This window comes from Solanum stenotomum, chromosome 2 (genome assembly GCF_019186545.1).
Source record: "Solanum stenotomum isolate F172 chromosome 2, ASM1918654v1, whole genome shotgun sequence".
Taxonomy (NCBI): Eukaryota; Viridiplantae; Streptophyta; class Magnoliopsida; order Solanales; family Solanaceae; genus Solanum; species Solanum stenotomum.
This window is the reverse complement of record NC_064283.1, coordinates 15,414,761-15,486,849: the sequence shown is the minus strand read 5'-3', so window position 1 is coordinate 15,486,849 and position 72,089 is coordinate 15,414,761. Positions and strand designations below refer to the sequence as shown.

The window sequence follows — 72,089 nt, the reverse complement described above, 5'->3', positions numbered from 1 at the left end:
GAGCAAGGAGGTTTCCACGTAAAGTTGATTGTCAATTTTTACTTTCAGTATTTCTTCTTTACTGTTTATTACTGTAACTATGTTGAGGACCTGGTCCCATCTACATAGGTGGACGCATACATTCCAACACCTTGAAATGATGCGATGGTTAATAAGTGTGCACTTCTGAAACCGAAGCAAGAAACGTGTTTTTATTTAAAGCAAGAAAAAGCTCGTTTAAGCGAGAAAATAAATAACTAGGTTTTTAAAAAAATTGTAAGAATACTTACCGTAAGTTTTTCTAAACATTTTCCTCCACTGTAGGATTGTTGCTGCGACTTGTGTGAATGCTGCAACTCAAGGTAAGTTTTGCTTCTTCTTCTTTTTCTGTTTTTCTATTACGATTCTGATGGAATTTTTTTTATTATTATTTAAGTTTCTCTACTATTGGCTATTGCGCTGCATTTTGCTCTGTTTTTCTTATTTGTATATCTTTTTTTATGCACTGATTTTTTTTATTTGCAATATCATCTACTCTGGTAATGCGCTGCAATATTGTATGATACATATGAGGACTATTTCTAGTATTTGTTATTTTTTTTAATTTAAGAATTGAAAGATATGCTTAATATGTTACTCTATTGAGTTCTTGGTCGCATATTTAATACTTTTTCTGTCCTAATTTATGTGGCACTTTTCGTTTTTCGAGAGTCAAATAGTTTAAGTTTGACCGGGAATTTGCGCATGAAATCTTCAAATTTTTGAAATGAAATTTATATATTTGTAAACTAGGTAAAAAGTAGTATAAGTCACAACAATTGATAATTTAAAATGTTTAAAAGATCTATGAAAAATTTACGATCAAATTTAGACTTGGTTGAATCTCGAAATCCAAAAAGTATCACATAAAATAAAACGCAAAGAGTATTTTATTTTTGTAATAAATAGTGTTTTATTTAATAAAAATGTGTTGAAGCGACCTTACGTCATTTTGTCCTGCTTCTTGCTTCTCAAAACACTAGGTATAGCAAGAAATGATTTTTACTTCATGTGCTCAAAGCATCATAATGACACGTTGTCTCATGTATTTCATCATCTATTTGGTCTTTTGGTACGAGGGATAAGCATAAATAGTCTTGAGATAAAATTTAGATGTCTTGTTTGGTTGACATGTTTGGATAACTTATCCCACCATTTATAGCATAGTAATGGGATAAGTTATCACATATATATGGTGGATAAGTTATCCCAGGATAACTAACCCCAGGATAATTAATCCTGGGATAACTAGTTCCCAACCAAACGACTTCGGTTTTGCATCCTCCTACCTCTTCTATAATATTTGTCAATTAAAGTAATAAAAGAGTTTATTGTGATTTAAGTTTTTTCCTGCTTCTATTGATTATTCTGTCTCAGTCAATTCTCTTTCGTCATACACATCTCATGAAGATGATGCAGATTACTTGTGGCACAATAAACTAGGACATGTCTTTTTTTTTTTGGAAATAAGGGGTATTCATGTCATACCGTTCAAGTTTTTATCCAAACAACTCTTTATATGTACAATTTACAGATCATGAAGGCCTTTGCATTCCTGGTAACAAAAATTAGTTGAAAACCACATTTAAGGCAATTAGAATTGACAATGGTCTAGAATTATTAATAAAAGATTACTATTTTTTTATAACCCAAAGACATCATGCATCAAATAATGTGTTCATAGGTACCACAATAAAATGATTTAGTTGAAAGAAAATACAAATATTTGTCTGACAATTATTAGGGGAATGCGTCTTAACTTCATTTTACCTGGTAAATAGTTTTCGCTTCATATTCATCCAAAACAAAACTTCTTTCGAAATATTGTACCAAAAATAGCCTATATATTCACATCTCAAATCTTTTGAATGTCTTTATTTTTTCAGGACTCTAAAAATTCACAAAAATAAGTTTGAGCCCAAAAACACGGATACCCTTTCAATACAAGATGTGACAAGGTACTAGATTTGAACACCAAGCAGGTACACACCTCAAGAGATGTATTATTTTATGAGATTATCTTTTCTTTTGTTCTTTCAATTTCCCTAATTCTAATTTTAGTTCTAAATTGATACATAATAATGCTAATCCTATATTGTTGCACTCCACAATTAATGTTTTACATAATACTTATGATTTGAATGTATTACCATACGTAGTTTACGTGGAAAAGTGGTCATTAATTACAGAAGCTCGTAAACTAAACAGTATACTAATACCCCATAAAGAGATAATTAGAAGATAAGAGAACTTATAATCATAAGAGCTTGAAAAAAATATATAATACACCACTAGTGACTAGTTCTAAGTAAATATAAATAATTAAATCTATGGCGATAATTTATTTTAATTTAACGTGACATCTTCAATACTCTTGCCAGTTGCCACATCTTTTTTTTAATAGTAATTCTAAGTTTTAATATCATGTTTAACTAATTCAATTAATAAACATTTCTCTTTATCCTTCAGATATCATGAAAAGTCCAATTTACAGGCAGATATTGGTCGGTCCAGTTTTGAAGTATATCTCTTTTTGACTTATCAGTTATCTTGCTAAACTTTTATAGAATCATTACTGATTATATCAGTTCGGTTATCAATTAACTATTAAAATTTCTTACCAAAATAATCATTCAAAAATAAGGTGACAAATCTAATAAAATGAGTTAAAAGCATCTTTTGATCAAAAGCAAATACTAACACTATGTAGAATAACAAAAAGTTTGAGGAACACTAAATAATAAAAGTATGAAATTAAACACTAAGTCAAAAGAACTTTATATATCTAATGAAATGAATGTAATTTATTAATTAACCATTGAATTATCAATTAACCTCAAACCCTAAAAAACCGATAAGCAAAATCATTATCGAAATCACCTAAACCAATAACCAATTACCAATAAGCCAATAAAAACAATTTGGTTCAAATTATTGGTTTCGGTTTCGATTTTGAACAGCAGGAGAAAAAATGGGAAGCAAAACTGCAGAATGGAAAAGAAGAAATGTAAATGAACATACAGTAGCAATCAGGAGCCAATTTCTGTTGGCAAAAAATAAATTACACATAAATAATTACAATCTTTTCTAATTAGAGAAAAATGTCAACCAATCAATCAATGGACTGATCATCCCTTTACACAAAAATTGAAGGGGGGGGAGGGGAAAGAAAATGGGGAATATGTAAGGATTGACCAACATTAGAAGGCAACCAATAGGACATAATAAAAAATGTGAAGGAAAAGAAAAAAGAATTGTAATTCCAAGACAACATGTACAAAAATTTCACACAGATATGGAACCCAGATTTTCAACAACTTGTCTGATGTTTGGCCTTTCGTTTATCGAAAGAATACACCTTAACGACACAGCTAGCAGATCATCCATCGCTTTGCAGTGTTTTTCTCCTCCTGCGATGTCCCTATCGATACAGTCCATTCCCCTACCTTCTTGATCACCCAACCAAACCCAATCTGTTAAATCAACTGCAGCAGAGTGTGCTGAGATTAAGTCTCCAGCACTTCTTCTTGTCAGCAATTCCATTAGAATCACACCAAGAGCATATACATCAGCCTTAAATGATGGGATAGGTTTGGTCGCAGTAGCAAGTTCAGGAGCACGGTATCCTAGAGCCCCTAGGTTCAGTATCTGCTCTGCAATCCCCGCTGGAGTCATCAGGCGGTGGAGACCATAATCAGTGAGGCGGACACTGTAATCAGCACCAACCAAGATTATATTTGTAGGTTTCAAGTCTCCATGAGGCAGCCCTCTCTCATGCAGATATGCCAAACCCCGAGCAACTTCAATGGCAACTTTTAACCTTTGGTTGAAGGATAACGGGGAGTACCTCCGAGGGGTTGTCTCTGTAAAAAGTAGACATTCATTAAAAACTTAAAACTGCAAAAAATTACAAAAAGTAAAAAGTTTCCAACAACCCCCAACATGTCTACAAGTAATCAGTCCTCACTGCACCGGGGATACTATGACAAAGCCAACTCTCCATATTTATCAAGTTTTACCATCATGAATGATTCATAAACAATGGAAATGCTATTTAAAGCGGATTGTTGAGCAACTATCACTACATTCTAGGTCATGTTAACGAGATCGTAGAATAGGTCTACTCCCTAATTTTAATGGGCTATTGATGTGTGGCTGTTAGCGTACGGCAATTAGTGAACCAGAGATCTTTTGTACCTTTTTGGAGTTCCTTTGAAGGTTACCAGATGACACATAAAGATCTGCACATACATTCTAACAAACATAATTTTGTAAAAAAGCATTCAGATTCTACAATTGCAGTCCTATTTTTTTCCTTTTCCGCTTGATCAACAACTCTACCACTGGATTCATAAGAGACGACAGATCCAAATAAGATCTCATCACTATCTGCATATTGTAAGACATGTAAAAGAGGGACATTTGCAAGAGAGGCCAACCAAAAATAAATAATTGGGCCAAGTCAACTTTATCCTCCATAATTTTTATCAAACAATCCCACAAAACACAAGAGATCTCAGCAATTAGAAAACCACCACTAGAAATAAGCTATGCTGCTATAGAAACTATTTATGCGAAGGATATCAATATTGGTCCAAACACAAGATAATCACCCACCAGACCAGCAAAAGGGAACTTTCTACTAACAGTAACCAAACAACAATGGAAGACATGGAAAATCATTGTTGAAGTTATTCGTAAGGAAATCTTACCATAGAGATGCAACGCCAAACTATCTCCTGGTATGTAGTCTGCTAAAATAAGCCTTTCTTGTTCCCGAGGTCCCCAGTAATATGCTCGTAAAGGAACAGCATTTGGGTGCCTAATAGATCCAATCTTTTTAACTTCCTTTGCAAACTCTTTCTTGTTTTTTACCAACCCAACCCGCAACCACTTGACAGTAAGAACATGCCCACTATTCAGAGTAGCTTTATACAATGTGCCATGGCTACTTCTACCCAGAACTTCAGCAGGGGCACGAGATAACTCCTCAGCAGTAAATGACAGTGAACCATCCAGGAAGAACAATTCCCCAGCCAATCGATCCGGTGAATACACATCCAATGTCTCTGGTTGTTCAACTGTGTCGACGAAACGAGGGGAGGAAGCTATTGGAGAGCCTGGAGAGGATCTCCGGCCAAATGTTGCAGGATTATTACCCACAGTGCCAAGATGCGTAGATGCTGAAACTGCAGTTACTCCTTCTGGAAAAACTTGCTCAACAATTTCTGTACCAGACTCAATTTGCCCAGACAGAGATCTCGAGTTCGCTGTGAGCAAGTGATCATTAGAGAAACTCAAGGAAATTGGTGGTGGTTCTGAGGAGCCATGGAACTTGAAAATTCCAGGCCGGCTGAACCTCCCGAGTTTAACATCCCTTCCAGCAGCTTGGCTGTTAAATCCACTTGGTAAGTGGAAATCTTGGAACCGTTGTCGATGGTAAGCCAGGAGAACAACACCAATCATTAAAGCAGCTCCAACTGAGGCAAGAATAATAGCCACCCTGATACTGGATTTTGAGTTATGATGGTGCTGACTATTTTGATCAGGATCACCATGATTATCATGTAACCAGTTGCTTGGGATTGCCAAATTTGAGTTTCCAGGACGAAATGAACTTTCATTAAAGTTTCTCAAATTATCAGGGATAGCACCACTTAATTCATTGTTAGACACATTAAACACCCTCAAATTTGATGAAAGATTTTCGGGGATCATACCACTAAAATTGTTGTTAGATATATCTAGGAATTCCAAACTTCTAAGGTCACCCAATTCAGTAGGCAGCATGCCTGATAACTGATTCTTAGCAAGATTTAGCACTTGAAGCCTCCGCAGATTACCAATGGCAGAAGACAAATTACCTGTGAAAGTGTTTTCTGAAAGATCAAGAGACTCCAGTGCAGGGTATGGTGATTGAACAAGTAATTCGCTAGCATGAGAGCCTTCAAGAGGAATTGATCCTGACAATTGATTTCCAGATATATTTAGGTTCATCAATGTCGTCGAAGTAAAAAATGTAGATGGAATCGGTCCACCAAGTTTATTGGTGCTGAGATCAAGTTTAACCAGTCTTGGCAAGGTGCCCAGTGCTGAAGGTAAGGTTCCCTCAAGAGAATTGTTTCCGAAATTAAGTGAAGTCAATAGTTGAAACTGAGAGGTTATATTGGGAATATTTCCAGTTAACCTATTTGAACTCAAATCAATAATTTCCAAATTGGCTTCCCATCTTTCAATAGCTGATATACCATCCACAAGCATATTTCTGCTCAAATCCACAACTGCACAATTTCCTATGGAGGATGGCAGTGAACCTAATAGGTGGTTCGATGAAATATTTAGAACTCTCAACTTTGTTGAATTCACAATCGGAATTGAACCTGCATGCGTAGAAACTAAATATTAAACTTTAAATATCTCTTTAGAATAAGTTTACAAGTCCAACAGAAAAAGAGCTCACATTATTAAAAAAAAAACGTGCAATGTTATTAAACATCCAATTTAACTTTCAGGTCCAAGTGCAACTATTTCTAGCTAAAGAATATGGTAGAAATACTATATAGCCAAAAAAATTAAAAGGCAAAAAAGTATATTAGTGAGACAAGTATACTAAACTATCTAGCTGATCTGAGAGTCATTTCCTCAAAGAATAAATGCAAGATGAGAAAAATGAAATATCGGTCATCAGTCAACGGCACCATTCAACTTCTGAACAGAGGATCTCCACATTTAGGCTCTAAATGGAACCACACTCTGGTCCTATGATGAAAGATATCCAAGTGTAACTAAAGAAATATGAAATTGTGAACCCTCTCTGTAGCTCATGAAACAGAACAAACTTCCCTATCAGAGGGTCACCGAGGAGTTTTAAGCTCAGAGACCCAAATTAACACCCTTGTAAATTTGCTCTGCTTTTCTTCAATAATCAAGTCTCACCGACTCCATTCTTTTCTCTAATCTGAGTACTGATTTGATAATAATGAAGACAGGAATGTTGTCATCAATTCCTTATCAAAAAAGAAAAGTTGTCATCAATTATTTTCTAATTCTAAGGCCCAACGTCATCATGAGCGGCCTATACTGGAGGGAAGGGGGGAGCCCTGGACGGTGTAATGCAATGATAACAAAATAGAAAGATGAGCATATTAAGAGCAAATAGCTCATTAATGAAATAAAACTCATTTTACTGTAGGTACAAATATTGTGCTATAACATTGGCTATTGGAAGCAGAAGAAAAAATTCAACATTTTCAACTTTTCAAGATAAAGGCTAAATCAGTCTTATCGAAAGCAAAAAGAGTAAAAAAGCTCTAAGGTTTGATTGGGCTTTAATGGAAAAGGGCGAAAAGGGAGAAAAAATAAATATATTTATGTTTAGTCCTAAGCATGAATAACAAATATATAAACATAAGGAAAAGTATGCCTTAGAAGCTTGATGACGACACTAAAGCGCACATTAAGCGAAGCGAAGCGCTCAACACGATTTGAGCCTTGCTTCAGGGCTTAAGCGCCTTTGATGACACTGGACTAAATATTGCTCCAGCTAGCTTGCCATGAACTTTGAGCATACAGTTATACCATTGCAAAAAGGATTATTTATGGCTACTAATGATGCAATCATTCATGCAACTATTCCATTAGGGGCTTTTATTAAATTTACTACAATTAGGAAACACTTTGTTGACTACTTATTATGGGCAAGTTCTATTGAACATGCTTTGCAATTCAAACTAGTCTATGCAGTCCACGCTGCTCACGTTCTGTTGAGGCAAACAAAAAAAGCTGGCGGTAAAAGTTTGTTCAAAATCTAGTTTTGTTAAAACATTTTTTAAAAAACCTACTTACACAAAAAAGCAAACTTTTCTGTATTTGGCATAAGCTGAAAGACCTTGAAGATTTCTATTCTCTGTTATATAGATTGTCAACCACTACTCACACAAGAAAACTAATTATAACCTGACAAGAAAACAAAAAGAACGAGATTTTACATTCACAACTGTTATGTTGCTCGGACTCTTCAAAAATGTCAACGGGTGCGTGTCGGATTCTACAAAGTAGTGTATATTTGGAAAATCCGACACGGTGCGGCATCGAAAGTGAAGAGTCTGCGCAACTTTGCATAACTGTAAAAGTTTCAATGCCTAAAACAGAAGAAAATTTCCAATTTTAGTCCACCTCCAAAAATTAAGAGGCTTGAAGTTAAAGGCATCCACAAAAACACTATACAAATAAAAGGTGTATTTGATTATGATCATTCAACAACAACAATATATACTGATCTAAGAAATGCAAATATTCCAAAAAACTGATATCCATTTCCCAACCTGAAAATCCATTGCCACTAAGATCCAGTTCTTCCAATGGACCTGTTCCCTGCAAGAGCTCATCGGGAATCAATCCATAAAGCTGATTATTGCCAAGCCTTAAAACCCTCAAATTATGCATAAACCCGATAGAAGGAAGCTGCCCCATTATAGCATTATTCCCCAAATCTAAAACCATCAAATTCTCAAATGCCTCCAACAATTTTCCAGGAAAAAAACCACCACCCAAGTTGTTGTGACTCAAATTCATGACCTGAATTGTCGAAGAGAGTGATACATTTTCCGGGCTCGTAGGAAGAGACCCGAAAAACGAGTTGTTACTCAAATCAAGATGCTCAATACGCTTCATCTCCAAAAACAACTCCCCGATATCACCCCAAATCCCATTGTTATGCAAATCCAGTACTCTCAACTGCTGAAGATTACTAATTCCACTTGGGTAACCAAATGTAAAATTATTATTGGACAAATTGAGGTAATTCAAACCCCAAAGCTCATTAATTCGTGCTGGAATTGGTCCATAAAACTGATTTCCAGAGAGATCCAATTGCTGAAGAGTTAACATAGAACCCAAAGCAGGAACAACCCTACCCGTAAAAGAGTTACCAGAAAGACTAAGAATTTTGAGCTGCTTCAACCCACTAAGAGTTGAGAACTTCAAGTCACCTACAAGCCCAAGCCCGTCAAGAGAAATGGAGAAAACAGAATCGGAGTTTTCATCACAAACGACACCATGAAACGACTTTGGACATGCTGATGGATTTGAAAGACCCGTTTGACTCCATGAACTAAAGATTTTACCTAATGGGTCGTTTTTAATACCCTTTTTGAACTCCAAAAGTGATCGAACTTCATCTTCTGCAGCAGAAGACCCATTGAGCCGAAACACAAGTACAAGGAGGAATAAAGAGAGAGATTGAGAGAGAGTCATTGGGTTGAGAATGTGAGTTAAGTGCTAAAAATGAGGCATTGAGACAAAGAAGGAAAGTCTGAAAAATGGTAAAAGGAAGAAAAGCTTAAGGATGACTATGGAGAGAGTACCATGGAAATTCAAGAAAGAGTTCAGACAGAGAGAGAGATTAGGGTAGGTGGGGTTGTAAGAGAGGGAGTGGGGTGTGGGGAAAGAGTTGGGAAAGGAGAAAAAAAGAGGGAAATTAGGGTTTTTATATTTGGGGTAGGAGTGGCAAATGAGTTGGTGTCTCTTTTGTATTTTGCTCTTTCTCTCTGTATTTCTCTGTTGGAATGGGGTGGTATTTTCATGAGAGGGGAGGGATGGAGGAGTAATGGGGCGTGGGGGTGGAGAGCATAAAAGTAGTACTTTTATTATACTTCTTTCTTTCGTTCATTTTTATTTATCACATTTTGATTTATGAAAGTCGGTTGACTAATTTTTCAAAGCTAAATTGAATCAGATTGATTCACTATTTAAAGGGTTGATATGTGGTGAGCATCAAAAGTAGAATTTTTATTATACTCTCTCTGTTTACTTTTATTTATCACACTTTGATTCACGAGAGTCAATTTGATTAATTTTCGAATATGAATTGAATGAGATTGATTCATTATTTTAAATGGGGTGGGTTGGAGAGCATCAGAAGTAGGATTTTTTCTGTATTCTCTCCGTTTACTTTTATTTATCACGTTTCAATTCACGAAAGTCAATTTGACTAATTTTTTAAGCTAAATTGAACTGAATTGATTCATTATTTAAAATGGGGATGGGGCGGAGAGCATGAGAAGTAGTATTTTTGTTATATTCTCTCCAATCACTTTTACTTATCACATTTCAATTCAGGTGAGTCAGTTTGACTAATTTTTTAAGCTGAATTAAAGTGGATTGATTCATTATTTAAAATGGGGGTGGGGTGGAGAGCATCAGAATGTAAGATTTTTATGATCATCTCTCCATTCAATTTTATTTATCACGTTTCAATTTAGGAGAGTCAATTTGACTAATTTTAGAAGCTGAATTGAACTGGATTTGATTCATTATTTAAAATGGGGTGGGTGGAGAGTATCAGAAGTAGGATTTTTACTATACTATTGTTTACTTTTATTTATCACGTTTAAATTTACGAGAGTCGATTTGACTAATTTTTTAAGCTGAATTGAACTGGATTGATTCATTTTTTAAAATGGGGATGGGGCGGAGAGCATGAGAAGTAGTATTTTTTATCATTCTCTCTCCAATCACTTTTACTTATCACGTTTCAATTCAGGTGAGTCAGTTTGACTGATTTTTAAAGTTGAATTAAAGTGGATTGATTCATTATTTAAAATGGGGGTGGGGGTGGAGAGCATCAGAAGTAAGATTTTTATCATCATCTCTCAATTCACTTTTATTTATCACGTTTCATTTTACGAGAGTCCGTTTGACTAATTTTTGAAATTGAATTGAACTTAATTGATTCATTATTTAAAATGGGGTGGGGTGGGGTGGGGTGGGAAGCATCAAAAGTAAGATTTTTATTATACTTCTTCTTACATTCATTTTATTTATCACATTTTAATTCACAAGAGTTCGTTTAACTAATATTTGGAGTTAAATTGAATCGGATTTATTCACTACTAAAAGGATTGGGGTGTGGTGAGCATCAAAAGTAGGATTTTTATTATACTCTCAATGTTTATTTTTATTTATCACGTTTTAATTTACGAAAGTGAATTTAACTAATTTTTGAAATTGAATAGAATTGGATTGATTCATTATTTTAAATGGGGTGGGGTGGAGTGGGGGTGGAGAGCATCAAAAGTAGGATTATTATTATACTATTTTTCCTTCAGTTCATTTTTATTTATCACGATTTGATTTACAAAAATATAAATTTGACTAATTTTCGAAACTGAATTAAATTAGGTTGATTCATTATTTAAAGGGGTTGGGGTGTGGTGACTGGTGAGCATCAAAAGTAAGATATTATCACCTTATATTCCTTGTGTTCACTTTTTACTTATTACGTTTTAATTTATGAGAGTCAATTTGATTAATTTTCAGAATTGAATAGAGCTAGATTAATTCACTCTTTTAGATTTAAATTTTTCATATTCGAAAACTATACGAAAAATATTATAATTTATAACTTTTTCATATTAATATGATGAAAAAAATATTTATTAAACTGTTATTCAAAATTCATACAATTCAATTATCATGAAATAAAACATGACAAATAAAAGCAAACAAAGAACACTAAATTGTTTTGTAGTGAAACAATTGATTTTTCTAATAATAATGACAGAAAAGATTTATGGTTTTAGTAAACTCCATGTTTGCGTATGTGTTTCAGACAGAATTTTGGTGTTATTTTATTGCTACTTCCTTACTTCAAAATTCTTGAAAAGGGAATTATATAACTTTAAAGTGTTCAATTTATTTTGTGACAAATCAAATACTTTTATACATAAAATAAAGAGAGTAATACTTACTTTTATTATTATTATTATTATTTCCATTTGGACTTTGTGTAATTTTGACACATTAACTATTCAAATCTTTTTTTCCTTATTTGTACTCTTTATGTTTCTAAAATTGTAGGTTAACACTTAACATAAATAAATTCTTGGTTTTCAAAGTAATATTCGTGCAAAAACATGTGTACAATCTCAAAAAAAAGACATGATGAAACATGTATCTCCTCGTTGCTTTAATGTATGATTTGTCCTTTTTGTATTTGCCATAAAAATTTAAAAAGTACAAAAAAAATTTAAAACGTAAGGTTTTAAATATGACACGTGAAAAGTTGGAATTAACAAATTATCAAAAATAGAAAAATATATCCTTTTTGAGCAAACAAAAAACAAAAGTATATAGGACAAATGAATGAAAACTGTATATAAGTTTTTTTATTAAAAAAAACATAGTAGTGTACAATGAATTATTACCAAGGTGTACATACTAGGACCAGAGGTGGAGTTAGGTGGGGGTTCATGGGTTCGGACGAATCCACTAGCTTTTTCGTAGACCCTATATTTGTANATTTATGGTTTTAGTAAACTCCATGTTTGCGTATGTGTTTCAGACAGAATTTTGGTGTTATTTTATTGCTACTTCCTTACTTCAAAATTCTTGAAAAGGGAATTATATAACTTTAAAGTGTTCAATTTATTTTGTGACAAATCAAATACTTTTATACATAAAATAAAGAGAGTAATACTTACTTTTATTATTATTATTATTATTTCCATTTGGACTTTGTGTAATTTTGACACATTAACTATTCAAATCTTTTTTTCCTTATTTGTACTCTTTATGTTTCTAAAATTGTAGGTTAACACTTAACATAAATAAATTCTTGGTTTTCAAAGTAATATTCGTGCAAAAACATGTGTACAATCTCAAAAAAAAGACATGATGAAACATGTATCTCCTCGTTGCTTTACTGTATGATTTGTCCTTTTTGTATTTGCCATAAAAAATTAAAAAAGTACAGAAATTTTTTAAAACGTAGGGTTTTAAATATGGCACGTGAAAAGTTGGAATTAACAAATTATCAAAAATAGAAAAATATATCCTTTTTAAGCAAACAAAAAACAAAAGTATATAGGACAAACGAATGGAAATTGTATATAAGTTTTTTTATTAAAAAAACATAGTAGTGTACAATGAATTATTACCAAGGTGTACGTACTAGGACCAGAGGTGGAGTTAGGTGGAGGTTCATGGGTTCGGACGAATCCACTAGCTTTTTCGTAGACCCTATATTTGTATTAGAATTTTTTTTAAAAATTATGTATATTAACTTGTGAACCCCCCAAACAAATTGATTTAGAACCCCCAAACTTCTAATCTTGGCTCCGCCTCTGACTAGGACAAAATGATTTGTGTTAATCCTCTTTTAGAAATTTCAAAAGATTAAAATGCCTCAATTTTTCATTTCATAAAATCTTCAGCCTTGTATTTGGAGCTATTCGTTTTTCTCTTTCGTGATTAAACGTGAATCATGAGAGACAGGCAATTAACTAATATCAATTTTTAATATAAATATTTCTTTTTTTTATTTTTATTCATTGCTGAATGATACGTATCGTCCTAAAATGAAAAATAATTTCATATTCAAAGTTTGAATACGAAATTTTTGTACTTTTAATATGGATATGTGACAACTCAACACTTGTCTAAGTGATAAACTACTATATATAATATTTTCATAAAGACAAGAGGGTATGAATGGGATTTTAATACACATGGATATTAGTTGTTAAGTTGTAACGTGTAATATACATTTGTGTATGAGAGAAAGTTGCCTGCTTCCTGTTCAAGTAAGTTGGCTGTTTCATGTTCAAGTATTTCTTCATCTTTTATTATAAGTCTCGGATATGAATCTTCTGAATATAAAATCGTTTTTATTAGAGATAGATTTATCTTTAATATGAAAATTTTCAATGCAAATTTGGATGTAATCAAGCTCCGAAACAAAAAAGAAAAGAGAGAAAGTTGGTTGTTTCCTTCGTTCTAGAGTAAATGTAATATTAATGATTAGTGAACTTTAATCCGCTATAATAGTTAATCAAAGAGTTAATATATTTATTTTTGCTACTTTAAAGTAATTGACATTTACTCATATTATAGTGAGGTATAAAATATTTCTTATGATATTAAAGTAATTAAACTTTATCAATTATCACAAATGTTTACCCATTAGATTAACCAATTTCATGTTGGGTAAAGTTAACAACTTTGATGTCATAATAAGTAAAGTTCAATTCTTTTAATTGTGAGACAAAATAATTATTTAGCTTACTACTATAGAGGATATAGATCAGTAAATTAAATTAAATTAAAAAAATAAAAAATTAACTTCTTGTGCATTTGTTCCCTATTGATTTTTGTATGTAAATGAAAAGGCATAACACATAAATATATTTTTTAATGCAGTTTTGGCTTTTAATGGACATCTATATATGTTTTTTTTATTTGTGTACGAATATATATATTTAAATTTGTATAAAATTAGATAAGTAAATATATACACTTTATGTGATGTTCTATGTGTGGAAATTCATGTGAGATATACTCAAACTAATTAATAGAACATTTGTATCTCTTTGTTCAACTTTATACAAATTTAAGTATATACTTATACATATTCAAAATTAAAAGATATAAATATCAACTAAAATCAAGTTAAAAGATACGTTTACCTATTATGTAAAATGAAAAGGTTGCAAAATGCAATAGTAATAAAACAAATATACATTATTAATTAGATACATTTTTTGTCACTAGTGTTTTCCTTGGATCCTACCAAGTTGTCAAAAATTAATTAATGCCAATGTGGTGTTCTTCCACCTTGGCAGTTGATACTAATTTTTTTATAGTAAGTTTTTTTCTCTTTTCTGCATATTTGTACCTCAACTAGAAGTAAAGATAACTATAAGAACTAAACAACAAATTTATCATATATTTGCACATACAAAAAAATTGAACTTAATTATTTTTGCACTATACTTTCAAGTTTGCATCATCTGTCAAGTTCATTGGAAAATGATACTCATTCAAAATACTGTGGAAATAATATTTTTTTCAATTATGAAAAGTTAGAGGGATTAAGTGAAATTCACTCTAGATAAATCCTAAAAGATATAAAATAGATAGTAATGTGTATCTTCAATATAGGAACATACATTACATCAATGTAAATAAGGAGTCTTAAAATGGGTTGAAATTAGAGATTAACTTGGGGTCAATTGAAGATTCTTTCAGGAAAAACTACATAAATGAGTCATAAAACTCAAAATAATTACATGTGCATACCACAATTCAAAGTAATTCAAAAAAATACCCATTTTTTCAACAAAAAAAATTTACAGCCCATACCCCCCATTCATTAAGGTTGAGAATTTTCGCTTAACTAATACTAAATCGGTATCATATATTGTATTGGTATCATTAACGCTGATAATTTCGCTTAACTGATACTAAATTAGTATATATATATATTGTATTGGTACCACTAAGGGGTATACTCATATTTCTTTATTACTGTAACAAAAAACAACTTTTAGTCACAATAAATATACACATTAATAAAAAAAATATTAAATTTTTTATCAAAATAATATTAGTTAATTGTCATTAGATTCAATTGGATTAATATTTCGATACAAACACACCCTGTCTTTAGCTAGTGAGATGCAGACTGCCAATAATTTACTTATTAGCGTTGAATGCGCAGTCTATCAAGTATTATCAAACAAAAAAGCATTCATACGTAGAAAATCCTTTTCCCCCTAAATTTAATACTCTCACTTTTTCACTCACGTCAATTTGTTTGTTTTACTTTTTTTAGTGCGCTTTAATAAACTATCCTTTTTTTACATTTAAAAAAAAAATGAATCTTCAAATGACTTGCTTAAAATCACAAGATTAAATAATATTTTGATACATTAATCTACATATCTTTAGATTAAAAGCACAAGATTCAAACGTTTTTTTTTTATTTTCTTACTCCATGTCCATGAGCGGAGCCAATTTATGGGCAGGGGTTCATCTAAACCCTTTTTGGTGGAAAATTATATTGTTTATACATGATTAAATTTTATTTTATATATATTAAATATTGAACGCCTCTTTGTAATTTATGTGCTTACTTCTATAAATTTTAATCCTTTTAATTAAAATTCTAACACTACCTCTATATATGTCAAATCAAAATTAAATCAGACCATCAAATTGAAATGGAGAAAGTAATAGTTTTACGATTTGACTTGATATATGGGAAATATTCAGCCAATGTCATGCTCATAAAATATAAAGTGGCCTATGAAGTAACACTGTATTATGTAGATATTGAGATATAGCTAGTTAAGATTGAGTTGTTATAAGTGAATAAATAATAAGAAAATGAAGTTAAAGAGTAAATCATCTGAGAAAAAAAATGGTTAGCATATGTTAATATACAATATTTAGGAGATTACATGGCCCATGCAAGTCTTAGAAGTTAGACCACCATATAAGTATATACACATATTCTTTGTTTTTAATCAAATATTTTAAATTTGAAATATAAAAATGAAAAATGATTGATAAGAAGTAATTTCTACTCTGTGAGCCCTACGACGTGATACATATTTAGATTAGTCGAATTAATGGATTCCAAATAATACGACGTGATACATATTTAGATTAGTCGAATTAATGGATTCCAAATAAAAAATTACTCCACATGTTCACCTCTCACTTATTCTGCGTAAGACATTTGTTTGTACGGCAGAAAATATTTTTGAGGAAATTATTTTTTCCTAAAATGTTTTGTAACCACATGATATATATATATAGTGAAATATTCGTGCACACTTCAGCTAGAAAGTCTTTGCTAAATTTATCCAGAACAAGCTGTAAGCCAAATGCCCTGGAGATAAATTTCTCTTTCTTATATTACACCACGTTCAAAAATGATTTTTAGTGACAATTAATTAACGAAAATAGCTTAATTATTGCTAAATATATATTTTTAGTGGCAATTAGCATTCTTGGTAAATTTTCCTAAAGCCTATAGCGACATTAGATCTAATGACAATAAAGACTTTAGTAATTTTTATTAATGTGTATATTTATTGCCGCTAAAAATTATTTTAATTTGTTGCAGTGTTAGTGCCTACTGCCTAGTGGTTGGGATAATTTCAGTTTGTACTATGTGAGAGATGGTGAAATTATAATTTTCTGTATTTCTTGTGTATTTTCATTGTGTTTGTACATGTGTGTATGAAATATTCAAGACCAAAAAATGTAAAGAATTAAAAAAAAATGTTTAGGAGAATTTCTCTATCTTTGTATTCACAATAATATTGCCTCATTTTATACCAGTTTCTAGCCGGTACTTGCTAACTATGTCCTATTGGACTGCAACTCATCCCAAACATAATGACAATAATCTATTTCAGTGCGTGCTTGATTCATGAAAAATCAAATTNAAAGTCTTTAAATACCTTTCAACCATTTCAATTCACAAATACTCATACCTATCACAATAGATAAATTGCTTGTTTTTATTAAGAATTTAAATAAGATGACTTGGAACTGAAGAATGATTGAGTAGATAATTTTTGTGTTCAATTCAATCGGAATCATGCTTACGCTTTAAGAAATAAGTATTGATTTTATACTAGATTAAAATCTACAATTATATGTTATCTATATTACATGCAAGTCATCTTGGCTATTTGCTTTGGCTGCATTAATGACATGTTTTTAAGTCGTACAAATCTAAACCCAAGCAAATATTATTACAAGTGGGTTAAACCTTTACGTATTTTAAAGTCGTATGAATATAGACCCAAAGCAAATAATATTACTAGCGGAACCCGATCGTTTGGTTGGAAACAAGTTATCCCAGGTAAGTTATCCTGGGGTTAGCTATTCTGGGATAACTTATCCCACCATGTATATGGATAACTTATCCCATCACTATGATATAAATGGTGGGATAAGTTATCCCAAACATGACAACCAAACAAGATAAAAAAAAATTATCCCGTCACTATTATTTTTAATCCTTCACACCAAACGAGTTTATTATTTCTAAGCTCTTCTCGGTTTCCACCCACCCACCTTGTACAAAAAGTAAGAATATAAAGCAGAAAACAAAATAAAACTAAAATAAGCAGCAATATTATTATTATTATTATTATTATTATAGGTATAAAGATTATTTAATTAAGTGACAAAACATCAGAGAAGCCAACCCATAATCTTGATGATCGAGCTACATGTTGTGGAATCAGGAGACAGGTCAAAAAGAAAGGTTAAAAAACATTTTATTTTAAATAAAAAAAATTTTGAAAAAAAAAAGAGACATAGTTCAAATAGTTGAAGAAAGATTTTTGACTCTCATTAAGATTTCCCTTCTCTTTATAAGTTGATAGAGTAGCAAAAAAACACTAATTTTTTAGCTTATTAATTTCTTGGAGCAAAGATATGCATATTTTTATTATATAGTTCATATATTATTATTATCAATATGAAACCTTTATCTAGCTTCTACTCCTTTGCTATTATCCTAGTAATTTTGATCTTCCATTTGTTGTTTCTAGCTTATGGTAGACAAGTTGTCACTAATAATGATCTCATTGTTGATTCCTCTAAGGATTTAATGAAAAAGGTAACTCTCTCTCTTTCCTTTTTTCGGAGCGAACCTTGAGTGTCAGAATTAGGTCGATTCAATTAAATCCTTGTATTGGTATAAAAATGTTTGTATATGTGAAATTTTATGAAAAGTAGTATAAACGTTAACTTATATTCTTGAACATGTTAAATTTAAATTCTGAATTTGTTTATGTTTTTTTGGTATGTTGAAGGGTGAAAAAGGTGGATGTGGACAAGAGAAAGGTGATTGCAAACAAGGAAATGGTAAAGGTGGAGCAGAAGAGAAATTGTTTGAGAATGAAGATTATATCTATACACAATCTCTTCCATAGGTGAAAACTTCTATGATTTATTTATTTTTGTTTTTGTTTTTTTGGCTTTTACTTTGTAACATAGATTTTTCTCTATTCATCAAATGAATTGAGTAGGATTTTGCAACTTTTGATTTAGCATGTATGATAATTTGTTGGTCAATGAAAAAAATTCAACTTTCATGCTCTAATTAGGTTGTGTTTGATACAAAGGAAAATGTTTTTCTTCAAAAGAATTTCGAAAACAAATGGGTTTTTTTTTTTTTTTTTTTAATGTTTGACAAGTAAGCAAAAAATATATTATTTCAAGAGCATTTATATATTATTTAACATGTTTTGAAGGTAGGATGGAAAGTTGTTTCTATTATTTTGGATCACAAATTAGTTAGAACTTAGAAGGGGTGTAAAGTTGGCGAAATTAGAGTCGAATTATAATATGTCAAAACAAATGGAAGTATGGAAAATAAGTTCCACAAGTGGTATTTCACATTGATTGTGTCTTTTTCATCCTACGACACAATTCACCTTCATCCCTACCCTCATAGCCCTTATTCCCACCACCTCGCACCTCCTGCCTCCATAATATTTATCTAGATTGTATACAAATGCTTTTAAGGTAGTATTTTTTTTACTTACATAGCGAAAACAAGAAAAATAAGTAAAAAATCTACTTATTTTCCTAGAAAATATTTTCCTTCCTACCAAACACACCAATTTTAATTAATCACGTTTGCGCCGGAAGTAAAACATCAAACAAAACATAGTTCAATAATTGTTAATGGAACCAACAGCAATATACAGATTAAAATTTGCACTCTTTCACACGCAAAAAACTGGTGATGAGATCACAAAAGATGGTGAACATGCAAGAAATTTATATATAATATAACCATAGTAGATAAAAGACGCAATATACAGGTATATATGTAAACATGATTTTGAGTTTGATTAAGTTAAACATACGGTTTATCTCCATTGATACAACAACGTTTTCGGCGATTAAACCGGACACCAAATACCCTAAGACTTTTTCTCATGAGCAAAAAACACAAATTACATTCGTTTAGGTCCTAATTATATGTGCTCACATCAATTTAGGAAATTACGCTCCATATCACTTTTTCTTTGCCAGAACATGTATTTGCTTTGATACATGTGCGTCAAATTTGGAATAATTTGTTCCACATACCACTATATTCAAGCGTGATATGCATGTATATGACTCTCTCGTTCACCTCTCTCCCTATGTATCTATATTTCATAATGTAGTTGGTATAAAAAAATGTATATAAAATCAAAGATACATGCATGTAGAATCAAAAAATGCATTAATACATTCATAAATGTATCCATGCATAGAGAAGAACGAAGGGAAAATTTGAAGGAATGGTGTATCTAACTTGAAATTTGATACAAAATGTCTTAGATCAATAGTTATTTAGTCTTGCTTATGCACACACATGTAATAAAAAGGTATTAATCGGACCTTCTACTTTATCCACCAATTAGGCTAAGGCATTATCCTTTTTCAAGCTACAGCTAATTAATATAATGTAAATCCAATTTCCAACACAACAAAACTATACACGCGTACACAAACTAGCCAATACACAAATGTCTTCTCACTTTTTCAGATGTGCAAACTTTAAAATGTAGATGTTTTGTTTTGTATGTTATCTAGCACATGGTACAGCTCAAGCACTTCATCCAAAGTATGCTTTGTCCCACAATGATAAATAATAGTATATAAATGGGTTTAAAGGACAAAAATTTAGAGGATCCACCATGTTGGTGGGTGAAAATGGAAACAAGAAAGAATTGGATTCTAGAGACACATGACACAAGATACTTCACAAGATTAAAATGAAGCAACGCAGCAAAATCCTCAGCTTTATAATAATTCAACATACAAAGTGCATAGGACAGGTCAGTAGACCGACTGCTTTAAACAAGTTGAAATTATATACATAGTCTAAGAAGACTTGATATACTAATACACATACAAAGGACTAATACAAAGTAGGGTTAGCTCAATGACATATTTGATCCCTAGGATACTCGTATGACACTGATTTTACAATAAATATAAGTACACATTGTATAATATACACAAATTCAAGAGAATCGAACTCCACAAATAAGGTTGAAGATAGATAGGGCTAAAATTAGTTACATTTATCTCCTAGATTTTGTATACCTATACACTAAGGCTACAGAAGGTCAAAATGGGTGTCATACTACATGAAAGATTTCTTATTTGGACTACTTCACAGGAGTGCTCTATAGTGGAGATTGGCAAATACAACAATCTGTTTTGGCCAACATAATTAGAAGTTAACCTCCATATTGGAAGTCTTACCACATGATGCATCTTAAAGCTGAATGACAAAACTGGTAACTCTTGGCCATGGGAGTGCTATGAACACTCAATGATCCGTTAAGTCCTATCCACGTTATTTCTGTTTTTCCAGGGTTACAGCTTGGAATAGCAGTTCCCATATATTATCTCGCGATGTAACCTGTACTGGACAATGGCCAACTATAAGATTAAATGATTCCAATTTAATGAAGTTTGAGTAAGCATAAAACATTATTTGCATTTTACATATAGAGCGAAGATGTCTTTTAGTTTGTATTTCCTGTTGCTGCTACGCTTAAAACTGCAGTGATGATCACAGAATGATCTGTTCACAGGATTACCTATTTTTTCTCCCATCCTCAACCCTCTTAGGCCAAGAAATCCAACAAAAAGTTTGTGAAGAGAGATCATATCTACCAAATATTTATATGGAAACTACAAAACCAACTTGACAAATGCACACTGAAAAAAAATTTAATTGGTTCCTACACCCTTGAAAACCTCAGGTGGTCTTCTATTTTTTGCTAATCCTGTTATAAGTACAGACCCTACTTGGTCCTCGTAAATATAGCAATATACAAGCTGAAACATTCAATAACCAAGGATTGAAAAGAAGTTCTTCTATTATATAAAACAAAAGAAAGGAACAAGGCACAGTGCGAAACAGATAATGTTCTACAAAAAAGGAAGAATTTGAAGATTCAAAAGAGAAATCAATCATGTGTTACTATATAAACTTATGGAAGGCATACTGAAGAGGATGAAGCTCCTTCTATCGGGAAAGAGTCTGACAATCATTAGATTCATCCATATTATGATCTAGGAAAAATCTATGAAGTGTTGACCCAAGGATTTAACATCTCTATATTATGGTCTAAAAAACAAACTTATTTGGAATTTTAATATTGGCATGAATCAGTTTAAATGGAGTAGCATAGTCAGTGAAGATTCATATAGACTAAGGCATTGTTGTTATTTTGGTATTTGGAATTTTAATCAAATAATTCATCCTGATCTGCGGCTATTCTTGTTTTGCAGGATTGATTGATCAAAGGATGCTGATTGATAAATTGAGCAATTAAAGGAAGATCCATACTGCTAATGAAAGTGATAGATTTTGGGTACTTAGCATAATAATGAAATTGATGAGGATATAAATAAGGAAAGAAGTACCAGATTAAGGAAAAGATCTTGAAGAAAGGAGGAACCAAATTCAAAGACTGAACTTGTGCGGAAGCTACTCTTAAAAATATCCACAGATACACAAGCACGAGTTATGTAAGAACTGAAGAATGAAAAATTTCGGCAGCTAGGAGAACTGGATATGGAAATAACTTGAGGCAACTGAAGATTGAACAAGTCAACTTTGGCTGAAGTTTATGAAATTTGAAGACTTGATCTCCAACGGCTATTGGTGCTACATAAGGAATACTTTCAACAAAGAATTCCTAAAGTCTGGACATCTAGTAGAAATTGACCAAGAACTTGAGGACAAGAAGACAGACAAGCACTCAAAAAGAAAAGAGCAAAGCAGCACAGCTTCTTGTACTTGGAAATTGGTACTTATAGTTTACAATCTATCATAGGAGAGTCCATCATTGTACTGAAAAGAAGCCCTACACCGAAAAGGATGAAAATCATCTTCATTTCTAATGTCTAGACAAAGACCTAGCTTTCTAAATCACTAACTGAGAAAAAGTTTAGGCAGCCTTTGTTGGTGGTTAGCAAAGTTGAAACCACTACATGTAACTCTTTCGTGATGATACAAAGACAAAACCACACATGTGTGCACGTGCAAGTTACTCATCACTTTGTGTTAGAGAAAAATAAGTTGATCTGGTGGAACCCCTGAACAAGGGAATCGAATGTACGCATAGCTGAACCAGTATAAATTTGAGTTTGCATTATCAATTTGCTTTTGATAAGAAATAGACCTTAGGCCTAACTCAACCCCAAAAGCTAGTTCATAAGGTGAGGGATTGCACAAGACTGTATAAGTAGACCAAACACCCCATCCACAGCTGATGTGGGACTCTTAACACCCATGCGCCCAGGACTGGACATCTGAAGCATATGAACATCTCATCTAAAAACTTAAGTTGTTAGAGAGCACACATTTATTCAGTTAATTATTTCTTAACAGCTTTATTTAAACATTCTTAATTTGTTCACTTGTCTATTAATAGAAAATTAATTTTTGTACACAACTCTATAAAATAGTTCCATTATATCAAAACTAAGAATTCCCATTGAAAGAGAATTTTCAAAAAGAACTTAACCATTAGTCTGATATAACCTTTAGTACTCCACTTAATATCTGCAGAAGTTTTTGGAACACACAGAACACCTAATCACTCCCTCTTGTGTGTTTTATCATAAAGGTGTCCGAGGATCATGTGATTAATTCACATATTTCCCTTCTTTCTTATTTCAATGATATTGAATTTCCAATAGTTCTTTATAATGGTCCTTCAGAAGCCTCATTGTTCTAGGACAATTTATATTGTTTTTTAGGAAGATTTTATATATGTTTTTCTAGCTTCTTCTTAATGAAACAATCACTCTCCGCTTAGGTTTGGAAGCCATTTTCCCATGAGTTAGGCCATCTCCATGATATGGGCCAATATAGATCCAAGAATCCATGGTTTCAACATTACAGTAGTTCAGAAGGCAACCATGATCAACCAGAGTAAAGATTCCAAGTTTTTAGCCAATACTGGTACAACTTTTGTTCTATCTGGTAGATAAAACTTCTTGCGGAAAGCTTGATCCAAAAGGAAGTCTTAACTTGAAGTTTTATCTAGAGACCTTGCAGTATGTCATACCAACAGTGCTTAACAAGCCTAGCTCCTTCCAGTCAAAGGCTGAACACCAGCTTATCCAGTTATCCTTCATAGTGGACTTGAAGATTTTCGAGAATCTTTTTTTTTATATGAAGTAAAGAGTTTTTCGAGAATCTGTCTTACTCAAACTTTCCTCTTATTAAATTCTCTTTCTGGGAATTTTGATATTTGAAACCTACTTTTGTTTGCACACTTGTACATGTGCTTAACCCTAAAGCGATATATAATAGAAGCCTTTTTAGGTTTAATGAAAAACTATACACATGTTTAGATGAAAATCCATTATAAAGAATCTTTTTTCAACTTTGAATTTCCAGTAATTTGTTTCTTCCTTCCGAGTCAACTTTTTTTCCACCTGGAGGAGCAAGTCGTCTATCAAACTTTTAACATGGATGAATGTCTCCCTATACCAAAATGACTCGCCGACTCTACCAGTGTGAAGCCTCTGAAGTTTAACTCTAATTTTCCTTGATATAATTAGTAACCAATATCAACTCTAATACAAAAATGTCAATAACCTGGAACGTACCCATTTTCATTTTTTTGCATGTGATATAGAGGTAGAAATGCCACCAAGAAACTTTTCATGAACAGTAAGCCATTAAAGACTCAACTCTAATGGCTTACTGTACATGAAAAGTTTCAAGATGGCGTTTCTACCTCTAATTCCTTTTTATTATATTTTTTGAGATGACCCAAAGTTTGACTTATAACCTAAAGCAAATCTGAAATTTGGAACCATACCTCTAATATTTGCCTATCAAACTTTGAAAGACTTCATAAAAATTTAGAGTTTTCGCTTCTGTCAGTTCTAAATTAGAGAAGAGTTGCTCACCATTTGTTCAAGCTGTTCCAGTAATCAATCTTTCTCGTTCATCTAATTTTTTAACCTTCAGAAGGCCAAACAGGACTTGGAAGCCAAAGAATGCACAGGCGGTGTATGCTATAATAGAGGGGATCTGTAAAATCAAGATGCGTGCAAGTTAAACATTAGTATGCAAAGATGACAAACTTAAAATATACAAGTGAAGATGTACTTACACGGACGGAGTTGAGATAAAACAGTGTAGCTAGGTTAACCAAGCTTCCAGCGGCTACTCCCTGTTCAGATAAGTTCCCAAACAGATGAGATGAAGACCTTAAGTCATTAAGAAGTGAAACAATGAGCAGGCAAAAAGAGCAGCAAGCTTATGTAAGTATAGATATTATCTACACTAAGAGTGAATCCTCTTTCTTCCCCCCACCCCCAAAGGGCCCAAAAGAGAGGGTCTAACAGGGGCAGCCCATATTAAACGCAGTGATAGCTCCATCTCACAGCATAACTTTTTATTGATATAGAAGAATGACACAACAAACATGTTGTACCTTTCTTGATTAAAAAAGTACACCAAATTTCACATCAAAATGAATATGTATACATTACCAGAATGTATGACAACTTACACTTCCAATTGTCTTCTGAACAGCAGCAACACGTTGGAAAGCCCTTTCAGATTCTAAAGCTCTAACCCGAAGCTTAAGGTCGCCTTGCTCCTGTGAGCAAATCAGAATAGATAGAAATGAATAAGCATAAGACTGAAAAATTATGGATCTGAGATCAAATTTTAATTTAAAGCTATGATATGGCATGTTATCTACCAGTCGCTGGATAATTGCAGCAAGTTTCTCAACTCTATCAGCCTGCCTGAACAAGTTGTAGAATGCCTGAGACTGTCTATCCCATCTCTTCCTGAAGTCCTGCAAGTCAGAAAGATTAATTGTTAAAACTTAAGCACATATGAAAAACAAAACCTGCGTATACTTTCAAACTTTTACTAGGTTTACCTTTACCACAACTTCAACACCAGCTTCACGAAACCTAAGCAACTCTAGGGCATAGCTATAGAGCAGCATAAAAATTAAGTCAAAAAAGATGGCACAGCTATAGAGCAGCATAAAAGTTTATGTCGAAAAAAGGGGAGGAAATTACAAAAAGAAAAGAAATCATATATCGTGGTGCACTCACGGTTTGGCTATCTCAGTGATATCAAATCGTGGATCAAGACCCTTCCCAATGCCATCCAAAACTGATGACAATAATAATAGTTTCCACAATAAGAAGTTGAACGCCAAAGCAAGTAGCACAATTGTAAGCAATTACATAAGTTGGCACTCAAGTACCTGAAAATGCTCTAACCACAAAAGTGAATGTTGCAGGAAATCGGAATGGCTGATCTGCTGCAATGGCTAGTAGATCTTCACCTGTTAGTGAGAAGAAAATCTGAGTTTGAGACTACAAGTAAAGTGAACAATTAACTAGTCCCTTCTTTTTTTGCTTTTTACCTCTTATGAAAAAGGGGGGGAGGGGGGAGGAGTGGGGACCAAGCAATAAAAACATGTTGCTTTTCTCCATTCCCCTGAACAGCCCCCCAGGATTAGCCGAAATAAAGAGGGCAAAGGAATAGAACAAGCTATCACAAAGAAGTGTATTACCTAGACCAGAAAAAGAAGATAAGACAAGTGAATTACCAATTGCGGCCAAACGTTGCTTCTTTTTCTCTTTTTGTTCCTCCTTGGTCAATGGCTTTTTGAACCCAAGTTCTGCTTGTGCCATTTCTCTCTCCTTTCTTTGTGCTGCAAGGCGCTCTTCAAAGCTGCAAACTTTCAACTGTCAAGCTTCAATCAATTTAAACACTTATCGGATGAGTTCTTGTCCATTAACAATGCAAATGACGATGCACAATACAAAGCACCTTGTGAATCAAAGGTCTTTTTAAAATAGCTCAGAGTCAATGCAGCTTAGGTTCTGGTCACAGGTAACCACAAAATGAGAGTCGAATTGACTCTTCTCTTTTTTGCAGTAAAGGACCTGAAATTTGATGCACTTAAACTGATTGAAAGGAAACAGAATAGATAATAGAAGCAATGGGAAAACAAAGGAAACGCATTTACTACATGACAAATTTTGTCCAATGTTGTAAATCGTGTGAATAGCCAATTCCGAAGACGTCAATAAAGATGCGGAAAAGAGAGATTCATATTAGCTGGTGTATCTTGTTTAAAGGAGCAGGAGTGGATGTTAGCCACCTGCTCATCCGCTGCAAAATGATATGAGATAGGTGAATCGCTTCAGACAGGTTGTTCAAAAGTAGGTACGCAATGCCCACAACTGTTAAGGAGCTTCTCAAGATGAAACAAATTGATAGGTCGAAGGGATTTGAGAAGATGAATATAGAATATACCACCACAAGCCACGATGTGGACTATATGGGGCGAAAAAAACCAAACGGCATTTGAAAGATTGGGAAGGCCTTTTCATTCAATCTGGCTTCTTTTTGCACTTTGTTGGAGCATATGAGGGGTTTCTATTTGTATAAATACCGGTTGGACTTTGTAGGAAGAAATGCTTGCTCTATAGCTGCTCGATGTTTACCTCTTGTATACAGGCTTCACCCAACTTTCTGTTGATCAAATCTTATTACTTGTCAATAATAAAAAGACACCCATCATTAGAAACCTACCAGTTGGAAATGTTATACAAGATGGACCAAATTTTTACTTGAACATGGAAAGATCATATGTAGAACACAAATATTTAGGGGCTGACAAGTTGATGTACAACAGGCATAATCTGAGCTAATACCTGGTTGAGAAAAAGAGATAAAGGCAAATAGAGGAAAAAAGGTAAAAAACCCTTGTCGAAACAGACACCTCTCCCAGATTCTAATGCAAACAGTTTGCGAACAAATTTTTTGCTTCATTTATGTATATGAGAGCACAGAAAAATATACCAAACCACAAAATCTACATCAGCCCACAATCTTAGGTGATTAGTAATTTAGTAATGTCGACAATGGGCTTAATTTTGCCAGTCTCAAGTCTATAACATTCAGTTTCACTTTAAACAACATAAAAAATGAAAGATATGATGTGGGCGAGTACCTATTAAGGAAAAACTGTGCAGTTCGTCTGACAGCAGTCATGTCGCCAGTAGGCACCAGAATACCCATTTGAATACTTGCTTGCAGGACCTGCATTCAACGAGAAATTTAGCCCAGCATTTATGTGGTTAAGTAGAACAGTGACAGAACCCATAAAAAAAAGGAAATAAGCAAGCCTGGGAACTTCAAGTTTGATCACCTTATCTGGATCTTTCTCATAAACTCCATAGAATGTTTCCAGCAAGCCTTCTCTGATATTAGGACTTATGCTGCAATGTGATAGAGTCAGTGAGAACTGATTTAGGTTGGAGAACTTCAGAGTCATTTATATTACTTAGATGGAAATGTTTAACTTACCTTCCCATCATTCCAAAATCATAAAAGATCAACCTTCCACCATTAACATCATCCACAGCTATATTTCCAGGATGCTGCAAGAAATTAAATCAACACCAACTTTCTTTGGAAACCATCACTTTCACACTTCACAGATATGAGATAAGGCTAAAGCTAAGTAGTAAGATGGAAACAATGTTTTAACTTTGAAAAGAGTAAAAGATATCAACAGCTTAGAATTGATTAGTATGGAAGGTGAAGCTCTCCAAATGTATCTCTGAAGTAATTACTGGGTCCTATCCAAGTGAATGAGGTACGATTACCAATCTATAACAAAATAATTTTCCTTGAACAATCAACGGAAGATTCTGCTGCAGCTTATATTGCTTGGGAGTTGAATGGTTAGAAGGAAAGCAAACATGGTGATGCAGCCGGGTAAACTATGAGGATGCAAAAAAGGGAAACAAAGGAAGTGGAAAGTTCTTATACTCGTTTATTAAATATGTTAAACCTCAAACTGACAGATCTATTATATGTTGCTATTTGGTTACAAAGTGCACTGTGAATCAAAGTAGAGCAGAATAACTGTGAATGTCGGTGAGAAATCTTACTGGATCAGCATGGAAGAAACCATGAGACAGAATTTGCTCCAGATAGGATTCAACCGCATACCTCCCTAATCTGATAAACAATTAAGAGAAGTCCAAAAGCATATCATTTCCGGTCCTGTTATTATTACTCAGTACCTGAGTTACTATCAGACACGAGAATGAATTGACAGAACACATCCAATTTTAGCAGGCCGTCTGAGCACTTATTAAGGATTCCTGTGAAGCAACATGTCTCTCGGACATGATTACAACACCAGTACATGAATGAAAATGAAGGATCTAGGTAAATTTCATAGTTCAACAAATTGAATGGCATAACTTTCAGCTCACCTTTTCCTATCAACTCCCAATTGATCTAAGGCTTCTATCCTATTTATTTTAATGCCTGGGACATACTCCATTGTCAAAACCTGAAAGGAGTGAAAAATATCATTCAAGTAAAATGAATTGTGGAGAGAATTCAATGTTAATCAGTTAAGCCATCATTATCACTGATTATGTTGAACCTGTGGTGTGGTATATTCCCAGTATATCGATGGGACTTTCACATAATCCAAGTTTTTGAAGTTACTTGCAAACAGTTCCGCATTGGCAGCTTCCTTAGTGTAATCAATCTCCTGCAAAACTCATAAAATAACATCTCTAATTAGACAAACTTACAGCTTGAAAGATGCAAATCAAGGAGGGTAGCAACACACTGATCCTAAAAAGATTCAGCAGCATTCGACTATTGAATTAGATACAAAATAAAATAATAGGACCAGAATGCAGGTCAGGCAAGCACTAGAGTAACTTATAAACTACTTTCAATTCATGATTGCTAGTTAATACAAAGCCATCAAAAACACAGTCCCCAGGTGACCAGTTGTCATTGTTGAAGAGCATGTTTGGATGGGTATATAGCTTTTGGCTCATAAGTCAAAAGCCATAAGTTAAAAATTCAAACTTATGATTTTTGGCTTATTTTTGGGTTTTTTGGCTTATAAACAAGTGTTTAGAAACACCTTTTTTATTTTATCCAAACACTACAAAAGTGCTTGGAAGCTATTTTGGCTTAAAAGCACTTAAAATAAGTCAATCCAAACAGGCTCCAAGTCCTGAACTCTTGAGTAAATAGTAAATGGAAGTATTCTATTATTTTATTTTTTCTAAAACTGGTAATTGTATTTTGAAGTATTATAAATAAGTGCAAAGAGAACCTACTAACAAGATAAGATAGTGTATTTTTATTTCATATCAAACCATAATACGATGAGAACTTTTGAATGAATCTCTTCTCCTTCTCACATGAGATTCCATTACATTTTCTTAACAGTTCAATACCGTTCTTGTTAAAGACCAATATATTTGAATTCCTTGAACACTGATGATGCTGATTCATAACTAATTAAAACTCTGAATCTTTGTCCTTTATTTTTAGTTCTTGCATTAACCGGTCTGGAATTAGGTGTAGCTATATCACAAGCTCATGTTTCTACGATTGTCTGTCAACCAGAAAAATTTCTTCCACGAAAACCTATATGGTTCAGACCTCACCACTAGATATATGTCTTTGGAATGAAACTTGTACAAGCAAACTGGGCAAGTCAATTAGACACCAAGTCCACCTCAAACAGGGAAAAGTACATTAACAATAAACTTAATGCAAAAAGAAAACAAAAATAAGTCAGATTGAGGAAAGAATCCTGAAGTCCTTTTAAATATTTTTTGATGAAATGATGATGCTAAATTGGCAATATTAAAATAAATGATTTACTAACAAAGTACCTGATACAAGACATTTGCACATTCATCATAGATTGCAACCCAATCTCTTTTCGCACCATCAGATTTAGGATCTATTTTCTGCAGATATTCAGCTATCACCTGCAAGAAATATGTCACATGAAAAAGATATATATGATAATGAACAACCTATCTTTTGAAAATTAGAAGTAGAAATGATCATATCAGTGCTATAAATTCGCTTCTCGTACAAATGATTAGTGCACAATATCCTGTAGGAGTGTCATTCATCATGAAAACTAGGTCATAGCACCCAAGCATACGGATAAATTACTTGAAGTGAGAATTATTCTGGCAAACGTCTGGAAGTTAGATCGGAAGATCTAAGAAGAAAAAACAGCAAAGAGGGGCTTTCTCTATGCAGTCAATGAAGATCTGATTTTACTTTATATCATATCCAAACGATAACACAAAAGAACTCAAGAGTTACATGTAAAAGATACTTTATCTAAAACTGACCCTCAGGTTTTTAAGATCGATATCAAAAAGATCCTTAAGACCGGGCCTTTGTACTTTGACAACTACTTCCTGCCCATTCAGTCTTGCACGATGCACCTGACCTGCATTATAATATATCAGTGTTCTTATATTTCATTCTGGTAAAGCTTGTTGAGTACATAGAACAATCACTGGTAGCTGCAGAATTTATTTGCTGAATGAAGGATGGATCTATGTGACAATCAGAATTAAGTGAATATTACCAAGACTTGCAGCAGCTATTGGTTCACGGTCAAATCTTTCAAATATATTATCCAATGAGCCGCCAAGTTCTTCTTCAACTATTGATACAGCAGTTTCGGATGGGAAAGGAGGAACTTGGTCCTAAGCAGAGAAAAATTAGTCTTGTAAATAAACAATGCCCTGTAAAATTAATAATTTCTAAGAAAAAGAAGAAAAAAAAAATCATACTGCATAGCACCAGGAAATGACAGAAAACCCATAACGGAAATCACGAGAAGGTATGAAGGGAAAGTACACCGCAAAAGAATACAAAAGCAGCCAGGCATGCTTCATCCTAGGTGAAAATCAATTTACTGCATAGCATGTGTTGCCAATTATATAGGCTAACTTTAGAAGTTACTTTAGTATGCTTTCAGAATATAAAATGTTTCAAAGTTAGTATATCCCATCTCAGGGACTATGGATCTCAACTGCATAATTCATTTACTTATATGTTGATATCATCTCAAGTATTACATAGTCATCGATTGTGTAAGAATCATCTACTCCAACAACATGCTCAGTCGTCCTCTTCATTGCATTCTGCAAGCTAATGTCATGTATATGTGAGTCAGGTTTCTTGTACACAGATAATCTTTGTTGCTAAAATAATCTTTCAAGCTCCATGCATCGCTCGTGTCTGTTACTCGAGATATCGGAAATCTCAGAGGAAAAACAGATATGAATAGTGCCAGCTTGAGAAATTACACATCGTCTCAAGAAAATACTAAACAACAGAAAGATAAATAATAGTTGGATTGGCAAAATTTAATAGTAAGCTATATATATGACCGGAGTGTTCACTTTGATACCAATTTCAGATGATGAGCCAAGATCCCTAGCTACTTAAACTGAACAAAAGATGTCTTCAAGCTTAAATAACAACGACAACTATGCCTCAATCTTCAAATTTAAAGGATGCTGAGAAGGTACCAAATTTTGATGAATGCGTGTAATAGAAGATCAAACATACAGTAACTTAATCAGGACATCACCAACCTGAAGCTCAGACAACTGATCAACGTACTCCTGAGCAAGAATATCCACTCTTGTTGAGAATTGCTGTCCAATCTTGATAAAAGTTGGACCCAATCTCAAAATAGTTTCTTTTAACCACTTAGCAAGGACCTTTCTCCGCTCAGTTTTTTTTGCTTCTGTCATTCCACCTGCATGAAGCAGCTCCTCATATTAGTTACAGTAAGGAGTATTTTTTTTGTATTATCACTGAGCATAACAGATTGGGGTGGCAAATGATGATTTTCTGAAGGTGCAACAAGAATTAACAATCTTTTGGCTAACCTAGCCTCCTCAATACCCGTTTCATATGATGGGAGTTGCCGGTGTATTGGTCGCTGATTTGTTATCAACATTTATAGATAGGTTATTGTTGTAAAATCTGGGGAAAATAGGTCAAAACAAAGTATAAAGGGGGGAAATGATGGAAAATAGATTCTTTAGGATTCATGGTAATCATTTTGACTATTGCATAGTTCAGTGTCATCAATATAAAGAAGAAATATCACTAAATGAAAAGGAATAGTTCGGACTTGATAGGAAGTTGGTGTCCTGAAATGTCCGTTGGACTAGCAACAACCAACGAGAACGGCATAAATAGCTTATCCTTTTAGAAGAGTAAAATATTTTTTTAAAATCAGTTTGTGGATCCCAATATCTTCAATGCAGGGAAAATTCAGAGAAGAAACTAAAAAAGTGAATAGCTAAAAAGCTATTCATGTAGATCAGTTTAAGTGAATTTTGAATAGGCTTTTATTTTTTTAAAGTAGAATTAGGCCTCATTCCTTAATGTTTCTAATTGAAACAGGTGCCAAAAAGCAGACCTTTTGGGGGGTCAATATAACAAAATCATGGGGATTTATCACCCTGTTTTGAGCCATTGTGACATGTTAAAAAAAGAGAAGACCAGCATTTTGCTAGGAACGACACATTACGGTAATTTTCTTCTCAATTCTTATTTAAAAATTGGGTTATGTCATTGACCAACCTTGATAGGAGAACTTTTGATTACTCAACCAAGCCTTGAATAAGAAAGTGAAGACAGATCCCCATATCTCTAAAGTCCTTTGAATTGTTGAATATGTTTTGAATCTGTTCCAACGGCCTCCAGGTGTTACAGAGACCTGCAAAAACCATTCAGTAACGTCATAATCTGGCTTCCATCCAGAAATGAACCAGAGATCACGAGAACCCTTAAAGCACAGAGGCTAAACTGCAATATTTTATATAAGCATTTGAAATCCTTCTTTATCATTTAGTTTCTTTGCCAACTGCAACAAACGGTTCTGACAGTCATTGCGTAAACCGGAGTCTCCAAACCCCTTCTGGTCCAATTATGAACCCCCCCTCATGCATCGAGTTTTGTTACATTTCCCACTACAGCAATTGAGTAGATGTGAGGTTGATATAGTGACCTGGTTAGTCTTAGTTTTAATATAACTAATCCAATAAATTGTCAACTCACAAACTCATTCGGCCAGGATGGTCTTCGTCTTGCACCTCTAATAAGAGAACTTCAATTTTTTCATCATAAAGGCCAGTAATAAACATCTTAGGTCATGTGTTGATAATTCTCATCTTAAGAAAATTAGACAAAGAGAGAACATAAAGTTCATCAGGCTTGAACTTCATCAAGAAAAGGAACAAACTTGAGATTGATCTGCAGTTGCTGCTGTATTCATCAAATATGACACCAATTTAACTGAACCTCATACTGTAAAAGAAAGGAATGAGGGTCCACTAGAGTTTATGGAATACTAGATTTAGCTAACTTTCATTGACTCCTTTCGAACAAAAAATATTCACTAAACATACTACTCATCCTTGTTAGAGTAAATATCAAGTCTAGTCACCCAAAAATCAATTTGGAATTAATAAAACAATGCACTTAAAATAAACAGTAGATTCTAAAAGTAGAAACTTTATAGAATAATCACATTTAGTGATATATATATATATATACATATGGGCACAAACACCCCTCCACACTTGATCATTCGCAACCAATCAGTATCAATCAACCTCAAAATGTCTTCTTCTTTTTTCCAAATGTAAGATGCCTTAACCTCAAAATGTTGTGGTTCGTACTCGAGTAGCAAATTCATTTGCAGCTATCAACATCATTCACATAAACACAACTAAAACAACACATTTAAATATGTAAAAAACGAAAACGAAAAGCTAAAACAACAACAAATACAAAGTTAACACATACCTTAACTTCCTTATTCTTCTTAAACCAAGCCTCCTCTTGTCCAATCTCATCAATACTCTTCTTATTCCTCTTCTCAACCACTTCTTCCGCCTTCACCTCCACAACCTTCTCAGCACTCTTCCCCGCTACACCATTCCCATTCCCATTCACATACTTCATCAAACTCTCATTTTCACTCTCAATCACACCTACACTTCCATTACTATACTTATCCACCAACAACGCACCATTCAAATCAACACTCCTCTTCACACTCCCATTCCCATTCACACTCCCATTCACTTTCCTCAACAATTCTGCATCTCTCTCCTCCAACACCACTTTCTCTTCTCTCTTCCCCGCCGCCGTCTTAATTCTACTCCGCTGAGGTATACGGAAACGGAAACTTCTGGAAGTCGAAATTGGAGATAGAAATTTGAGTTCCGGTAAAGTTGCAGTTGAAAGTGCAGCTGAAATACTCGCCATTTTCGTCGTAGTAGCAGATATAGAGACTGAGTTATAGAAGATTCTAGAACTGAGTTGCCATAGCTTAGAGAGAATTTATGGAGCTTGTGAAGGAGAAGGGGAAGTTAATGGCGGAGAAAAATAGGAATTATTGTATATATATTTATGTTATTTATATCCTATGAATATAAGAAGTAGAAAGAAATTATATTATATGGTAGAAGAGATGCCACGTCACAAGAGAGATAGGTGTGGAGAGAAATTTGATTGGTTAATTGGGTCTCGTTAAGTATTAGCCTTACGGATGGAATGATCACGAGCAAATGACATAAATGGTCTCTAAACTATCCTAGTAGGTTTAAAATGGTCCCTTAACTATACAGTTGACGGATATGGTCCTTTAACTATTCACCTTTTTGTCAAATTTGGTTTCCATCCACTTTTTATGAATACCGTCAACAAACGTCGTTCAGTACACACTCTCTCTCAATTTGGAGCTGTTTTTGTGCAGTTTGGTGACGTTTTTGGAGCTGTGTTTTGTGCAGTTTGGTGCTGCTGTTTGTGCAGCAGTTTGGTGACGTTTTTGGAGCTGTATGTGCAGCAGTTTGGTGACGTTTTGGGAGCTGTTTTTTTTTTGGGTGTTCTGGTGCTGCAATTCGATCAAAGTTTGATAGCTGCTATTTTTTATTGTAGTTTAAGTTATTTTCTGCACAACAATTGTTGAAAACAGAGCACTATAGTTCAATTTAGTTGCTGATTTTTGAATTTTTCTGCAATTTTATTGATGTAATGACCGATTATTAACATGAAAATAGAACCGTATTTTTGCTCACAATACGCTACTTTGCATTTTGCTTTAACTCGCATGAAATAACGACCAATGACTTAATTGCAATAAGACAATAAAGAAAAGAATTGAGAAAAAAAAATTGAGGAAATAGTGAGATAATGGACAAAAGAAATGACGAAAAAGAAAGTCAATACATATTGACTTAACAAATTAACCATGTTAACTAACAGTTTTTTTAAAAAGTGGATGGAAACCAAACTTGACAAAAGGGTGGATAGTTAAAGGACCATATCTGTCAACTGTATAGTTAAAGGACTATTTTAGACCTACTAGAATAGTTTAGGGACCATTTATGTCATTTGCTCGAATGATCACAGTATCTCTTTTGTCCTTTTTTTTTGGTTTTACAAACTGTGTTTAATATCTATATTGGAGCTCTAACTAAATCTGAATCATGCTCGATGAAGCCCTTTCACCAGTGCACCACAACCAGGGGCAGAGCTACAGTCACCCAAGGATGGTCAGCCGAACACTCTTCACCGGAAAATTGCATCATACACAAAGGCCAGATTCTGAGTTTAAGGGATAAATAATTAATGTTGAACATCCTTGATGTAAAATCTTCCTTTGGTGCAGTGGTTGAGCTTACTCTTTTCTGCCCAGACTTCGCGGGTTCGAACCCACAGTGCACAATTTTATTTTATTTTTATTTGGAGAGCAGAACACAACCTTAAAACACCATTATTCTTGCATCTTACATTTATTAATTTTAATTTACCTGAAATTCTTAAATGTTCCTTAAGTTTCTTAATTATTAATATTACAATTTTAATAATATAGAGTAACATATATGAATAAATTATTTTAATTTTGAAATTTATATATTTAGATATCATGTATTTCTAATTATATCTAGGATATATGCACTTTCAAAGGATGAAAACAAAAAAATCCAACATTTTACATTAAAAATTGTGTTTATATATGTTAACAACTTTAAATTCAAAGTTAAAATCGATACATGCGTTTTATCTTCTTCTTTTTTTAAGAAAAAAAAAATCTCTGCTAGAGTATGATTTATATTTTGTAAAGCTAGGCGCATTTGTTTAATCAATATTTCACTTTATATACAATAATCTTATATTTTTATCATATAAAATCAATGCATCAAAAAGAAAAAAACATGATTGTTTTTTTTTATATCGACAAATGTTGGGATCGTTCATCGTAGAATTTCTAGGTTAAACAAATAATATTCAACTCACTTATTAGAAAGAAAAAAAAACTCCTGAACACCCTTGATAAAATTTCTGGCTCCGCCACTGACCACAACCCATGTTGGTCTCTTTTGTCGTTTATTTTAGGAAAAATGATCAGCTTTTTTTTGTTTTCCATTCGGTGTTCGGTGTTCGGTGTTCGGTGTTCGGAGCTCGAGACCTCTGATTAAGGATGAAACACTTCCACCGGTACACCACAACTCATACTACTGTACCACAACCCATATTGATACCTTCAACTTTATTTAGAGGCATATATCTTTGTTAAATATAATGTTGGATATATATATATATATATATATAATGTATATGTGTTTATCATTTAATAGTGGTACATATATAATATATAATTTTATTTTTTTGTTAGTAAAATATTTAAACAAAATTTAAACTTATTTCTTTAATTTAAAAAATATCACATGTTTTTTGAAAATTATCTCACATGTTCTTTTTATCCCTCTAGACGATTGACTTTATTCACACCCTACCCAACTAAAAAAAACTCATTTCTTCTTTTATTTTATATATGATCATAACTTATTTTATGATTGAGTAGAAGAGGGGTTGGGTGTTTTTTATTTGTGTTGGGTAATTTAAGAAAACAAGTTTTATTATTGATCCGTTCAACCTGTGTATTGCTTGTTTATGGATTTAGTAGTCAAAGAAAGACCAATAATCCATCTGAGTATGGAATACATTGTTGTTATGAAGTAATATATGTGTAGTAATGTAAGAAACCAGGTTCTATTATTGTTCCGTCCAACCTATGTATGGCTCGTTTATAGTTTGGAGGTTTCATAATGGGCCAAAAAAATGGGCAAGGTAGTCTTTTAAAATCACTTGGTACTTTATGAAATAAAAAATAATGTAAATATAGATATGTTAATGGAAAAAGGATATATATGCACCATTTCTTAGAAAACGAATATATACAGACTACTTTTTTTAATGAGGAACTAGGTGGCTAAAAATAGTTAAGCCACAAGGATGTTTAGGATCTATAACCCTCATCGTGTGTTTGATCATGAGAGTTGGAAGGTTATGTACTAATCTAAGTCCAAGAGATTCCTAGATCTCGATAAATAACTTTATGGCACCTCTTAGAGCGAGGCAGGATGCACTTATTCACAAACTCAAATAGAAGTTTGTGAAATGACTTCATTTCATCCTTCGGCACATGTCTCATCTCTTTTTTTTTTAACTCGTTCCTATGTAAATTCTTAGTGAGATAATAATTCTCATACATGATTTCTGCTAACCTAACAATGTCAAATACAATAGATACCATTTCATAGATGTACTTACAGTAATTACACTATTAAAGACCTTAAGATTTGTGTAAAACTCAACAACATCATTCATATGCATGGCTAAAAAGTAGTTCAAAAATAAATGTCACCATCCTTAAAATTTATTTTATCAATTAAATCAGTCATGTCTGGGACATCAACTACTAAGTGATCAACAACGTGTTTCTTAAGTATTTTTTAGTCCCCAAAGTATCTAAGTTTTACTATATCAAGAAATTTAGCAATATTTTTATTTATCTTAACACACGATAGATATGGTTCAAACTGTTCTAAGGATTTTTTTGTCTGGGAAGAATGCTCTTGTGTGCTTTATGACAATGATTTTATAGACTGAGGAATCACGTGTAATGACTTTGAAGGTTATTTTTGAAATTTAAAATTATCATTTTATTCCTTCCGATAGTTGCCTAGAGTCTTTTTGGATTAGTTTGTGAGATTGATTTTGAAATTTGAATAAAAATGGTGATTTTTGAAAGTTTTGAGTTTTTGCATGAGTTAAAGTCTAAATAGTGTTTTTTGGTAACAATCTGTGTTTTGAGTCTTGGAATGAGATTCCGTCAATTCCATCAGCTTCAGAATGCGAAATTTGGTACGAGTGTTGTTGTTTTCTGATTCAAACGTATTTCGTGGATTTAAGGTCATAAGTTGGAAGTTTAAGTGATTTTAGTCTTTGGGTTGACTTTGGTCAACATCCAAAGTTCGGACGCTCGGTTGGATGCCCGACGGTTTCACTTGGATCAAGGATGACTTTAGGCCTGGTTGAGGTCTTGGTTGATTTTTTCGGAGATTCTGAGGGCACTTTGATATTTTTGAGTCTTAAGTTAGTTTATTGCGACTTTCATGGGTTTTAGATTGAGGAGATTCCAAATTTGTGTTTCGACGGTTCCATTGAGTCCAAAACGTCAAATTTAGTTGGGTAATACATTTGGTTAGTACATTCAAAGATTTTGATATTTGTTGATTTTGTTGATAGCTGGTGTTTGATGATCTGTGCATGCGCAGAGGGTCGGGATGTCAGACCTCTGCGTTCACGGAGAGTTAATTGGCGAGAGTCCACATTCACCAAGGACCCCTGGCCGTGTCTTATTTTTCAAAATCGAGTTTCTTTTCATCTTTTTCAATTTTTGAACCCTAAAAGCTCAATAAATGTGATTTTGAAAGACTTTTTCAAGAAACTTCGATTGGGTTCATTAATTATTGCAGGATTTTGACATCTAAATTGCTATTTTGGATTCAAATTTAAGAAGTTTTTCAAGAACTTGAGTTTTAAGGAGAAATAGTGATTGTGGGTTCGATTCAACTTTATTTTCGAAATGGTTTTCACCGGTAAGTTCCAAATTCTTTGAATAACGCATTATTGTACAAATTTTCAAATATACCCTTTGTTTTCACAATTAGATTTTTGGGTCAATTTTACCCCGTTTTCTAAAATAATTGATATGATTATTATTGGTTTCAAATTCTTATTGTGATTACTTATTTGATTAGCTTGTACTGATTTTAAGGCCCAACAAAGAGGGAAATCTCAAGTTCTTGAGTGATTATTTGATTAATTGAGGCAAAATGACTTCTTAACCAACTGTTAAGCATTATTAAACCTTGTATGCCTTTGTTTGATTAGGAGTAATAGAAATTGATGAAGGGTTTTAAATGCTTTTTATGTATAGTTAGTTAAATGATGAGAATGAATTAGTAATGATTATGGGGTTTAAAGAAGAATGAATACTTTCTTGATTTTATATTTGTTAAAATATTTATTGGAAAAAAACTATATATATAATAAATATTTTTAAAATTCACAGCCCACAGGCTAGCCTCTAATGCTTGCGGATTGGGCCTATGAGGCTAGTGGGCCAAATGAGACTAGGCTAAAAAGCCTCTTTCCTAAATGGACTGAAAAAATTAAGTCCAACCCCACTTAATTCAAGGGTTTGGTTGGGACGGCCAAACGGGACAAGTCTATTTTGAAGGCTCCAAGTAAGACACAATACAACACAGTACAATACAATACAATACAATACGATACATTATAAAATAATATGTAACAACCATCCAAACAAAGTATAAGTTATCCGCATTATTGTTAAGTTGAGATTTCATTTCTACTTTATTTTTGCATTTATCTTGTTTATTTGGGTTTAAGATTGGCTTTTCTTGGTGAGATAAGACGAGTGTCATCACGTCTAATTTTGAATTGTAACACTAGATCCTTTTCTAAAATTCCATCACATCTACCAGTGCAATCGTATATTGTTCAAGAAATTTATCCTTTTTTTCCTTATGTTGTTTATTAGCTTCAACAACATCAACAATATCCTTGCGTTTAATCATTGCGTGAGAAGTTCGTGTAGGCTTAACTTTTTTGGTATTATGTTTATGAGGATAAGCATTTCAACTTACAGAAAATAAGAAAAAAAGAAGTCATCAAATATCATTTAGAACTACATTATATGTTGCTTCAGAATGTCAAAGAAAATAATTTATCATAATGAACCTCAATTCGTTAAAGAGAAGGTGATTGAATACTTTGAGGGGCTAAGAATCAAAGGAGTTACATCCATCCCATATAATCTAGTGTAAAAATCAATTTTTACATTTTAATCCAATACATTTGGATTTTTTCTCCATTATCCAGGCATCAAACTCTGGAATTGAATGATAGAGTGTAAAAGTAATGTTAAATATAGTTTATTAGCATAGATGTATGTGGGTCACTGGGTTCACTTGAACCCAGGCTCTCCTCCCAAAATCATATATAATAGTGTCATACTTTTAAAAAATTTCATTAAATATAGATGTGTGAACCCACACACAAAGTATAATATAAAATGACGATGATTGGGTCACCTCTTACACTCTGTTTGGATCATTGTTACCCATTGTTCATAATGTATTGCATTGTATTGTACTGTATTGTGTTGTATTGTATGGTAGATACAATGTTTGGCTAGATTATATTATTTGTTGTTGTAACATTTTTATTATTTGGTTTGACTATATCATAATGTATTGTAATTCATAAATTTACTAAAATGTACTTAATTATTTTAAATACTGAATTTATCAATAATTACTAATAAAATAACAATACTATCATGCATACTTTTTTATGTCATATGAAAATAACATAAAATTATATCATCAACTATAATTATATTATCAAACATTATTATCAAGTTTGTATCTAGATTAATTTAATTAAAAATTGATAAATCAAATTTTCATATATTCAATTCTAAAAATTATTACGTACCGCATGTATTAAGAAACTTTGAAAAATGATGAAAAGGTAAGAAGATACTGCTTTGTATGAACTAACTAATTAATATATTTATTCATTCATTAATTGTTAACTCTAAGTCGTTAACTATAAATTTTAATTTTTACTTTTGTATTTGTATAACGTAGAAATCTGCAAAAAACAATAACATATAAAGCAATATGTTGAAAGAGAAAAAAAAACAAGAAAAAAAAGGGAAGAAGTATATGCTTAAATAAAAAGAAAGAAGAAGGACAAACAACCAAACCTAAAAGGAACAAAACAACGCAGTAATTATTGGGTAGGAAATTTGACTGAGATCAAATAATATAGGGTAAAGTGTAAAATAGTATTATGAAATATTAAATAAGGTAATAATTGGAAAAAATAAATTAAGTAACAATGAGAGCACACCAAATCGGTTGTTCCATAAAATAAGGGTTTTCATTGAACTGAACAACAAAATTTAATAATACAACACAATACATTTTAAGTAACAATAAAAACAAACACTGTATGCTGATAACAATACAATACAACACAGCGGGTAACAATGATCCAAACAGAGTGTTAGTGAAGTTAGAAATTTGAATTTTATATCTATCTTGTTTTTTTTTTCCTTCTAAAATTAGATAACACCTCTAAGAGATTATTGATAGCACTTTTGACGTTTTAATTAATTAAGCATTTCAATTTTGGGACCTATAATTTTAAAATTTTAACTGTTTTCAGTGATAAGAACCTAAATGTCAAACCAATTAGATCCATTTTTTCACAATAGTGCACCCATTATCTCGAAATCCTGGATACGCATTATTAGTAATGCTTGCACTAGTAATGTTTGTATTAGTTATGTTTACATTAATTATACATATGTTATTTTTATGCATTGTCAGGTTTGGTACATTAAAAATAACATGCATTGCATTAAAAATTAATTTACAAAGATACTCTCCACAATTATGACGGAAAAGATGTAAAAAAAGGTTTTGAGGGAGAATTAGACCTTTAACCATGCTAATGCACACAATAAACCGTTGCAATACTAATACCTAAAGATTCATGATATTAATAATACACAACTTATAAAAGAGTGCCAAACAAAGTACAAATATGCTAATACACTCTACAAAACAATCCCTTAAAGAAATATTTTTATTATTTTCCTTGAGAATTAATTACTCCCTCCGTTTCACAAAAAATGACCTCCTTTTCTTTTTAGTCAGTTTAAAAAAGAATGACTTCTTTCCTTTTTTGGTAACATTTTACTTTTTGCTTTCCACGTGGCATGTTTAAGACCACAAGATTAAGGGCAATTTTGTACATTTGACATAACTTTAATTTAGGACCACAAGATTTAAAAGTCTTCTTTATTTACTTAAACTCCGTGCCAAGTCAAACCAGGTCATTCTTTGTGAAACGGAGGGAGTATTGAACATTGAAAAGGGGGGAAAAACAAAGCCAAAATTTCCAATCTCCCTCCTTACTATACTCGCGTCCGATTTACGCTCTTTCCTTACCCCACCCCCCCTCAAAATTGCGGCCTTATTACCTCAAAAATTGTCTGGGTTCTTCTATTTTCCGCCATCGCCGCTCTTCCACCTCCATTCAAATTCCTCACCGCAACAAACCCTTAACACCCATTCCCATCTTTTCGTATTTTTTACTAGTAACAATGAGGAAAGGAACAAAGCGAAAGGCTAAGGAAGTAGTAGGAAAAGGCAAGGCGAAAGTGGAGGAGGAAACGCCAACCACCGAAGAACTAGCCAAGAACAATGGCAAAGTTGTTGTTAAGCGACAAGCTAAACGAGCTAAGATTGTTAAACCTGAGACCGAAACTGAGTACTTCCCTGATAGGCGTAATTTGGTAATGCAAGCTGCTGCCTTTTTTCATTGGTTTTGTTTTTAGCTTTTGGTTGTTTTCATTATTGATAATGTTCGAGTAAGTACTAAATCGAATCTTGAAAATGCTAAGTGGGGATTTATATAGCTGAACCCTATTCTAGTTTGAGATTAGGGTGGTTGATTTGATTTGTACTTGATTGATTGTTATTGATGTGGGGTTCTGCTCAAGTATTTGATTTGCTCTGTTTTTTGGTTTGCTTTGTTATTCGATAATGCAGGTTGTTGGGTTCTTTGAAGTGTTAATTACTCTGTTTATGGTTTGCTACTCTGATAGTTGTTATTGCTAGCTAGGTTTTGGGCTTAAGTAATTTTGGGGTATTTTGTGATTTTGATGTTCCTCAGACCTCACTTATGGGATTTCGCCGGGTATGTTGTTGTTTGTGAAATCTTGATGTTCCCTTTAATAATGTAGGGTAGGTTTGATTCTTTCAACTACTAAGTGGTTTTGTTTAAGCTTGAATATTATGATTTTATATTTTGATGATTGTTAATGCTAACTTGGGGTTGTTGCTCAAGTATATGTTTTTGTTATTTTCTCAAAAAGTATATGCTTCAGTTATTGGAGCTATTTCTTTGTTTTGGGGTTTTGCTGATTCCTGGCAATGGTGGATGACGTGATTAGCTAGCTTATGACCATTGCTTTGGATTTTCATATGCAGTTGTTAGCATTGAGTTGAAATCAATGTTTGGATTGTTTTAGAGTGTTCTATCTCATATTTTGATCAATGTTGTCAATGGCACGCTTAAGCCTTGAAGCGAGGCATAAAACAAACTGAGTGCTTCGTCTTACTTCATGAGCGCTTCAATTATGTCATCAAAGCTCTAACTCTAAGGCATATATTTCCTTGCCAATAAGCTTAATTCTAAAGATGCAACTTAAAACAATTGATACTTTCATGTATTTGTTATTCATGCTTATAATTGTTAGTCTTGAACTACACAGGCATATTTGTTTTTTTTCTCCATTTGGACCTTTTTTCATTAAAGTCCATGCTTTATTTGTGCTTTGCACTTGAAGCCCCAATGGACCTTAGAGCTTTTTTTGTGCTTTTTGTCTTGATATATTTGAAAGTTACTTGTTGTAGGGGTTGGCATAAGGATGTGATTTGTACTTTATATGTTTGATTTCTTTAAACTTAAGACAAACCATTGGGTGGCACATCTATTTTTTAGTTTCCTAAATATATAAAAATGACATCCAACATTTTAGTTTGTACTGTTTTCATTTCTCCAGTCCTATGAAATAATTTAAAAGCCGAGAAATTATTCAAGCTGCTATAACTTGGAGTCTAGTCATGGAGGATGAGCCCAGAAACATCAAAAGACACTACATTGTGTTTATCATCATAGTTGTAGTTTTACCTGATTGAACTTTTATTGTAGAAATTTGCAATTTCCTACTTGCTCTTTTAGACAATAGTCCTTTTGCTCTTCTCCCTCACTCTTTCAATTGGTATGTTTTGCAGGAAGATCTGTGGCAAGAGGTTTTTCCTGTTGGCACAGAGGTTAGAATTTGTTCACTTTCTGTTTGTTTATATTTTGATATAGTGGCTTTCTGTTTATTCATTGGCATAGCATTCTGGTTTATGCTTGTTAATTCATTGCATATAATTTCTGAAATTTGAATGTATTCTTTTTCTTGGTGGCAGTGGGATCAGATTGACATGGTTTATCAATACAAATGGAATTTCTCAAATCTTGAAGTGAGTTGATTATTTGCATTCTGTTTTAGTAAATAAAGTATTCTGAAAACAAAAAGACAAGATAACTCACAGGTCTTGTTGGACTTCTCATAGGATGCATTTGAAGAAGATGGAGAATTGCATGGACAGAAAGTCTACCTTTTTGGTTGTACAGAACGTAAGTGGTAGCTGGAGCTTGTTGTCTTATTGTACAGACATATTCATGCTCTATGCTCCAAGTAGCTTGACTTGTGGCTGATCTTTGAAACTGCATTGCTTCTACACTGTGGTTCAGATTTCAATTTAGTGTTTGATCTTTCCATACAATTTTATATCGAGATCATTGACCCCTTGAGTTGATCTATTCTCTTCTTTTTCCATCAATGTTGTAGTGAATAGTCACATTTCACCACTTCTCATGTTCAAATTTCTCTTTATTCTATTCTTGCTATGCAATTTCACCTGGGGATCATTGACCCCCCTTAAGCTGATTCATTCCTTTCTTTTTCATATCGATTTCTTATGAATAATTATGTTCTGACCTTTTTTATTGTTCAATTTTCTATTTGCTCTAATCTTGCTGAACAATTTCTTGTATGTCATTGACCCCTTCATTTGATCCGATGACCTTCTTTTTCCTGTCAATTTTGTGTTAAGATATTTGATAGCATTCATAATTCTTTCTGTTTCATGTACCTTGGAACAATTTTTTTCTTTGAATAGGTGATCATATTTTTTCAACTTAACCTGTTTTTTGTATGACCAATATCCCATTATATCCTTCAAATGATTTGCTTCATGTAGAACTGTTCTCTTGTTTTTGCAGCACAATTGGTTTTTTTCCAGGGACAATCAAAAGTCACGTGTATACCTGTTGTGGTTGCTGTAAGTCTCTGTCTCTAAGATCCTATATAGAAGTATTTACAACTGTTAACCTTATTCCTTTCACTTCTATTTATGCACTCTTCACTGCTCATAAAAAAGGCTGCATTTTTTCAGTTTGTCTTTTTGACCTCTAGTTTGTTGGCAGAGCTTTAATCTGTCCCACCCTCTGAATGTAGAGCTTACTTTTGAGTCCATTTGATTGCTGTTAGTGTCCTTAAGAGGTTTGCAAATGTGAACAGTGTTGTATACCCGAGATTAAGGAAATTTCTCAGACTGATCCATATGAAAGAGTAACAAAATGGACTCCCCCCCCCGGTGAGAGAGGGTTGGTTTGGGGGGGGGGGGGGCACAGTAAGGAGTAGAGAACATGCCAATGACTTAAGTAAACTTATAGTGGTTTCTAGTGTATTAAGGTGTCATTATGGTTTTAGTTTTTATGCTTTTTGGAGAAGTACAGTAATTTCAGAACTTGACTTTCTTTTACCTCATATACAGGCCAATTACTTGTTCATTAAAAATACATTATATAATCTCCTCTTTCTTTGTTAATTTTTTTCTTCCTTTTTAACAGGTTGTATCTCCTTTTCCACCTTCTGATAAGATTGGAATAAACTCTGTACAAAGGGAAGCTGAAGAGATACTGCCAATGAAACAGATGAAAATGGACTGGGTTCCGTACATTCCTTTGGAAAAACGGTATTGTTGCTGCTCCCTCATCCCTGGTTTGACTTTTTCATTCTCATTGTCTCTTGTAGGTCTTATTATATGCATGTCTATCTTGGCTTCTGACAGTGAATGCATTCCTTTAGAACAATAGTATTCTTGCCCCTAAGATGTGCCTTCTTTTCCTTGTTTTGCCTCTTGTATATCTTATGTCAGTGGTTTATATTTTGGTCTGATCATTCCAACAGGGAATCTCAAGTTGAAAGACTCAAATCCCAAATTTTTATTCTGAGGTGCACTCAGAGAAGGTTTGCTTCCTTACCTCCTGCATTCTGTTTTTATGGGTTAGCTGGTTTTATTTGGTGTGTCAGATACCACACAGAAAAATCGTTTTGTTAAGGCACAGATTTTTCTTTGTGTGGTATCTGAGGAGAATTTTCCAATGTCATAACTTGATGTTTGTGTATTAAAGAGGCGATAGGAGGAGCCAGGGAGATGAACACCTTCTGTTATTAATATCTTTCGATATGCTTATTTCAGGGCTGGTTTAAGACACTTGAAGTTGGAGCGAGTTAAGAAGTTTGAGTATTGCTTACCTTGTAAGTAAGAAAACTCCAATAACTGTGGAGATTTAACCCTTAATTTATTCCCTCGTGTCCATCATAAACTTGGGTTTAGTTTTCCTTTTATGCTGCTTTAGTTTCCTAAGTTAGTTGATTCTGTTCTAGTATCATGCTAACTGATGGGGTATATCTTTCTTTCAGAATAAAAGTTTGGAACACTGCTGTGCTTATACTTGGTTGGTGTCCTCTTTGGAATGGATTAAGATAGATTTCTAGCTGTTTTGAGAAGTTACTATCTGAAATTTGGAAAAATTGAAATTTTAAAGTTAAATCATCTGTATGCTAGCACTGAATGTAATTTTGTTCTCTCTTTCCTAAACAGATAGGAAACTAAATATTTGGTTATTAACATTTTTCTGTCTGATTTGCTGATAGTTTTTTAAGTTATATATGTATTTATATGTATAATTGATCAGTTATCTAACACAATTATTAATTATTAAGAATATGTTTCTTATAATTGTCAAAAAATATTTTATTGAAGATCAATCATGTTAGACTTTATATATGGGTTTTAACTAAGTTTAAGAATGTGATATCTCATATTTTTTGGAAGTTAGTTGAATTTAGCTTTGATGTTTCAGTCTCATACATTTCTCTCTGCTGTTTCTTTTGTTGTTTTGCACTTATAAACTTAGAGGATAGCCTGTCATCTTCGGTGTACATCTTTTGATTGTTATAGGTGTCTTTGATGGGTTTCATTTCTAGTGGAAATCTCCATGACAGTTATTTTCTTGGCAGATTTCTATCAGCCATTTGCAGAAGATGAATTTGAACAGAGCACCATTGTGCAGATCTTGTTCCCATCAGAACCGCCTGTAAGCTTTCAAATACTAGTAGAATAATACAGTGGCTACTCCACTATGGTATTGCCATAGGAAGGATTGCTTGAGGATGATTTCTTGGTATGAAATAGATGTTAAATGGGTCTAACATGAGCAATTTTGTGTATACTAGATCCTTAAGTGGTTGTATGTAAAGAAACACAGGTATATGTGCATGATCTTCACAATTTTATGAAAATTTTGACTTCTTTTGGTTTCAGGTGTTTTGCGAGTTTGATTGGGAATTTGATGAGCCAGAGGTATACTTAACCCTTCTCCTTTTCTTCCCTGCCATCTCTGTACTTTTGGGTGCCGCCGTCTTACCAAATGAAAATTAATAGGCTGTTGGGATACCCTGTAAACTGGTTCCTATGTGTGTCGTCATATGTTGAAGCAGTTAAAGACATTCGATCACCAGTTTTTTATAACTTCTATAAAAGGCATTTTTAGACCTAAAAAAAAGGTTGATGCCATTTTGTCTTATAGGTGGAAGGAGGCATCTTTGAACCATTTATGATACGTTAAGGGCATTTTTAACCCGTTTCCATTTAATATATTAAGTAGCTGATAAGCTCCAACGATAGACACAAATCTTAACATGAGACTGGAACATTTTCTCCATTCAATATGTTATCTCTGTTGCTCCATTCTATGGTTTAGGTGACTAGACACAGAAAGCACCATCCAGCAATTTCTTGAAATAAACTCCCTTTTTGTTGAACTATCACAAAGGTTCTTTTCAACCAAAACACAACTTTGTCTCTTTTCGTTGTAATCTTGAATAAAAATAGGAGAAAATTCTCATCGCAACCAACATTAGAATATTGTTTCCCTTTCCTGGACCACTCAACCATACTTGGTTGCTATTTGTGATAATTTCTTGTTTTAAGACAAATTTGAGAAAGGATTATTTATTACTCCCTCCGTCCCTATTTAGTTGTCCATATTTCCTCTTTTAGTTGTCCCTATTTAGTTGTCCATTTTGACAAATCAAGAAAGGACAACAAATTTTTTCCTATTATACCCTTATTTAAGTAAAGTTGTCATAAATAAATAAAGTAAATAAACTTATGAACTTCCCAGCATTGATTAGTTATCTTGAGTGAATTTATTTTGGAATTGTAAATTGTACTATAAGGGTAAAATTGTAACTTCACTATGCTAATCATTGTTGCCTTAATCTGTGTGCCATTTCTAAAGTGGACAACTAAATAGGGACGGAGGGAGTATTCTTTTAGCAGCTTGAGAGCCATCCTTTGGGTTGCCTTTTTTTCTTACCAAAGGTGTTTGAGATTGCAGAGCAAATATGTGACAAGTTTTGGAGTGTTGAATATTATAAACTTTGACGTGTGAAAAAGCAGAACAATTAGTTTAAAGTAAAGGACTACACTGCATCAAGTTTGAAATAAATGAATTGTAAAATTATTTTAAAAGTTGTTGGTGTGAGTTCCATTTAAGGAGAGAGGCAACACTGTCTACAAATCAGTTTTAGTTTATACCAAGTTGAATTGATTTAGTGAGATACAATTTTCATTTTACTAAGAAGGTAAATTTTCCAGTATGAAGCAAAGAGGTGGATCGGCATTTCCTCTTGTTCAAGTCATGCAAGTTTTTTGCCAGTTTGAAGTCGATGCCAATCTTGTATATGCTTCTGTATTTTCAAATCATTCTACCATCTATTAACTTGAGTGATGAAATTTGTAGGAAATGGCAGACAAATTAATCGAGTCAGAGGAGTTGCCGGCAGATAAAAAAGATGAATTTATGGTAATGTTTCATTGTGATATCAAATGACAAGTCTCATTTTCATCAATAAACTATTTACCTTATTAAAACATTTATAAAACTTGTGTATATTCATCTTTGTAATTTTAGGAATTTGTAAAGGAGAAGGTTAAAGAAGGAAAGAGGAGCAACCGAGAGGTATAATTTGAGAAATTTGTTGCAATCCTATTTTCCTTCTGCATGGCAAAGCTGATGGTTTGCAGTCCTTTTATCTTTTTTCATGTTATACTTGATTTGCCTATGCCCATGACTGTAAATTTTCTATGGTTTAGGCGAGAGAAGCCAGGAAAAAAGCTATACAGGAGATGAGTGAAGAAGCGAAGGCTGCATTTCAGAGTATGAAGTTTTACAAATATTATCCTGTGACCTCACCTGATACTCCTGATGTATCTCAGGTCAAGGTGAGTATTCTGTTTGTATTCTTATGTATCTTATAAAGTTAGGTCTATGCTTGAGATCTCATGTTTAGTTGATATGTTAAGACTTAATATATACTACTATTAAAATTCATGGTTCTCACCTTTTCCTTTTTCTTTGCAGTCCCCATTCATAAACAGATACTATGGAAAGGCTCACAAAGTTTTCTGAATGATGATGCATCAGAGTGCATATTCAGAATGGGAAAATAAGTAACTGTGATCTGAAACCATGTACTTCTGGTAGCCTACTTCAGAGCTGAATGATGGAACCATATTGTTCAGCTTAGCATGTGTTTTGCCGCAACCATTAGTTATAGGACTATTTGAGGATGTAGAAAGATCCATAGAGGTGAAATGTATTTTTTCTTCAATCCTATAGCTAGAGTGTTCAGTCAAAATTTTGGCAATGGATTCTTGTCTTCATTACCTGTGAAATTCTCGTTTTATCTTGGATGCAAATGTAATCCTTTTCTGTCGTTAATTATCATGTTTACCCCTACAGACATCATGAGCTGTAATTAGCAGTTTGTTCTTAGTTCGACTTGATCAGATGAACTATGAATATTTTTGCTTCATATGGAAGAAGAGTATAATCTTGTATCCCCATTCATGGAGTTGTTTTTCTTCTGATGTAATTTTAAATAATGGGCAGGGATGAATTCTGCAAGCATATAACTGCTTGCTTCGTTTTGGGATTAATATTTACATCTTTATACGGGATCAATACATTGGTGATCAAGATAACAAGTTTATATTAAGGCTGTGAAATAGGAATAACAATGAAATAGTTGAACCACAGGTGAACTGGAAAGGAAAAAACAAATAAATTATCACTGTGATAAAAAGCCTATTAATAGACATCTCCAACAAACAAACACATGAATACTGTATTTTTCTTTCCCAACTAAAATGGAAATAGAAGTAATACTATTAGATATGAGGATTGAGCGGGTCATAGGTGCACATGAACGAAGCATGAATGCTATGAAAAAAAAAATACTGTTGCGTGCAATATGAAAAAGAAACCTAGATAGTTCGTGCATCGGTGCATGAGGTATTTTCTACCTTGTCCGTGATTTTGCCCATGTCATGTAGGTAAAACTAGAAGATCAGTGCAATGAGGTATTTTCTACCATTCAGGTTAAATTTTCTTAAATCAGAACAGTACATACTATAAATATAAAACAAATCCTGAAGAAGCAGACAAATAAATCATAGATAACTGGTATCAGTTAATCAACACAATCTACAGCTTATAACTCGAATCAATTGAATAAAAAGTACTCCTAGCTCAATACAAGATACTTGTATCCTCCTGCAATTTTCATATGATGATGTTACAAGACTCGAAACCTGCTTGCCCCCAATTATATTAACCAAAAAGTAAGGAAACACAAAGCCTCATTTTGCTCTAATGATACACATAATTTAGGCTAATCCTGGAGTACTAATTAATGATACAGCGCTACAGGCACAGATCAAAACAGTGTTTCATCCGTAACCCGGAAATCTTCATCTAGCCCCTAATGATACATCATAATTTACATGTAAACAGAAACATAATCATCCTTATGCCCGATACTTAAGACTCGTCTTCTACTAGTCAAAATTCCTTGACAGGTCTTGATCAAAACAGTGTTCCATCCGATAACGCTATAACCTTGCACTCTACTCCTCAGAATTCAACTGGAGTAATAAAAGCATCCAGGACAAGTGAAGAGAAGTGATCTTTCCATTCACCGGGGCCAGCAAAAGGCATCAGACCACATAGCAAGGGGAGAATAAGAAGTACTGTGGTATAAAACACAGATCTCCTCATCCAGTATGGAAAGGTTCTATCCCTCATGCTCTTTTCTGACACTGTGACAGGCCCATTAAGGATCAGGAACAAAGTCGAGATACAGACATTCGAAAAGAAATGTAGCAAGCACAAAGTCTCCCAATAAATTAACCAACGATATCCGCTGCCCCCCAAGGTGTCAATACAAAACTTCCCTGCAAAACCGCAGCCAACTCCCAACAGCAACAGAATGAAAGTAACTGGCATAGTCTGATTTGAAGTTGCAGAGCGCTGGAGAAGTAAATAGGCTATAGCCAATATCAGCAAAGCACCAAATAGCATGCGACTGAGAACTTGAACCTGACACCGTAAGAGTTGCAGTCCTGAATTGATGGATGACATTGATTGGGGCATCCACCAAGACTTGTGTTCCTGGAACGTAAAATATGTCCATTTCATTACCATGGATAAATGCTGTACACTGGTGAAACATATGAACAAACAGAGATGGCCAACTAACTAAACTATCATCCCTGGGGTCCATGCTTTAAGAAAGAACACGGAAAGCAGCATCTGCAACAACTAACATTGACTTCTTTGGACGACAAGTCTTCTGATACAGTTCCTTCTCTTTTGTTGCATTGCTTAATAGGTGAATTTGCTAAAACAAAAACAAAGTGAAAGAAAGAGAATACAAATCATTACCCAGCATTTGGATCAAAAGCAACCATTTTTCGTATCAGCAACGTATGCCCCTTGGCAAATCATATAGCTGCCATATATAATTATTGTGCAATAAATCCACCAAATAAATCTCTTATTAATATTTATAGAGTTAGCATTACTATAACCATCATCCCTCTTTTCCACCCTTCCACCAACTTGAAATTGGGCTTCTTCATTCAAGAATTTTCTGCATGAATGTACCCAACACTTCCACTTTTACTTGGACTTGCATACCACTATAAACGAGGAACTCAAATGAGCTTGTTACATAAACGAAAATAATGCATGGAGCGTTTGTTCCAGCCAAGCCATAAGAGTAAACAGAGTTTATGTAGCAAGGGGAAAAGAGTTGATATTCTTTCTTGTTGCTGATTTTCTGCCACTATTGACTCCAAAGAAACCAGATGCAAAGGGAAATGAGGCAACTGCCTTGAGTCAAACTATACTAGAGCTCTTGAAAAAAGATTTAAACAAAATCAACAAAATTAAGAATTGGACATTCCTTACCATGGAAGGTGTGCAGGATGCTGTAGCTTCGGTAATTCTTTTGTGAGAGAAAACATAAGTTCCATATCCAAGACATGCCAGCATGATAAATAAACCAGCAACAAGGCAGTCTATACATGTTTTAAGTAGCTCAGCATGTTTTGAGTCTTCTACTTGATTTTTGAACTTTTCAGTTTTGAAGGACGTCTTAGAGAAACCAAATGATAGTTTGACCCTTTCCAAAAGGTTCGCATCAGAACTGAGAGCCAGCTGCCTTTCTTTAAGTTGCAACTTCCTCATTGTAAGACCAATCTCAAATGTCTTGAGGTCATTCGACCTAGCTTGTTCTGTGAGAGATCTTTCCAAAGTCCTATGCACAGATTGGCTAATCTCTGAATTGGATGAAATCATGCTTGAAGAAGCAGAAGCCAACTGCTGCCTTACTTGCCTATCATAGAGGGTAAGCTGCCGACCTATTGATTCACGACATGTGCCGTCACTTCTCTCTTCTTGATTGCTCAGTTCATTATCTGAGCTATTCTGCTGAAATGACTTCAATTGAAACTCACCGAAGTCAGGATCACATGTAACATTTTCTGCTCTGTTAGGAAAAAAAGGCACAGATCTTTCAGAGACAGAAATCCTTGCTGCACAATTATGTTGCTGTACTCCACTGTTCATTGAGGATTCACTGATTAATCTGAGAGTCATCAAGGTACTATGAAACGATTTCTCAAAGTTCCTCACGAAAGGCTCAAACTGGTCACCGAATACCTGTTTCCAGAACAAGACAAAAGTAGAGTCGAAAGTCCACTGCTTTAACATTGTCACTAATTAATAAATTGACTGTATTAGTGACAAACCACAACTTAACAGAAAGAAGATGGATTATGCTTACATTGGCTAAAGACTCTCGAACAGCCAAAGTACAAATCTGTGTGAAAAATGACAATAAAACCATGAGATCTACACATCTGATTCCGCAAGAAATTACAAAATGTTTCGAACATGTCCATGAAGGCAGGTTATAGTTGTAATCTAAAATTCAATCATGTAAGGATGTATGCTTGGATGGAGGGGATTAAACACCCTTAAAAGTCTATTTTCATATATAGCAATATGGTTCTGCAAAGTGCAGATCATTATTAAGTCCTTGATCACTTTTATTAGATGAAGTATTAAGTCCTTAATCACTTCACGGGAAATTGTTTGTCCAATAAAGAATCTCATACCTCTCCTGTTCAAAAAGAAAATTCATGTTCAAAAAAAGTATCTCGTACCTCTGAGAGGTGATCCACAGATATCTTTTCTCCGGCAGCATCTTTTCTTTCCAAAACCTAAACAAAGCAACATAAGCTATATTAACAGCCTACACTTCGTATATCCCTAATTAACTACATAAAAATCATGGTAACAACTCATGAGCGACTATCAACATATTAAGTTCCCGTGATAAGGTGGGTGACAACTTTGTAGCAAAAGAAAAGATGCAGTATCAAACAAGACAAAACTCATCCTTCTTTTAGACCGAGAAATCCGATTGGGGCCATCTCTTATGACCAACCGCAACCTTCGAAAGTTGGAGATAATGGGTCCCCCTCTATAGTCTATCCATCTCCATTTAATTACCAGGCTTAGTTCGCATGGCACAGGGCTCAAACATGTGACCTAAGTCACAACTCACAAGTCCCTAAACCTTTGCCACTTGAATTGAACCCCAGTGGCAAGCCAACACTCATCTTTAGAATGTGAACCGCTCATGTTTGAATCAAGCGATGATCAGAATAAGCAAGGTTTATAGGGATTTAGTAGTAAAAGACAGCTTATATCTCTGCCAAGTTAAATGCCAATATGTGCTATCAACCTAAGTTGCACGGACTCTTCACTTCCGATGCAGCACCGTGCCAGATTCTCCAAAAATACACTACTTTTAGAGAATCCGACAAGCACCCGTTGACATTTTGAAGAGTCAGAGCAACATAGCTATCAACAAAGAGCATCTTCTTGATGCCTTGGATGGAAGTTTTCTTGCTTCATCAAAAAAAAAAAAAAAAGAGAGCATCACATACTCGTGGTGATGTCATTTTATTTTTGAAGAGAGAATAATATTCTAGCCTTCCACTCAATTTTGATGATGATCTAATAGTACTTGAACATGCAAAATATATTGGAGTAACCCGAGCAAAATTGAGAAGTGTTACAAAAAGTTCCTATAAAACATAAATGATACTGCATTGTCTAGGCAAAATGCATCTCCCGCTTTGTCTACAATTACTAATAAATCATTTCTTCTTGGCATCTCCTGCCTTTGTCTTCTTAACACCATGAACTTTCTTGGCTCTGTTCTTCCTCTCCTTCATTTGCTTCCTGGACTTCTCCACCTTAGTGTCCAATCCATTCCTGACCAGCCTGTACTTCGTCTCATACTTCTTTGCATTCTCAAGAGTCATAGATCAAATCAAAGCCAGAAGATTAGCCTCCTCTAAAGTGGGTTCTGAACTAAAACACATAGATGGCATTTAAATCTTTCACTTCATACATCCTTGCCAATTTTTCTTTCAACTCAGTGTTGGAAACATTGGGACATCAATAATGAATTATTTCCTTGCAAGTAACCTATTGGTCATGAACTTCCTAGTTCTAATAATCACTGTCTTGTCTGCCATTTTTTGTCTTTCGTCACTCTGGTTTTGCTACTCCAGCAACTCTCTCTCTCTCTCTCCCACTGTGCGGTGCCTCTGTTCTGAGTTCTGTTGTTTGCCATTATAATCATTATTATTGTTATTATTATTATTTCTGTAAAGCACATACCATGAAGCTTAGCAAGACAGTCGATGATGTCATGATCACAAGCAAATCGGAAGGAGCCGAAACATTGTTGACAAATCAAGAGAAATAGTAATATAAACAACCACTGACGAAAGAGAGATGTTTCTAAAGATGAGTGAATGGATTTAAAATGACCCTGAACATGAATTACCCATAAAATTCAAACATCATTCCACTGAATTATTAAACAGTTCCTACACCTAACACAATTGATTAGACATCCTACGCACAGATGTCACATCATTACAATGGGACAAGTCAGATGGAGCCACATGGTAACAGAACTGCAGAAGGAATGGTGGCATAACGGGAAAGAAATTCTTTGAGGTAATTTTAAAAGGAACAAATGGATAATTTTTTTGGAGAAAGGTGCCAAATAAATAAATGGATATTATAGGAACAGGATAAAAGATAAAAGCTAGGCATGCACAATGGGTATGGCATTGCTCACGATACAGAAAAGTGCAGAGCAAAAAAAAAAAAGATGCGACCATCAGAGATGTTACCTTCATCGTGCATCATGAGAGCATTCCCATCCAAGAATCAGATAAAACTGATACTTTTGAGCAAAATGAGTAATAATCAACCTGGCGACACTATTTAGTGCTAGGACAGATACTGCAAAGCAGTGTTACCAATTATGAAACAGGTATGAAACTTATAATTTAAATCTTTACTTAGTTTTTTTGGTCATAATGACTATATCGATCTTAGTTTTGTCATAATGACTATATCTACAGTAAAAGATTATGGAACTAGCATACACGAGGGAAAACATAGAATGAAGCAGAAATCAAGAGCCACTTCATAAAAGATGAAACTTAATATACTTATCTTACCCAAATAAATACGACATGCAAGTCAGTAGAGTAGAACTACCAACATCCACCTTAGTAATAAACTGAAGTTCACACTGTTTGGGAAGCATACTTTTTTAAAGATCTAAATTGATTCAGATGTTAAAGACATCTTGCAGAATGCACATACACTCGATAAGCGACTTTTCAGTTCTTCCCATCATAGCTTTGGTAGACCTCAATGATACCATCTTAGAAGTTAGAACTGAAAAAAACAACATACTACTAGATAAAAAGAACAAGACTCGCTATCATAAGAATGAAGTATTAAGCTCCCAACTGAATAGAAACTATGTTGTCCTAAGCAATATTCATGTATCTTGGAAACTAATCATTTTACCCAATTATTAATAGTTTTGTTGCCTTCTTATTAACCAAGAAAATACCAGAAGTTCAACAAGGGAATTTTGATTCAAAAAAGTGTTGTGAAGCCTAGTCTATATCTTCTTTTGATATTTTACTACTACAAAAAAAAAAGGTTATGGAAAGACAATTGGGTTGGAGAAGGGCTGCTTACGTATCAAGTTCCAGTCTTATACAGGCTGGTGAGACTTTTTGGTATACTGCTGGCTGACTGTTTTAGTATAGCAGGATGGAATTTCCAGTTCAGGAGGGACTTCTACGATTGTGTGTTGGAAGATGTTGGGGTTTTTTCTGTGTAGAATGCAATTAGTAGTGTTAGACATGCACAAAGATGCTGATATGTTTTCGAAGGCAAGCAAAAATGGAGAATATTCTGTGAACTCCTTCTACAGATTGCTTCAGGAAAGTTCTGCTGAAAATGTTGCTTCCTGGACATGGATGATGATTTGGAAGACATTGTCCCCTCTTAAAGTGGCTTGTTTCAGTTGGTAACTCATGGGGCTTGTCCAACCCGCAAGAATTTGCAAAAAAGAGGGTACAAGCTTTGCAACAGGTGTTATTTAGGTGAAAATTCCATTGAATCTGCTGATCATCTTTTCCTACAATGGAGTTTTACTTGGCAGCTCTGGACTATGTTGTTGATAATTTTTGGAGTTTATTGGGCAGCACCTCACAACATTATAAGTTTGTTATGATGTTGTAAGACATATTACACCGACAAATTTCATAAGAAGATTTGGATGTGTATTCCTCTGTGCATTTCTTGGACTATATGGATTGAAAGAAACATTTCATGAAACATCTGTGAAAAAAGAATTACCATTTCAGGAAACTAATACCAGTGAGAAACTCAGAGCTACTCAATAGTACAACACCTTTGTGATTCCCTTCAATTCAAAAACAATGAACTTTCTTTTTTGATAAGACAACATTAAATCACATTTTAGGTCAGAACAATTTTATGGTTGCTAGTATACTATTGTCTTTATCCCAAACCAAACACTCAACAATACGCCACTGCAACTTAGTAGCACCATACGCACCTCCTCTCACTCTCAGCACTACTTCTAATAACTTTTGAAAATTCAAACATTTCCACCCGTGATTCCAAATCATCATCACCAAAAAGAGAGGCCAACAAGAAACACCAATAACCAATACAGCCGCTTTTCCAGCTTAATACCAATAACAATATCAAGATCACTTCTTTCTAATAAGAATTAATATCAAGATCACTTCTTTCTAATAAGAATTAATATCAAAATCACTTCTTTCAACACAAATAGCACAATTTTCCCAAAAAGACTGAAGCTTTTCCGCGTAACCAAACAATGTAAAAGAGACAGTATCAAATAATTTCCAGCCACAATTCCAAATTACGGTATTAGTAAACAAAAGAACCCCATTAACAAATACAACCAGCTAATATCCAATACCCAAGCTCAACAATGACCTAAAGGACTAATCTTGCATCCTCAAAAGGTTCAGAATTTTATCTTCCCCACCCCACCCCTTCGTCCACCCTTCCCACAGGAGAAATATATCACAATAAAAGAATTACCATTTGCAATACTCAAGAAAGCATTTCCATACGCAAACTTTTAAAAAATTAAACCTGAGCAAGAACTGCAGCAATAGACATGCCGAGGGGAAGTGCAAGGGCTTCAACATTGTCGCTTTTCTGTCTACCGGAGCTAATGATGACTCTAGGGTTCCGACGACCGGTAGAAACCCTAATACCCCTTTGAGTAGAAGGTGGAAACGACGTCGCAGAACAAGATGATGATGAATAAGAGGCAGCGGAAGAATGAGGGTCAAAAGGGTCCGTGACGCATGCTTTATTCTTCTTTTTTTTCTTCGTCTTCTTCTTCTTCATAACGCCGGAATTTGAAGATTCCGGTAGAATTTCGGAAGCCATGGGGTCGCCGGCGGTCTCCGGCGGCGGATCGACGGGTTGAGATAGAGGCGGGTGATCCATGGAATCTTGACCAATTTGGAATAAAGCGAAGAGATTTGGTTTATCATTTGAGTGTGGGGTTAATTAAGTCAAATTTTAAAAAAATGAGTATTAACATTAAACTCACTAGAGTTAATTGAGGAGAAGGTGACAAAAAAGTGTTGAAATTAAAATTGATGGTGACAAAAAAAAACTGATCAAGTCAAACTTTTTTTTAATTAGTGATTAAGATAATTGAGGGTTAAAATGTAATATTTAAAACTTCTAAACTTTTAAAAATATTCAAATAAACCCATTTCCAATTGTCTTTCTTTTTCTTCCTTGCGAACAACTTGTAGTGGTATCGGGGGAGACATTGTTGCGAACAGATTGTTGGCGACTTCCAATACCTTCGTCTTGGTCTTCTTCGTCATAGCCGTCATCTACCTCAAAGTAACACTCTTTTCTTTTCTTTCATTGTTAGGTTTTGAGATTGTAAAGGTTGAAAATTCATTGGGTTTTGTTAGGCCTTCTTTGCTTTTAGCATATGGAAGTTTGTGGGTTTAACGATTTTGCTTGGTAGAGTTTTCTTGGGGAAAAAAAGGTGGGTCTTTTACACAAGATTTGTGTGCTTTCATTGATCCTGCTTCTACTTTTTTTTTTGTTACCTATGTGGGGTTGTTCTTATCTTCTTCTATGTGGTGATTGATGACTCTTTAATGTCTACATTTTAATGTTTTGCCCTGTTTTAGGTTCTTGTTTCCTATAGGAAAAAAAAGAATTTGGTTATTTTTGAGGTAAATGTTTGAGACATTAGAGGTGTCTTTCTTGGACCTTTTTAATTGTTGCTCATCTTTTGGAGAATGTTGTTCTTAGAGATCATTTATTTTTCTTAGTCTTAAGTTAGTTTGATCCTTGGTAGTTGAACACTGCTATTAGTTGTTATCTTCCAATATTATGATGTTCGTTAACTCTTGGTGTGTGTGTTTCACAGAATGTATTATAGTAACATATTCATTTTTTTCAAGTTTATGATTTTGTTCATGATTTAAGAGGAAAAGTGTAGTATGATTTTTAGTCACTTCCTGATGTTGCTGTTACCTTATTTTATAGTATGCTTTGTAGACAACAACAATAATTACTACACTTCAATCCTAAACAAGATGGCATATAGATGATTTGCATATATACTTCAAATAACATGCATCCAGCCAAATTTTGATGATACATTTATAATAGTTTATCTTATTTCTTTATGTGATTTTGAAACTAACTTTCAAAATTATCTAAATGGATAATGAATTATTTTTATTATTCTTACATTTTGATTTTATTGTTTTTATATGTAGATTGTGCACCCATGACTCCAAGGAAAAAACGAGCAATTCCTACTAAAAAGTATAAAAGGCGAATCAGAACACAAAGACAGAGAAGAAGAACTAGAAAACACAAGTTTGAAAAGTTTTATAGAAGAAGAAGGAGAATTGGTGTCCAGAGATAGTAAAGGTAAAAATATATTCTAATAATCTTTCTAAGATTTGTTTATGTTATATATGTTTCGTTTTTACATGTGAAATTCATTTTTTTTAATATTGTAGATGAAGGGGCTGATATTGCAGATAAAGGGGTTGATTCGAATTCAAAAAGGAGTTGAAAGAATGATGAATAAGGGCTGCTTGTGAATATGCACTTTTACCAGTATTTTGCTACACTTTTAATTCACTTTTGTTGTACATTAGTGAATATGGCATTTTGAATTTGATGAATTGATACTTTTGCTTTCTTTTATCGAAAAAGAATTGATTTGGTCTATTTTTGCTTTCTTTTAATTGATCCTGATATTCATGGGTCTTGAATAGTAGTTGAATTAATTGTGATGTTGAGATTATCGAGAAAGAACTATGATGTTATTAGTGAACTAGTTGAAGGTGAGGATTTGCCTAGAAAATTGTTGTATTTTTTACAGCAATTGCTGAAATTCTTTACAGCAATTAAACAAGTTGTATTTTCTACAGCAATTGCTGAAATTCTCTAGAACATATAGCAATCTGATTTTGACTAATAATAAATATGATGATTTTGACTAATTTAAAAAGAAAATCTAGAACGGATAGCAATTTTATTTGAATTAGCTAACAACAAATAAGCAAATTGTTGTATTTTTCATAGCAATTGCTACAATTCTCTACAATAATTGAACGAATTGTTGTATTTTTTTTTATAGCAATTGCTGAAATTGTCTATAGCATGTAAGAAGATTGTTGTACTTTTTATAGCACTTGCTGAAATTTCTTTAATAAGTAAGCAAATTAATTGATTAATTGATTGTTTATTGGTTGTAACACTCATATTCATATTCAATGATAAATAGGATGGTTTTAGCTAATTTAAGAAGAAAATCTAGAATGGATATCAATTTTATTTGAATTTGCTACAACAATTAAGCAAAATGTTGTATTTTTCATAGCAATTGCTACAATTCTCTACAACAACTAAACGAATTGTTGTATTTTTTTATAGCAATTGTTGAAATTGTCTATAGCATGTAAGAAAATTGTTGTACTTTTTATAGCAGTTGCTGAAATTTCTTTAACAAGTAAGCAAGTTAATTGATTGTTTATTGGTTGTAACACTCATATTCATATTTAATGATAAATAGAGTAGTGTTGATTTAATTTAAAAATAAAATTTACATTAGCTAGTGATCTTGTATAGTGAGATAGTTATTTGAAATATCAGACGATCAATTCCATTACAATTTCACATGTAATCAATTTATAATGAGTAAATGATCGTTTATTGGTTATAACACTCATATATAATGATAAATAGAGTGATCTTCGTCCAGCTTACAAATAAAAGGTAGATTTGATAATAATCTTACACAAAAAAGATAGTAATTTGAGATATCAAACGATCAATTAAGTAATTTCACATGTAATCAACCTAAATTAATAAATTGATTGTTAATTGGTTATATTAATCATATTCAATGATAAATAGGATGGTTTTGGCTAATTTTAAAAGAAAATGTAGAATAACTAGTAATATTATTTGAATTTGCTACAACAAATAAGCAAATTGTTGTACTTTTCATAGCAATTACTATAATTCTCTACAACAATTAAACGAATTGTTGTATTTTTTACAACAATTGCTGAAATTTTCTACAACAATTAAGCGAGTTGTTGTATTTTTTTTACAACAATTGCTAAAATTTCTACAAGTACGAAAATTATTGTACTTTTCATAGCAATTGTTGAAATTCTCTACAACAAGTAATAAAGTAATAATAAGAATAACAATAAAATCAAATATGCTCTCAAATCAGAATAACAACAATTAGTACCAAAATAGATAAGATCAAATGAGTTCACAAATAATAACAATCATCGCACTTATCACGGCCAATTTTACTCTTCCAACGTCAAATATAATGATTGTTGGACTCAACCCATTCACCATTACAATCAACTGCTACTACTATTCTATCTCCCATTAATGCTGTTGAAGATACCTGAAAATATTATAACTTAGAACTAATTGATCATAAAAAAATTATATTAAAATATCACAACTGTTGTAAGTTATTCAGCAGCTGCTGAAATAGATATAGAAGTTGCTGCAATTTATTCAATAACAATATCTATTTCAACAAATTATTTAGCAATTGTTATAAATTACTGGAATAGTCATATCACTTGCTGAAAATTATTATACATAAGTGGCAAGAACAATAATACAAAAATCAAAATTTTTAAATGAATAATACACACAAAACAATACTATTAACTTATTAAAATGATTGAAAATTACCTGTTAAGTAATTTCTAAAGCTTAGACCTTTTCAAATCACATGTTAATTTAAAATTTGAGATTTTTCCTTCTCAAATACTTCAAATAAGAAATTTACAATAAGTTGTAACACCAACAAAAGAAGAAGAAGAAGAAGAAGAAGAAGAGGAGGAGGAAGAAATGCTAGAGATGAAGATTAGAAGCAAAAAAAATGTGAAAATATGAGAGCGGGACGTTAAGAGAACAAAAAAAGACTGATTTGGGGGCTTTCCTCTTTTAGAAATTAGGTTTTAGTTAAAATTTGGGTGAAAGTGTTAAAATAAAAACTTGAGGGTCTATTAAAAAAAAGTCATTAATTTTAAAAGTTGATTACAAATTTGTCATCTAGACTTAATAATTAAAACTTGAGTCACTCTTTTTACATTTCAACTCTTTTTAGTTACCTATAATTCATTCTCCCAGTACTCACTAGTGGTGCTCCGCATGATCAACTCTGCAATTATCTCGATTTATAAGATTGTACGATTTTAAAATACGCTATTAAAATTTAAGATCTTTTTAAAAATAAAATACATATCATCTTGTTTAAAATGAATATGAACTTAGAATTTAATCGAAGACCATTATCTCAAGTATATAAAATGCACCTAAATTGAATATTATAACCATATACAATGTATACTTTCCATTTGTTAAAGCTAGCGATTGTGTAGCTAGACAATGTATTACTTGATTCTCAGTTTTAGGATATTAACATCATATTGTAGTTAATATCTCAAATCAGTCAAATTCTACCATTAGTAGCATGTTGGTAATTTATCGAACACCCAATAATTTGTTTTAAAAAATAATTTAAAATTATAATTTCATTCCTAAAATTACATAGGCACTAATAGTGCCAATAGCAAATAAAAAACTAGATGATAATTGTACGATTGAAATGACCCAACTCTATTAGTTTACAAATTCCGAACTATTATTAAATATCATCAAAAAAGAATATTAATGTCCATGACAAATTCGAGAAGAGATAAGGAAAAAAGATATAAAACTACTTTTTAAGACAATTTTTTCGACTCCGTTCAAGGCTTTTAGTTTTTGCTCAAAATATTAATAATTAGTTTGCCTAAATTATTAAAAGTCAAAAATGTATTTGTTTAAGTGTTTATCTTTAACAACAGAGCTATTTGATTAAGTTTTTAGGAGAAAGTAAGTGATATTGAAAAATAGCAAGGCTTGTTAGTTTTTCAAAAGCTAAAATAAATAGTGTTTTTTTTCGAACAATTTTAAAAAAAATAACACTAGAAATAATTTTTATAAGCTTGGTCAAATACTAATTATTGCTCAAAAGTACTTTTCAAATTAAAATGGTCAAATATAAACTGTTTTCCTCTTTTTTTTTCTTTTTTTTTTTATAAACACTTTTCAAAATAAGTTGATTCTAGTCATACAAAACTTTTAATGATCACAAAAAGGACTACTAATACTAGAGATGGTATGACTCTCCTTTTGGAGTTTTTTTTGCTTGGTTTTCTATCTGATGTTCAATATCCATATGGGAGCTCGACTATTTCGAATTTGCGCTGCTTAGGGAGGGTCCCATTTGAGGAAAAGCGTTCCCTATCAAGAGTTTTTCTATATTCAAAACTCAAATTCGAGACTTTTAATTAAAGAAGGAACAATGGATGATTCCCCTTTTGGAATATTTGAATGACGTTATAATAAAACATGTAGTCAATTAGGCATCGAAAAATATCCTTAGTATACCTTCTATACGCTAACCGTGGTCGTGTTTATTTGTGTAAATACTTTTGTTACATAATACAATAGGGTTCTTATGTACTTTATAAATATCCATTAAATATGTACCTTATATATACCTTCATGATATACAATTCAGATGTTGTATACCTTAATAATATACAACAATGTGATTAACTATTTTTGCTATTATATACCTTCTGGATATATAATTATTTAAATTGTATATATTTCCAAAACTCTAGCCTTGTAATATTGAAGGGGCAAATTTTATAAATGGGTACATAGGGATCATTTTCTTCACACTAATCATTGTAAAAGTCCTTTATATAGAAAAGGAACAAAGAAAAGTAGAAAACAAATGAGTGCTCAAATCTTCACCATCTAATTATAATTAACAATTCTAATATTTGTTTTTTTTATTAAGCTCGTCGTACAATAATTGCTTAGTATTATTTATTTCTTCTGTATAATTTGTGGACTACTACAATAAAACGAGATTTACTTTGTGCTGTGTGTAAATTTGATAGATAATAACTTTAAATTTTCTCATCAATAATAATAAAAAAATCGATATTACGAAAATGATGTATCACAATAAGTTTTAATAATTGTTGGTGGAGCAATATAGTTATAATTGAGGAGTCATCTCACTCTCTGGGCCAGACCAACATGAATAACACAGAATGGTCAGCTTCTTTTCTTGGGCCTATAAAATGCCACTTACTAGAATTGTCAAGTAGTAATTTTTTTCCTTTTTTGCACATATAATTGAAATAGTTACTTATTACTCCTATGTTCTATTCCCTTCGTCCACTTTTAGCTTTCATGACATTTCTTTTAAAATCAAATAATAAAAATTTTGATTAACATTTTACGATGTATTTTTTCATTATATTAATATGCAAAAAATAGCAAGTTATTGTACTTTTTGGGTAATTTTTGAATATCTAAATTTTTTGTTTTAAATATCGAATTAATGTATTCTAATTTAACTTTCAAAATTAGTCAAATTGACTTTCGAAAAGCGTAACATGACAAGACAACTAGAAATGGACGAAAGGAGTAATATATAAGAATAATTCCATATGAAGTTTCCTCGAAGGACTGAAATTTATCATATCACTTTTTTTTTATCGGTGTTCGCTATTCGTAGTGAAGTCCAACTATTTTGAATTCGCGCCGCCTAGGACCCCATTTAGTGGAGTGCTACCAAACATTTTTTTTATATCCTGAGTTCAAATCCAAAACTTCTAATTACGAACGAAACAACTCCATTCACTGCACCACATCATCAAGTCAATTAATAGATAATTACTCCATATTCAAGCTCATACTATGTAGACAGCACGGCCAACTTATTAATTAATCCGTAAACAACTTTCAATACTTTAAAAGCATTTTCTCAAATACAACTTAGCATTTGATTCTTAATTAATCAAATAATTAAACCCAACAACAATTTGACTAGATAATAATAATAATAACATGACATTGATGAATCAGCTCATTCATTACATCAGAAAGATACATAATCAGCAAACCTATAAATCCAACTACAGTACTTAACACATATACTAATTTATAAAAGCAATAAAATATGTTAATTTAAAAACAAAAAAAGAAAAGAAAAACAAACATAACCTAAAAATAAGGTGTATGCAATATGTTGAGAAAACAAAGTACATAATATTTTTTTCAAAAATAAATAAAAATAAACTACCATTCAACCCCATGAAGATTAGCTTTAGATGTCAAATTCTCACCATAATTTTGTGAAAAATTCCCATTATTATAGCTCTGAATAAATTCAGGCCTTGCTAATGAGAATTTTGTAACATTATTATTATTATCATTATAACTAGTACCAATAATATTATTTGTACTAGTTATAATTGGTTCATGTGAAGTTTCATCATTTCTAGCCATGATATTTTTTTCCCCTTCACTTTCTCTATACTTATTTAGATAACCTTTTAAGGGTCCAACATAATTTTCAAACCCTAATGTTGTCATAGCCCATAAAAGGTCATCTCCATTGATGGTCTTCCTCTTCTCTCTTTGACATTTATCCGATGCTTCGCCCGTGATGAAGCTAATGAACTCAGACACACATTCTTGAACGGTTTCTTTGGCTTCTTTGGAGATTTTCGCGTTGGCTGGGAGAGATTTTTTCATGATTCTACTAACATTAGCTATAGGGAGGAACTTGTCTAGTTCTTTAGAGAAGTTATCGGATGTGTTGCCCGATAACGGGCTTTCAACCGGGCTATTTAGGGTTTTTTTTCCGGTCATGATGATAATGATAATGATGATGAAGTCGAAAGAAATTAAAAGAGGAGATGTGTTGGGAGTTTTTTGTTTTGTTTTGGGATTTTGGTGTATGTTGGTTTTGGAATATTGAAAGGGAGAGAAGGGGGGCTTTTAAGCTTAACAATAGAAGGAAAAATAAACAATAGAAAAAAGAGTGGACAGACGGTTTGATTGGGACGTAAAAATGATATATATTAAATTATGAGTTGATTTTCAAAAGGATGTTTTGGATTTTTTTTTAATATATGTTTATTTTGTATTCGATATCATATTGAAATCCAGCTTATTTAGATTCGATCGATGCATTGCAGGTGAGGGCGACACTCCTAATAAGATCTTTTTTGTATTTAGGATTAGAACATGCGACCTCTAATTAAGGGTGAGATGATCTCAACCATTCAACCATGGCTCATGATGCTGAAACTTATTATCTTTTGCTAGGTTTACTCAACGCAAATTCAAATTAGCCATGTCAATAGGTGTTGGGTATTGCATTTATATATATACACTCTATATATCAAGCAATTTAAGCTTAACAATTAAAAATTAAAGTGAAAAATAAATATTACTTAATTATAGGTAAATGAAAAATACATGTATTGTATTCATTGGTTAGTATAAATATTAAGATTAAAAAAAGGTTTGTATAAATATCAAATTTGAATACATTTGACTCATCGTCTATCTTAAGGGAAAAAATAAGATGAAATAAATATTTGAGCGAAAATTTAGAAAGGCATGTAGGTCAATGTTATAAAGACGTAATTTTAAATAGAAGTAATAAATGTCAATGTTATAAAGACGTGATTTTAAATAGAAATAATAAAAGATAGAAGGTTAACATGCAATCGAGTGTTATCGCATTAAATGAAAAAGGCAGAGGGACTTATCACATCCCCTCTTCTCTTTAGTAGTAGTAGCATTTCATAGTCGGATTTTTTCTTATTCTTCGATATGTGTTACGTTGGTACATTATTTGCATTATATTTAATTATATGGTTATCATAGTTTCTTGCATTTAATTTCTACTTTGATAACTTTTTTTTTAAGTCGAAAATTTATTAGAAACAATTTCTTTATCACACAAAAATATTGAAGAAGGTTACGTCAAGTCATATTTATGTAATTATATTGAATATGTTATTATCGTAATTATCTCCGGATGTTAATGAAGAAGAGAAAACGGACAAAAAAAAGATAACAGAGAGGATCTCCATCATATAATAATATATACCTTTTTTATTTTAAAAAATAATAATCTTTTTTTATGAGCTTTTTCTTCTTGTTTTGGACATGGAAAACTTTGCCACAAACTCCACTATAAGGTGAGTGTGAGTGGGCGGCTTGGTGGAGACCTTTTGTTTGAGTTGACAAAATTACCAAAATAATTAGCTCCTTTTGTTTAACCAAATATTGACAGTAATTAGTACTAATTTCTAATTGAGTTTTGACTTATACATACAACTTATGTGTAAACATTATTATTATTATTATTATTATTATCATTATTATTATTATTATTATTATATTATTATTATTATTATATTATTATATTATTATTATTATTATTATTATTATTATTATTTACCAATAAAGACAAATTTATTTTTCTATAAAAAGTGCTTTTGAATTCGCAAATTTGTAGGTTTAATTTCTAACGTAAAAGTTATTTAAAATTATTATTGGATCTTCTTTTTAATGATGATTTAAAGCTAGCTTTTGGTATATTTTTGCTTTCCAAAGAGGGTAGGACCAAGAGTTCTTGTATTGTTCTTGGAATCATATCTTTCTAGAAATTCTTGATTATAAAATAGAGTTCATCTCCTCTTTTTCATCTTTTAATTATTGTGAAAATTTGAGTATTTTAATTCTTAAAAATTATAATTCTCCAATTCATATAATATTATTTATGATGATGATTTTTTTTCTATATTATGAGTTATTCATGTTTCGATACCTATTTTATAAATAAAGTTTAACTTCTATATACATGGATAACATAACATAAAAATGTTTATAAATAACCTGAAAATAAGGCAAGTTTTTTTTTTGTATCAAAACATGTTCAAATATATTGATATGTAAAAAATAAAAATAAAACTTAGACGGCGTATATAAGTCAAATCCAAATAAATATCAGCATTCATAATGTACAATAATTCATTGGTATAATACATAGTTATGCCTTTAACTTAGTTTCAGTTGACATCTATGCTCTTCAACTTTTAGTGTGCAGAAGTAGACACTTAAATTTGTATAAAATTAAATAAGTAGACACACACATCCTACATGGCATAATATATGTACAATGCCATGTAGGATGTCACATAGGATGTCACGTAGGATAGATGTGTTTATTTGTTCAATTTTATACAAGTTTAAGTGCATACTTATACAAATCCAAAATTAGAAGGCATAAATACAAGTTGAATCAAAATTAAATGACACATTTATGTATTATGCCGTAAAATATTCCTCAAAATTGTAAAATGCATATGGCAATAAAGATATTTGATATATAAAAATATATTAATTGTATGTATCTCCATTTCTAGCTCAACAAGTTCCCAAACAAAAGGTATCCAATTATAAGTTTCTCATATTCTTTCTTATTATTTGACATTGGAGGAGACGTTTATGTCCGATAAAAGATTTCATCAATCCTTCACTTCACATGCAAATTAATATCTTTTCAAGATTTGTAAACATCATAGGGTTCAAATTCTTGGATGGTGTTTACATTAAAATGCACAATAAGATAGCAAAGGTATCTTTTTTTTTTATTTTTTATAGTGGTGTTCGGATCATATTTCTTTCACCTTGATTAATTATTTCATCAGATACTTGTTACATTATCAACATAATAATTAGGTGATTCTATCTACCACGACTTCGGTCTAAATGGGAAGAAATCACCTTCTTCATTTTTTGTTTTGCCTTAGTTAGGAACTAAACCCTAATCTACAAGATTTGTACGTAGTTTATTTAATTACTAGGTCACACCTTGGAGCGCATGACAATGTACATTTGCAATGCTAAAGAAAGAAAAGTAGAAAACGAAAGGGAGAAGGAAGTGCATAAATTCTTTTCTTTTCCTCACTTGTATTTGTTGGTGTCCCCCATGGATTCCATGTATTAAATCAATCACTTAAGGCTATGATTTGACACAAAAATTAAATCTTCATATATAAGTTTATATGAAGAAGTTAAAAGGTGCAGAAACAAAAAGATGCTTATTTTCTTTACTTTATTTCATCTTATAAGATCATGTTTAAAAAAGAGTTTTGAAAGATATTGTATGACAAGGATTTCTGGATCATGCTCCACATTAATAGTTGTTCCTTATCTTGAGGCATTTTTGGCTTTAAGATATAAAGTTTGTTGAAGAAAGCTTGTTTTGTTGATAGATTTAAATTATATTTGACCCATTTTTGTTCTGATTCGAAAATTAACTTCATTTTTTGAGCTTCAAATAGTTGAATGGGATTGCAAAATCATCAATTGATATGAGCCTCTTGAATTATGAAAACTAAAAGATGACATAAACATGTTAAAAGGTTATAACGAGTTGAGCCTCTTGAATTGTGAGTAAACTCAAAACTCAACATAGCAATACATGTTAGTATTAAAGTTTCATTACCTCAAAAATGATTTTTAGCGGCAATTAATTAATGACAATACCTTAATTGCCACTAAATATGTACTTTTAGTGGCAATTGATACTCTTTGTATATGTCCCTAAAGCCTTTAGCGACATTGAATCCTATGACAATTAACTAATGCCAGTAAAGACTTTAACACTTTTTGTTAATGTGTATATTTATTGCCGCTAAAAGGTGTTTTTTTTGTAGTGTTTGTAATACTAACTCCTCTTCCGTATTTCAAATCATCACAATCTCGCTTTCCTCATTTTATCCATGATATCCTTGTTCCTAATATTATCACTTTTAGTATGTCCACTACCACTTTATAAAAGTTACCTTTAAGTTCATGTGGTATTTTTTTATTACACAAGACTCCAAATGCAAGTTTCCGCTTCATCCAAGCCATGTCAATACGATGTGTGACATCCCCATTGATGTCCCCTCTTTCATGGATGACAAACCCAAGCTACTTAAAACTATCTCTCTTAGGATTGTCTGTGCATCAAACCTCATTTGCACACTTGCCTCATGCATTGCAATATCACTAAATTTTCACTCCAAATATTTATTTAAGTCTTGCTCAATATGAACCCATTAGATTAATCTAGAATTTGTCTCCATACCTTCAATCTAACATAACTCTATTGAGTGTTTCTTCGATCAGTACTATATCATCTACAAATATATACACCATGACATCTCATCTTGAATATATTGCATCAATTCATTCATCACCAAGATAAATAGGAACATGCTAAGAATTGAACCCTAATGCAATCTCATATCAACTAGGAAGTGCTTCAATATTTCTCCTCTCATCGTTCTAACTGAGTCTACGTTCCATCATACATGTTCCCTAATGTAGGTCAACAGTACACCTCTATCCTCCCTGGCATCTCCAGAGGACTTTCCTCGAGACATTATCATAGGTTTTTAAAAGGTCAATTAACATCATATGTAAGTTCATCTTTCTTTCTTTATATTCAAGTCCATATCTGTTTCCTTATACTTATTCACTGATCTGCTCACAAGATGGATGACTTCTGTAGTCAATCGCTCCATTGTGAAATTGATTCTTTAAAATAGACACACCCCTTCTCACCCTCATCATTCTCTCTCAAACTGTCATAGAATAACGTAATAACTTGATATCGGCCCCTATTATTATTACAGTTTTGAATATCATTTGTGTT

At 32.7% G+C, this 72,089-nt stretch overlaps 5 protein-coding genes and 1 pseudogene across 7 annotated transcripts; 1 reads left to right on the top strand and 5 right to left on the bottom strand.

The window, feature by feature from the left end:
- Positions 1 to 3,079: 3,079 nt before the first annotated feature.
- LOC125854754 (probable inactive receptor kinase At5g10020) lies at positions 3,080 to 9,429 on the bottom strand. Its single transcript, XM_049534329.1, has 3 exons — positions 8,343 to 9,429; positions 4,731 to 6,398; positions 3,080 to 3,881 (listed from the first exon to the last, which is right to left on the bottom strand). The coding sequence occupies exons 1-3, from the start codon at positions 9,271 to 9,273 to the stop codon at positions 3,304 to 3,306; spliced, it is 3,177 nt and encodes a 1,058-aa protein (XP_049390286.1). The 5' UTR covers positions 9,274 to 9,429; the 3' UTR covers positions 3,080 to 3,303.
- An 11,424-nt stretch (positions 9,430 to 20,853) lies between these two features.
- On the bottom strand, positions 20,854 to 35,138 carry LOC125854439 (protein ACTIVITY OF BC1 COMPLEX KINASE 8, chloroplastic). Of its 2 annotated transcripts, none has more exons than XM_049533985.1 (21): positions 34,541 to 35,138; positions 33,314 to 33,449; positions 32,311 to 32,477; positions 31,293 to 31,413; positions 31,051 to 31,151; positions 30,574 to 30,672; positions 29,313 to 29,423; positions 29,137 to 29,216; positions 28,807 to 28,876; positions 28,217 to 28,290; positions 28,059 to 28,128; positions 27,861 to 27,949; positions 26,448 to 26,572; positions 26,100 to 26,180; positions 25,945 to 26,005; positions 25,764 to 25,818; positions 25,578 to 25,676; positions 25,383 to 25,472; positions 24,981 to 25,040; positions 24,775 to 24,898; positions 20,854 to 21,261 (listed from the first exon to the last, which is right to left on the bottom strand). In XM_049533985.1, exons 1-20 carry the CDS (start codon positions 35,003 to 35,005, stop codon positions 24,782 to 24,784), a joined length of 2,271 nt encoding a protein of 756 aa, XP_049389942.1. In that variant the 5' UTR covers positions 35,006 to 35,138; the 3' UTR covers positions 20,854 to 21,261; positions 24,775 to 24,781. The 2 variants fall into 2 exon arrangements, with proteins under 2 accessions (XP_049389942.1, XP_049389941.1); XM_049533984.1 differs by having other exon boundaries at positions 20,854 to 21,256.
- Positions 35,139 to 43,126: 7,988 nt separating this feature from the next.
- On the top strand, positions 43,127 to 50,894 carry LOC125855616 (protein HEAT INTOLERANT 4-like). Its single transcript, XM_049535360.1, has 14 exons — positions 43,127 to 43,487; positions 44,992 to 45,030; positions 45,175 to 45,228; positions 45,322 to 45,385; positions 46,034 to 46,092; positions 46,664 to 46,788; positions 47,004 to 47,063; positions 47,296 to 47,354; positions 48,120 to 48,196; positions 48,424 to 48,462; positions 49,907 to 49,969; positions 50,078 to 50,125; positions 50,260 to 50,388; positions 50,528 to 50,894. The coding sequence occupies exons 1-14, from the start codon at positions 43,296 to 43,298 to the stop codon at positions 50,573 to 50,575; spliced, it is 1,056 nt and encodes a 351-aa protein (XP_049391317.1). The 5' UTR covers positions 43,127 to 43,295; the 3' UTR covers positions 50,576 to 50,894.
- Positions 50,895 to 51,791: 897 nt separating this feature from the next.
- LOC125854976 (protein CPR-5) lies at positions 51,792 to 59,457 on the bottom strand. Of its 2 annotated transcripts, none has more exons than XM_049534588.1 (5): positions 59,063 to 59,457; positions 54,679 to 54,735; positions 54,297 to 54,332; positions 53,420 to 54,172; positions 51,792 to 52,618 (listed from the first exon to the last, which is right to left on the bottom strand). In XM_049534588.1, the coding sequence occupies exons 1-5, from the start codon at positions 59,423 to 59,425 to the stop codon at positions 52,082 to 52,084; spliced, it is 1,746 nt and encodes a 581-aa protein (XP_049390545.1). In that variant the 5' UTR covers positions 59,426 to 59,457; the 3' UTR covers positions 51,792 to 52,081. The 2 variants fall into 2 exon arrangements, with proteins under 2 accessions (XP_049390545.1, XP_049390546.1); XM_049534589.1 differs by having other exon boundaries at positions 54,297 to 54,372; positions 59,063 to 59,406.
- Positions 55,435 to 56,079, bottom strand: LOC125854977 (40S ribosomal protein S24-1-like; annotated as a pseudogene).
- A 6,948-nt stretch (positions 59,458 to 66,405) lies between the features above and the next one.
- On the bottom strand, positions 66,406 to 67,382 carry LOC125855315 (nuclear transcription factor Y subunit B-3-like). Its single transcript, XM_049535029.1, has one exon. It carries the CDS (start codon positions 67,232 to 67,234, stop codon positions 66,659 to 66,661), a length of 576 nt encoding a protein of 191 aa, XP_049390986.1. The 5' UTR covers positions 67,235 to 67,382; the 3' UTR covers positions 66,406 to 66,658.
- Between the last annotated feature and the right edge of the window lie 4,707 nt (positions 67,383 to 72,089).

Bases quoted from the DNA above. Each gene is read 5' to 3' on its own strand.
- LOC125854439 (XM_049533985.1), bottom strand. From the start codon at position 35,005: ATGGCGAGTATTTCAGCTGCACTTTCAACTGCAACTTTACCGGAACTC. The intron at 29,424-30,573 runs GTACTTTGTTAG...TGAGTTTTGCAG, and splicing joins GTGCAAATGTCTTGTATCAG to GAGATTGATTACACTAAGGA. The intron at 25,819-25,944 runs GTGAGTGCACCA...GCTGCTCTATAG, and splicing joins ATCACTGAGATAGCCAAACC to CTATGCCCTAGAGTTGCTTA.
- LOC125854754 (XM_049534329.1), bottom strand. From the start codon at position 9,273: ATGACTCTCTCTCAATCTCTCTCTTTATTCCTCCTTGTACTTGTGTTT. The intron at 6,399-8,342 runs GTTGGGAAATGG...CTACGCATGCAG, and splicing joins TAGTGGCAATGGATTTTCAG to GTTCAATTCCGATTGTGAAT. The intron at 3,882-4,730 runs GTAAGATTTCCT...TACTTTTTACAG, and splicing joins TTTGGCGTTGCATCTCTATG to AGACAACCCCTCGGAGGTAC.
- LOC125854976 (XM_049534588.1), bottom strand. From the start codon at position 59,425: ATGGATCACCCGCCTCTATCTCAACCCGTCGATCCGCCGCCGGAGACC. The intron at 54,736-59,062 runs GTTTAATTTTTT...TGCTTTGTTTAG, and splicing joins TTGCTGCAGTTCTTGCTCAG to GTTTTGGAAAGAAAAGATGC. The intron at 54,333-54,678 runs GTACGAGATACT...TTTTTCACACAG, and splicing joins CTGTGGATCACCTCTCAGAG to ATTTGTACTTTGGCTGTTCG.
- LOC125855616 (XM_049535360.1), top strand. From the start codon at position 43,296: ATGAGGAAAGGAACAAAGCGAAAGGCTAAGGAAGTAGTAGGAAAAGGC. The intron at 48,197-48,423 runs GTAAGCTTTCAA...TTTTGGTTTCAG, and splicing joins TGTTCCCATCAGAACCGCCT to GTGTTTTGCGAGTTTGATTG. The intron at 48,463-49,906 runs GTATACTTAACC...TGAAATTTGTAG, and splicing joins GGGAATTTGATGAGCCAGAG to GAAATGGCAGACAAATTAAT.
- LOC125855315 (XM_049535029.1), bottom strand. From the start codon at position 67,234: ATGACCGGAAAAAAAACCCTAAATAGCCCGGTTGAAAGCCCGTTATCG.